The sequence below is a fragment of the Papaver somniferum genome, chromosome 3 (genome assembly GCF_003573695.1).
Source record: "Papaver somniferum cultivar HN1 chromosome 3, ASM357369v1, whole genome shotgun sequence".
NCBI classification, from domain to species: Eukaryota; Viridiplantae; Streptophyta; class Magnoliopsida; order Ranunculales; family Papaveraceae; genus Papaver; species Papaver somniferum.
In genome coordinates, this window is record NC_039360.1 from 52,547,141 (window position 1) to 52,619,229 (window position 72,089).

The following is a 72,089-nucleotide window of genomic DNA, read 5'->3' on the forward strand; positions in this document are numbered from 1 at the left end:
AAGAGGTTGTTGGCAAGCTTCCCACACCATAATATATCCTCAACACTTATCATTTAATACTTCTACGAAGGATTACTTCCAGAACAGAGGAATTTGATTGATGCGGCTGCCGGTGGTTCACTTACCGAGAAGACAATCTCGCATGCAACCAGTTTGATTGAGAGTATGGCTTCCAATTCTCAACAATTCTACATCAGAAACAAATCTAATGTCAGAAGAGTTAGCGAAACAGGAGAGTCTGCACAGTCAGAGCAACGGATGAACAGCATAGAGAAGGTAGTACAACGCATGGCAGCAGTGATTATTCCTTCTTATGAAGAAGAGTCTGAACAGGTGAATGTTGTGTTCCCTAATCAGAGGACAAGGTATGATCCCGACTCTAATACTTATAATCCAGGTTGGAAAGATCAACCAAATTTCAGTTATGCAAATCAGCAAGCTGCAGCTTCTAATCCTTATGGGCGACACAGTGGTTTTCAACAACCACAGTTCCAACCACAACCTCCACCTCAGCCTCAACAACAGAATCAAAATTCTAATTTAGAGGAGATGATGAAAATTATGATGCAAAATCAAGATTCCAATGCTCAGCGTCAAGATGCAATCCTGCAGAAACAAGATATAGCTATAAAGGACTTGCAACTTCAAATGGGGAAGTTGGCTACATATATGAATCAACTAAAAGCACAGACTTCGACAAAGTTTCCATCACAAACTTTTGTGAATCCAAGAGAGAATGTTAATGCGGTGCTTTTGGGGAGTGGTAAGCAAACAGAAGAGCCAAAACAACAATAAAAGGTTAGTCACGACTTGGAAGAGGAAGTAGAGGTGGAAACCATTCCAAAGGAAAAGCCAATTTCAACCAGCCAACCTAAGGACACGATTCCTACTTTTACCACACCACCTCCTTTTCCTAGTCGTTTTTCCAAGTCAAAGAAGCAAGCTCTAGACAAGGAGATTGTGGATATTTTCAGCAAGGTGCATGTCAACATTCCGTTTATTGAGGCCATCAAAACGGTACCCAGGTATGCCAAGGTTCTGAAGGATTTGTGCACAAGGAAGGAGAGGTTGATTGTTAATGAGATCACTCAGGTGGGAGAAAGTGCTTCAACTATGTTGCTAAGGAAGATGCCTGCAAAGTGTAAAGATCCTGATGGTTTTACAGTGCCAATTACTATTGGTGACAAACGGTTTGAGCGTGCTTTGCTTGATTCGGGAGGTTCCATAAGCGTGATGTCAACCAATGTTTAAGATTCTTTGAATCTGGGACCTTTAAAGGATACATGGATTATCATTCAATTAGCTAAGAATTCTAACATATATCCTAAGGGACTCGTGGAAGACGTGTTGGTGCAAGTGAATGAACTAGTCTTTCTGGTTGATTTCTTTGTTGTGGATATGCAGAATGGGGATAATTGTTCGTCTACTTCATTACTTCTTGGGAGACCATTTATGAAGACTGCTAAGATGAAGATTGATTGTGATACTGGGACACTCACTATGGAGTTTGACAAAGAGGTTATACGCTTCAATATTTTTGAAGCTATGCGTTATCCAAGTGATATCCATTCCACATTTTCTGTTGATGTTATTGGTTCGTTGGCACAACAGATGTTTGATTTGCACAAAGAAGATGAACTTGAATCTGTGCTACAAAATAGCATTGATTTGGATATACTTGGCATACCTCACTTGGACATTGATATTTCTAAGGAGTTTTTCGATACATGTGGTGCTTTAACGGCATCACAAGAAGTTAGAACAGGTAATATTTCATATATCTCTTTACCTGTAACTGATGAAGTTCCTTTACCTTCTGTTGTGCAGGCAGAGCTGAAACCTATACCTGATCACTTAAAGTATGCTTACTTGGGTGATGGACAAGATCTTCCAGTAATTATCGCAAAGAATCTCACAGCAATACAGGAAGCATTCCTCTTTAGGGTTCTGAAAGAGCACAAAACGGATATTGGTTGGACAATTGCTGACATCAAAGGAATTAGTCTAGCCATGTGCATGCATAGAATCCTAATGGAAGATGATGTTAAGCCAGTACGTGATGCTCAGCGTAGGCTTAATCCCCCAATGATGGAGGTCGTGAAGAAAGAGATCCTCAAATTACTAAGTGTGGGGGTGATTTACCCAATTTCTGACAGCAAATGGGTTAGTCCGGTGAAAGTGGTGCCTAATAAATCAGGTGTCCCTGTTGTTAGAAATCAAGATGATGAACTCGTTCCTACAAGAGTTCAAACAGGATGGCGAGTGTGAATAGACTACAGAAAGCTCAATTCGGCTACCCGCAAGGATCACTTTCCTTTTCCTTTCATTGATCAGATGTAAGAGAGGTTAGCGGGACATTCACATTATTGCTTTTTGGATGGTTATTCGGGATACAACCAAATTGTTATTGCACCGGAGGATCAAGAGAAGACCACCTTTACTTGTCTTTTCTGTACATTTGCATATAGAAGAATACCATTTGGTCTTTGCAATGCGCCTGCCACTTTTCAGAGATGTATGGTTAGTATATTTTCTGATTATGTGGAAAACATCATTGAGGTATTTATGGACGACTTTAGTGTTTATGGCGATTCATTTGATATTTGTTTAAATAATCTTGAACTTGTGCTTAAAAGATGCATAGACACTAATTTGGTTTTAAACTGGGAGAAATGCCACTTTATGGTAAACCATGGAATTGTACTTGGCCACATCGTGTCCTCTCAAGAGATCGAGGTAGACAACGCAAAGATAGACTTGATTAGGAACTTACAATACCCCACTTCGATGAGGGAAATTCGCTCGTTTCTTGGTCATGCAGGTTTTTATAGGAGGTTTATCAAAGATTTCTCCAAAATCTCAATGCCGATGTGCAAATTGTTGCAAAAAGAGGTCGCCTTTAACTTCGACCAGCAGTGCAAGGATGCCTTTAATAGATTGAAGAAATTGTTGACTACTGCACCAATTATTAAGTCACATGACTGGAGTTTGCCGTTCGAGTTAATGTGTGATGCAAGTGATTATGCAGTCGGAGTTGTTTTGGGTCAAAAAGTAGTCAAGAGGTCACATGTGATTTATTATGCATCAAGGACCCTAAATGATGCTCAAATCAATTATTCTACTAATGAGAAAGAGTTGTTGGCTATAGTATTTGCATTGGAAAAATTTAGAGCTTATTTGGTGGGTGCCAATGTGATTGTATATTCTGATATCATGCAGCACTGCGATACCTATTGAAAAAGAATGAGGCCAAGCCAAGACTCATACGTTGGATTATTTTGATACAAGAATTCAATATGGAAATCAGAGATAAGAAAGGTGTTGAGAATACAGTTGTTGATCATCTTAGTAGACTTGTTGTTTTTGAAGAAGAACTCCCATTACAGGATCGTTTTCCAAACGAAAAAATTTTCTCGATTGAAGAATCAACACCTTGGTATGCTGATATAGTGAACTATTTGGTTACATGGCAAGTACCTAGTACAATGTCTACTTTTCAAAAGCTAAAGCTTAAGAAGATAGCCAAGCAGTATGTGTGGGATGAGCCCTACTTGTGGAAATATGGTGCTGATCAAATTATCCGCAGGTGCGTACCAAACTCTGAATTTTAGTCAATTCTATCTTTTTGTCATTCTTATGCTTGTGGTGGTCACTTTGGTGCAAAACGTACCGCTCTCAAAGTCCTTGAGAGTGGATTTTATTGGCCTACCCTATTTGAGGATGCATATGATTTTTGCAAATCTTGTGATAGATGTCAACAAACGGGCAATCTAGGTGTTCGAAATCAAATGCCACTCAATCCTATTATCACTGTCGAGATTTTTGATATGTGGGGCATTGATTTTATGGGTCCTTTTGTTAATTCGAATGGGAAATTTTATATACTTCTTGTTGTGTATTATGTTTCTAAATGGGTGGAAGCTAAAACCACCCCTACTAATGATTCTCAAGTTGTTTGTGAGTTTGTGAAGGAATATATTTTCTCTAGACATGGTACACCAAGAGTGGTTATCAGTGATGGAGGCTCGCACTTCAATAAATCCTTCCATGCTCTCCTCAAGAATATAACATTACACACAAGATTGGTACGCCGTATCACCCAAAAACTAGTGGGCAAGATGAAATTTCAAATCGTGAGATTAAGTTCATCCTTGAGAAAACCGTTAATGTTACACGGAAGGATTGGATTTATAGACTCAATGATGCACTTTGGGCATATAGAACAACATATAAGACACTTATTGGTATGTCTCTATATCGGTTGGTTTATGGCAAAGCTTGTCATCTCCCAGTTGAACTTGAGCATAAGGCATTATGGGAGGTAAAGATGTGGAACATGGAGTATGACAAAACGGGGAAACAAAGGCAACTACGAATCAATGAGCTAGAGGAGATACGTAACGATGCTTACGAGAGTGCACGTATATACAAGGAAAATACTAAACTTTTCCATGACAAGATGATTTCTTGAAAGAGTTTTGTTGTGGGACAAAAAGTTATTTTATTTAATTTTCGTCTTCGTTTATTTCCTGGTAAGCTAAGGTCCCGATGGATTGGACCTTTTGTTGTTACTAATGTTTTTCCGCATGGTGCAGTTAAGATTACTAGTAGTAAAACCGGAATAACATCCAAGGTCAACGGCCATAGATTGAAGCCATATTACGAAAACTTATCTACTGAGAAGGTGGACGCAATTATACTTCAAGATTTACTCCCTCTGGAGGAGTAGTAAGGAGAATGTCAAGTCGGACTGACAACTTTAAACCAAGCGGTAAATGGGAGGCAACCCATAGGTTTTATATCTTAAATCCTTTTATTTTATGTTTTTCTTATTTTCATATCATATTTGCATCCCCATGTTTAATTTCATTGAATCCAGAATCTATTTTAGAAGAAATTATCGACGAATACCTTTTCATCATCAAAATTCAGACTGCGCGTAGTTCAGTCCAGAGACCATAACTGTCAGAACGTTTATCGAAACACTGTTCCCTTTTGATACTTTGTAGAAAACACTTAGATGAACAACTTTTGTAAAATGGAGGTTTTCCAAATTACTTACCAATTTGCACAGTTTTTGCGTTTTATCTGTTGTTACGTCAGAATTCAGAATTTTCGGTTTTACACATTGAGGACAATGTGAAGTTTAAGTGTGGGGGAGTATTTTGCATATAAATTTTTCAATTTTTTGTACTTATTTGCATGAAAAAACTCCAACTTGTAGTTAGTTTAGAGTCACATAGTATACATTTCGCTAAGATTACATCGAAATTCTCACAAGAGTGACTGAACTTAAAGATGGCAGAGAACTTGATCGGGTTTCTTGCTTGTTTGAGAACTAAAGTTGGATTTAACCATGCCAGTGGAAAATAAGGTGCAAAATGAATTCGGTAGTATAATTTTGATCCCCTATAATGGAGACTACCTATCGTTACATCATATGAGGCACCGACCTTCAATTCTTTGTACGTGTTTAAATATGTGCATTTAGAGTGTGTGTCTCCGTACGTTAATTCCGGGTAGAATGGTGAGCTACCCAAACTCCCACCAATAGAAGCACTACTTTGATCTCTTGAGTGCTATTTTATCAATCATGATGGTGACATCGAATTTCTAACTTACATACCACTTGTAATCTTGTTCGCAGTTAGCACCATCCACTTTATCTCTCTCTCTACACCAACAGGTCCATGGAAACACATCAGCATCAACTAGTGAAGCGACATCAAAATCTATAAGGAAAGTTGAAGACGTTTAAGGTTCACAGGAAACAGTACAGAAATGAGCAGATTTCATATTTAAGTAAAGCAACAAGACAAGGAGCAGAATTTCAACATGTTGAAGACTTATGTACAAGAGTGAGAATTATCAAGATGAGAGTTCAAGAAGTTTATGCTATCAAGACATACAAGTTGTGAAGAATCAAGCGGTAAAGTACTTACAGTGTGGCCTTTGTACTTGCAATTTTATTTTATCTTTATTTGTTTTATTTTCGCCTGTCTTCAAAAAAAAAATGACGAGAGAAAATTTTCTTTCGGTTCATTACTAGTTTTATTATTTTGTTTTGTTTTCATTTTGTATTTGATTTATTTTCTTGTCTCATATATATATAAAAAAAAAAGAGACAAGAAAAATTCGTTGTATCATATTGTGGTTTGTTTTTAGTTTTGTTCTTTCAATAAAGCCAATGGAAAGAAGGAATATTTATAATGAAGTTTCAAGCAACAAGGATTTGAAGAAAAAGAGTTACATTGTCAAGATTCTATGAAGTTCAAGAGTTATCATCAAGAGCTGAAGACCGAAGACAAAGATGAAGATAAGGATTAAAGACCGAAGATGTTTCTATGGATGCTGTGAGAGTGGTGCTAACTGCACGTCGAACGGATAACGAGGTAAGTAAGCATATTCCCACCTTCATTAAGTGGTTGATTTCCTTTCGTAGAGATCGTCAAAAAAATGGGTTTTCAAAATGATAAAAGATGTGGGTTTTTAAAACAATTCGGAGGGGTTTTCCTTCCTATTATTCAACGTGTCACAGGATTCTCCCTTCATTCCTACCTGGACACATGTGTGACCCATAAAAAAGCTATTTATTGTTGATAGCAACTTCATAAAACCCTTTTTGGTGAGGCAGAGTCGAGACTTTCGATTACTCTCGAACCCGGATTCTTTCGATAAGGGATGGTTATTTCTCTCTCAACTTTTAAGGATGAGATTGTGTTCATATATTTGTCTAGCTTCTTATGACTAGTGTGCAAAATATCTATGTCTTCTTAGCGCGTTGGATGTTATCATTTCGGGAGAACTAGTAAGTTGGAAAAGTAGGTTTTGTGGGTATACCTCTTGTAATCCCTCACGAGACTATAACTCGTCCACTAGGGAAACCTAGGGGTTTGAAGGCATGTTGCACATGCTAAGTGTAACCGTGACTTCGACGACAATGAGTTGTTGTATTTTAGATAGTTTGCTCGAGGACTAGCAAAAGCCAAGTGTGGGGGAATTTGTTAAGTGAATATTTTGCATATATTTAGTGTCGAATCCATGCTAATAATTGCTTAGTTTCTTGCAAATTATTGTATATTACGTTTGTTTTTTCTTATTTATGTTTTTCTAGGTGAATCATCCAAAAGAAGCAAATTGACACTTAATTGTGCAATAAAAGAAGTTAGCCGCAAGCGGAGAAGGGCCAAAAACCAAGTGGAACTCGTTCAAATCTAGGAGTGCTTGTTATCACCTTGAAGAGGACGGAAATACGAAGGCAACGACGAAAGAACGTAGTCATTCCGACATTGTATGAAGATTTTATGGGCATTTGAAGCAAGTCAAAGTGCGCGAAGTTGTCGCAGCACAGAATTTATAAAGGAACCCCTATTTATGTTAGGGGCTGCCACCTTCTTTACCAATCACCCAGTCACGTAAACAGCAGCAGAGAGTATTGGTTCTCAGCAATGTAGTCAATATCGGTCGTATCAGCCGATATATCGAGGATATTTCGGATATCGGCCTTGGAGCGCTAGGATAAGCATTGTATCGGCGATACGATATCTTGGCGATAATATCGTCCGATATCGGCCGTATATCGGGGATATTTCGTGATCCTATTTTTCTTGATGAGCATGATGAAAATGATGAATGGTTGGATCCACAGAACTTGGAATACTTGGCGGTAGAAGGTGATAATGTAACTTTGGATGATTTGCAAGATATTCTTGGTGAAGAAAGTCGGCCAGTTGGTAGTTGAGGTGCATGTAGCTCTCGAAGTAAGTCTACTTACCTAACCGACTCTGAGTATGATGGATATGATACTGATCAATTGATGCTAGATACAGATTATGGACTACTTGATGAAGCTAATGGAGTTACTGAAGATGATGATATCAATAGTGGCTCGTATGATTTTGAATAAGACTGTAATATCCTTGTTTAATTACCATTTTAGGTAGTAAACTTTAAAGTTGTTGAAGTTACTCACATGTTTTTGGTTTGAACTTTTAACTTGTTTAATTACCATTTCAGGCAGTAAAATATTAAGTTGTTGAAGTTACTCTCCTGTTTCTAGTTGGAACTTGTTTATTTATCATTTTAGGTAGTGAACTTTAAAGTTATTGAAGTTACTCTTGTGTTTTTTGATAAAATTGATGGTAAATATAAAATTATAGTCTCTAAATTTGGAACCGATATTATACCGATATTTGAACGATAATATCCCCGATATAAAGTCGTACCAGTGTATCGGTCCTGACCAAGATAAACCGATATCCGATATTAACTACATTGGTTCTCAGTTCAATGATGATAAGCCAAGGTAGGATGATCGTTGTGATTGACAGAGAATAACGATGGATTTTTCCATTGATGGCCATCGATAGCTGCAATCAGTGGAGTTGTTATGAACCTGTTACACAACAGGGGAAGTGATGACGAAGTTGGAGCTCGAGAGAAGACAATGATAACAGATGAGCCTGAAGAAATGACGGAGGTAGAGAAGAACGGTTGCTGCCATTACTGTTTAGGAAGATGGATTTGGACTCGAGTTTGGTGAATGAGTCTGTTTTCGTGGATGATTGTATCATTGTTCGAGTCTGTGGTAATGATCGAAACAAAGATGGAGAAGGAACAGAATGACGATGGCGATGTCGTGAGCTTGGCACTTATAATAATGGTGACAACTGCTCAAGTTTAGGAAGTCAGGGAAGGTACAGCTCGAGTTGGCAGTGATTGACGATGGAATAATGGAGATGGGTCATGCTGTGGTAATAGCTCGAGAAGAGCAGTTTCTGTTACACGGTAGTGAAGGTTGTGGAAAGAGTTGGGACTGATCTTGAGAAGAATAAGAGAAAGATGATGGAGCTAAACTGAAAGATGATGCTGATCACGATGATGGAGTTGGGGTCGAGTAGTTGCTGCTCGAGAAACCAGTGAACGATGCAATGATGGAGTTTGAGAAGGAAGTGTATCATGTGGAGGTTAATGATGACAAGCTGGTAATGGAAGGAGTTGAACAGAGAGATGTAATCTCTGTCATGGACCAATCGGAGTTGATGGAGCAGAAATGAGAAGCTCGGTTTAGAGAGGAATAGAAAGCAAATAACAGAAAAAGAAAGTTAAAACGAACACAAATAACAGAAAAACAAAGTGATTACCAAAAGAAAAGAAAGTAGGAATAGAAAGCAGTGAGTGGAAGAAAATTATTTACTTTAAACATGACGTAAATTATCTACAAATCACATGCAATTAGCTAAATACAACTAATATGTGGGTTAAATATAAAATTTAACTTAAGTTTCTACATAAAAATTTGTTTACCCTAAAATTAGGGACGGGCTATAGCCTCCTTTAGCCCCTTGCTAGGTCTGTCCCTGTTATAAACGATGGTAACTCAGGGCATCAGTGGGTGTTGACAGTGGTGATCATTATGGATGTAGATGGCTAGCTCGAGTTAGGAAAGGAGAGAGAGAGAAAGAGCTTAAGAAAAACTCTGAAGAAATAAATCTTAACGGATAGCCTGGCATACGCGGGAGTTATTGGCTTAAAACTCAGAAGATTATGAAACTCTCGATGACCAGAGTATCCGCGGATGGCTGGGGTCGAGTTTGAAAAGTCAGGGAGAAAGTAAATTCACGGAGGCGAGAGTTACCGTGAAAAGACGAAGGTAAAAGTGAAAGTTCAGGGAAATTTATTTCTCACGGAGGCATGAGTATCAGTGATTCTGACGGGCGAAAACTGAAAACTCAGGGAAATTATTTTCTCACGGTGGGGTGTCTGTCCGCGGAAATTGGAGTTGAAGATTACATTGTCAGTCTCAGGGAACTGACAGTTCAAGAAGATTATGTGGGAATTATACTTGTCAGTCCTATATACCTGACAGTTGAACAAGATCAGTTGGGTTGGGCCCCTCCCACCTACGCAAGCCCTTGAGACAATCTCAATACTCTATGCACGACCAAGACTTTGGGGCGTGGGTTATTTGGTGCGTTTTTGGCAAGTTGGCATATTATTTCGACCGGGATTTGAGCACGGGCGTGTCTACTATTTGGCCACCTATAAAAGAGAATTCTTATCACATATCTTATAAGCTATTATCAAGCCATTGGAGAGGAGAACTCAAGAGAAGAAAAGTTAGGGTTTTGGAGCGATTCATCACCGTAACTATTTCTTTTCTATTTTATCATATGAAACTCACGGGTTTTGTTAGTACCATGAGTTGCTAAACTTCTTAGTGATCGGGGATGAATTCTAGTTCTAATACATGATTCAATTTAGCATATAAATCTATTCAAAAATTATTCATATGATTATTGTTTGTTTTTACTTTAATAATTTTATGATAGATTGATAAATTGTTTAGGTGGCCAACTAAGTCAGTTTATTAGTGAATCTAATACTAATAACGAGTTAGGATATCCGTATTTGTTGAATAACTCTTTTACAAGTAGAAAATGCGAAACCTTGCAGAAGGATTCTGTGGAGCAATCGCAAGTAAAAACAACCCTAGTAAGTGGACCGAGCGTACTGAGTTTAGCTGCTAGGATCAAACCTAAGTTTACAAACCTAAAGGCATTCAAATGAATTACATCTTGTATAGTGTACCTCAAGGTGGTTCAGGCGGATAGAATTTGGAGACTAAGCGTATATGTTTTCGATTGATATAAGGAATTTTGGGGATAGCTAAGCGTACTTGCTTTCCTAGGGTTGGTAATAATCTGTGATTTACAAAGAATAGATGAATATGCTACTTTGATGACGGTTTAGTAACGAAGAAGGATTCTCTGATCATATTTCTCTCCATTACTTGCAAACTTAATTACTTTCATTGCTTTATTATTTATTTAGCTTTTAAAATCTAAAACAAAATCCCCCCATTATGACATTTTTGACAACTAAATCTCTCTGCTCTTCGTGGGAACGGACTTGACTTCCATTATATTATTTTTAATTGAGTGAAAATAAGATATTAATTAGATTGCACCTACGACACGCATCAATTCCTTCTTTTTTTTTTCTTTCCAAAGTTGGAGGCAACATAGATTTTTTTTTCCTTTATGATTGATGGCTTAACAATCATATTAACATCTTTTCCATCAGAACACATGATGCTTGGAGTCTCCATACGTGTATGGGTTTGTGGGAGGAAATCACAATTTAAATACAACAGGCAATCTTAAGATGAAAAGAGTTTCAGAGAAGGAAAAAGGAATGTAGGGTCACGAAACCTTAAACAGCACAGGTTCACGCACACAATTCACAACCCTGGAGAGAGTAGAATTGTCGAGAATAACCGTCTTTTATTGATAATACAGAGAAGTCCCTTCCAATATCAATTAGATATGAAAGAATTCCAAATTTGCAAACCAAAGCAAAAACTAAGATAAAAAAACAAAACTTTTCTTTTATTAAAGCCTGACGTGTGCACAATCTTGTCTCTTTTGATCAGGCACATGAGACAAGATGAACCAAAACAACACAATCAAGTTGTGCTGCGGTGAATAACAATTTGTCCACCATAACCTTTTTGAAAGGAATTCATAGACCCATGTCTATCAAATTGTTTAGACCATACTCTTTTCTCTAGTGGTATTGACCTATCTTTGGGAACCAACTTCTTTGAAGAGGATAAAATATTACATCCCTTAGCGGTTTTTTGAACAAGTTTGAGCTTTTCTCTTGGTTGAAGTCTCTTGACATGTCTCATCTTGTGTTTATACTTGAAACACTTTGAAAATCCATGACCCTTGATTGAACGATAACAACATGTCAAAGGATAAGGTTATTCAGGCGCTTGAGATGTGCAAGCTGCTAGGCACAGAGTGGAACCTGAAAAATCAGACAGAGAGTTTCCAACATAAAGGTTAATTTCTTCTTTCAGATTGGTTGAGTCTTCTTCTGGAAGAATATCAAGATTGATGTATGTATTGCTACAATTATCAAAGTCAATATCTTCACAAAGAACATTCGTTTTTTCGTCTTCATTGGAATCATAGTGATCAGACATTTCATCAAGAGTTGCAGCAATACCTTTGTTCCCAGTATATTTTCTACGGTTCGGACACTCATTTGCAAAATGACCAAAACCTTTACACTTAAAGCAATGTGGCATATCCTCGTCATCAGCCTCGTTAGCATCCCTGTTTTTAGGAGGAAAGCGGTTATGAGGTTTAACGGATGACCTAGGTTTGTCTCTGGAAAACCGTTTACTTCTCTTTAATAGAAGATCCCTAAACTGTCTTGTGATCAAAGAGACTGATTTGTCAAGATCTTCATCCGATAAATCAGCCTCAGAAAGATCATCCTCAGAGATATAAACACTTTTACTTTTGTCAAGTAATTTAGTGTTCTTTTGTGCTTTGAAGGCAACTTCCTTTCCGATTTTGGATGTATGCTCATGATCAAAGATCTTTAGCTTTCCAACCAACGTGTTTCTGTAAAGAGCATCAAGGTTATTTCCTTCAACAATGGCATGCTTCTAAGAATCATATCTAGATGGCAGCGATCTGAGAATTTTCATCACAATGTCCTTTTCAGGAATAGTCTTACCCAATGCAAAATACGCATTAACAATTTCAGACACTTTGTGATTAAACTCATCAAATGAATCTTCATCTGCCATACGAAGGTTTTCCCAATCGGAATTAAGGTTTTGAATCCTAGCTTCCTTTTCACTGGTATTTCCTTCGAATATGGTTTCTAAGATATCCCAAGCATCTTTAGACAGAGTGCACGTAGTCACATGGTGCTGAAGATCTGGGGTAATGGCATGTATGATGGCATTTAAACCGTCGGATTTTTGCTTTGCAGCAAGTATCTCGGCAGCATCGTATGCACCAATGTTCTTTGGAACGGTTGCATTACCTATTGCCACAACGGGAGAATCATAGCCATTAACTACATAAACCCATGATTGAAAATTACGCGCTTGAAGAAAGGCACGCATAGCAATTTTCCACCACAAGTAATTTGATCCATCGAAGACTGGTGGTACGTTTATAGAGATAACACCTCTGTCCATATCAGATCGCTACAAACATATACTTGTAAGGTCTTTAACGTGTTTGCCTGCTCTGATACCAATTGAAAATGCGGGGGTCTAACAACCACACCCAACAATTCGTTTGGAAATCTGAGAGGAATTACTCCAATACACTTTCCAGAGAATCAACTAGACAGTCATACTCAATCTAGAAAAAAGTATATCAAAGAGTATAAATATCTTTAACTCTTGTATCAATCCGCAATCAGCAAATAAAAATCTGCGAGCCCGGTTGAATATAAGAGGAGTAACTTGAACGGTACCAAAGACCAATGTTCAAGTGGCAATCAATGTAAATCAACAAACAAAGGTTGGATATTCTAATTGATTGATCTTAATGCACAACCTGTGATATTTCAATTATATAACAAATTATAATGCGGAAAATAAATAACACAGACATCAGCATTTTGTTAACGAGGAAACCGTAAATGCAGAAAAACCCCGGGACCTAGTCCAGTTTGAACACCACACTGTATTAAGCCGCTACAGACTCTAGCCTACTACTAATTAATTAACTTCGGACTGAAGTGTAGTTGAACCCTAATCAATCTCAAACTGATTCAAGGTACAATTGCGCTCCTTACGTCTCTGATCCCAACAGGATACTACACACTTGATTCCCTTAGTTAATCTCACCCACAACCAAGAGTTGGTATGACCCAAAGTCGAAGACTTGATAGACAAATCTGTCTCACATAGAAAAGTCTATAGGATTGAATAAATCTGTCTCCCTCAGAAATACCCAAGAGTTTTTGTTCCGTCTTTTGATAAATCAAGGTGAACAGGAACCAATTGATAAACCGGACTTATATTCCCGAAGAAAAGCCTCGTATTATCAATCACCTCACAATAATTTTAATCGACTAGCGAAACAAGCTATTATGGAATCACAAACGATGAGACGAAGGTGTTTGTGATTACTTTTCTATCTCTATCGGAGATATAAATCTCAAGCCAATCTTACGATTGCACTCAATCACGATAGAAACAGCAAGATCAGATCACACAACTACAAAGATAATAGTTAGGTCTGTCTTCACAATCCCAATGAAGTCTTCAAGTCGTTAACCTACAGGATCTCGAGAACAAACCTAAGGTTAAAGGAGAATCGACTCTAGTTATGCAACTAGTAACACACAAGAGGTGTGGGGATTAGGTTTCCCAGTTGCTAGAGTTCTCCTTTATATAGTTTTCAAATCAGGATTTGCAATCCAAGTTACCCTGGTAACAAAGCATTCAATATTCACCGTTAGATGAAAAAACCTGATTCAACCAAGCTAATATCTTTCAACCGTTAGATCGAACTTAGATTGTTACACACAAATGAAATGTACCCTCATTTAGGTTTATATAGCCGTACCTAAACGTGTACACAATGTTGGTTCACAAATAGTTAACCGAGGTTAGCCATATGATTACTCTCATATCAACCTTATTCATCTCAACCATAACTAGTTCAAATGACTCAAATGAAACTAGTTAAAGAGTTGTTCAATTGTTATATTCTCATAGAATTATATAAGAACACAATTGAAGCAAAATCGGTTTGATTCACTCGAATCAATACATGAACATTATAGCCACGGTTTGCAAAGATTGCATTCCTTATTGATAAATATTTAGGTTCATGTACACAACCGATTTTAGAAAGTAACCACTTAAGTATGCGTACGGGTATGCGTACTTAAGTAACTGGATGTGAGTTTGTTTTAGTTTTCAAACTCAGCAGAAATTCACGCTCGTGAACTTTCCGCCAGTATGTGTACGAGTACGCGTACTTTAGGTAACCGGATGAGTTTGATTTGGTTTTCAAACTCAGCAGAAATTCACGGATGTGAACTTCCGCCAGTATGCGTACGTGTACGCATACTTACCCAGTCTCCTACAACCATTTTGTATACACACAAGTATGCATACTTTAGGTTCCCGGTTTTGGACTTATACACTAATGTGCGAACACACTATGCTTATATCCAAAGATGGTTGCAAGATTCTAAACTCTTTATTTAAATCATTGAAACATTCTTATAGGATGACAATAGTCGTTTTCACACACTATCAGCATCAACGCAATTTTCAAGATATTGAAATAATCATTATCGAAACATTCCAAGCCTACATCAAATGATTGTATCACACAAACATTGTAAGATGTTACTCGGCGATTTTCTCATGATATAAGATGAACTTGGTCGAAGCGAAAGCTTACCAACACATATTTCGAGAAATATGTAAGCGATATATACTCAACTCGAAATCTCAAATGTGTATAGAGAAAACTATATCGTAACACGACTTATGTCTCAATATAAGAGATAGTAGAAATAGACTTTCCAAGTGATAGATGAGTTCAAGTATCCACATACCTTTTGTCGAAGAAGTTCTACAAGCTCCCCTTAGTAGTTCTTCGTCTTCAAATGATGAACGCCGTGAAAACTAAGCTCAACTACAAAATCTATGTCCTAGTCCGAGACATATATAAATAGGTTAGAAATCAAGACTTATAGTTTTGATCACTAACATTGACAAACATGCTTGAGATAGCAATGCATGCGAGTTCGACCGAGAAGTCTTTTACCTTCTTTCTATTCACTTAACTTTTCAAATGCATCCCATAATGCATTCAAACATTGCCATGCTTTGTCAACAACAATCAGCCAACCAAGAACACTTAAAATATGACACAGTCAACTTCTTTTATTGCATCAAAGGGAAGAAATACAAAACTTGCCCACTTAGGGACTTACACAGACTTGTTCACCTTGAACCAAGCCTTAGCTTCACAAAAACTCTCCTATTTTGAGTCTCACACTCTCCTATGTAAGCATGAAGAATTTTAAATGACTTAGGACTATTTATACAACATATTTACTTGGAAAAAACCGTGCACAACCGTTGCACACGCTGGGGGACAGCCATCTGTCCCATAGAGCAGTTCCATAACCGCCACTAACTGTGCTCACTTGCCAGTTTCTCTTTAAATTGGCGCCATCGTCCAACACCTGTTCCAATGCAGTTAGAAATATTCTCCCACGCTTATAAACTCCCTTTATAACCGTTCTACTTCATCACGCGTCATTGGCATGCTTGTGAAGCTCGTAACCAACTTGTAACCGTCACTTGAGCCGTATTGCACAACTGTTGTGCTTTACCGAATTCTGCCTTGATCCAGTGTTCAGCTCTCTTGGCCCTGCATGCTTATCACTCTAAGCTAATGCACAGACAATATTTGTGCTTCAATTATCAAGGCCAACTCTTAAGCTCATTCTGGTTTCTCATGCGTCATATGCTTCACTTAACCAATTTGCTTGACAATAGTAATGCCACCCTTACATTACTAGATTGTTTGCAGTGTCCAAGCTTTGACCAGCCTTGAACTAATGTCATAGACCAACTCTTGGCCTATTCTACCTTCTTTCATCATCCTTGAGTTTGGGCCAACTCAATTCCACGGATATGCCTCAATGTCAACATCGCATGGTGCATTTATAACTTTTGCCTTGTCTTGCCTTTCCCTCAATGAAGCCTCATTGTGTTGGACAATAAGCTTCATCTAGCCAAATGTCTTTATAGTGTAGCGCTACCTTTGCGCTTCACTGTCCCTGCAGGGTGCCACTATCTTAGTGCTTAACGGTCTATACAATATACCCGTTATTATAGCTTGCATTGTGCTATTATGGCTTTGCGGTGCGCCATTACGACGGATCACTGACTTGGCCTTCAACACCGTAACGCGCAATCATTGTGCGATACTTGCCAGACCGGTCATACTAGGGTAGATTGTTTAAGCAGTGCTTGGTTATTAGCTCCTCCGAATAATATTCTTGATCAATTACAGTAGGATGCTCATCATGTAAACACCTCAAGCTAAACAATTCAATCTTTCAGTTTCAAAAAAAAAATGCTAGTAGTGGTCTAGGAAGTTTAATTTTTCATTGATTGGGTATTGCTATTCAAAAAGGTGTTGGGACCCAGCTTGTTGCTAGGTTACCAACCAAAGCTCTGTACGAATCCCTGTGATTCATAATATGTTTTTTAATATTAAGAAAATAAAAAACAAGCACCATGGTATATAAAATAATATGATCGAAAAAATACGACATCAACTAGGAAAATTGGATCAATGGAAAATAACTCACACATTCAGAGAAGCAAACCAGGCTGCAAACAAAGTAGCAAAATTCGCGGTCTTAAAAAATCACAACTAGGAGTAACAACTTCCACTTATGTATGGGACAACACCTGTCCTTCCTTTTTAACTGATATTGTAACACAAGACTACTTGGGTAGTTCTTACCCAACAATGTTTGGTTAAAAAACCTTCCATTTTTAGGGGCGACCCTAAAAGAATTAGGGGCGACTTTTTTATTCCCATCCTACGGGTGTGATTATGGGATGTCCCAAAGGTTAGTAGACTACTTTAATGCCCTTTAATAATCGGAAGTTAAATAATTATTTTTAGAAACCGATTCTTGGTAATATAATCGGTAGATAAAAAACGCACGGAGACTACCGATTAATATGAATTTGTGCTAAATGCGTATTTAGAGTCACCATCATAATCGGCAGCAAAATGAACATCACGAAACTACCGATTGTTAAAGTCGAGAAATTCGAAATTTTAAGAATTTTGCTAAATTGAAATTTGGGGCTACTGTAAAAATCGGAGGAAAAAGAACATGACGAAACTACCGATTGAGAAAGTCGAGAAATTCAAAATTTTAAGAATTTTCCTAAATTGAAATTTGGGGTTACTGTAAAAATCGGTAGATAATAGAGAACCTACCCATTATACCCTTTGACTGATAAAACCAATGAAAACCTAATTTCATTTCATTTCATTTCATTTCATTTCATTTCTTTTCAACTTCTTCTCCTCTTCTCCTCCGATTGCATAGAGGGAAATTTTTTCCCTCGTTCAACTCTACTTCAATACGTTGTTATCGTTAAATTGTTGAATCAAATCATCGTCGATTATTCTCTATAAAGATGAAAACTAAGGAACCCACAAGATCTCGAGTGAAAAACGTATACCATGGTGACGATCCAAAAATTGGACAGCATAAAGAGATTGTAACTGAAAATGACGGAGAACACAAATAACACAAAGAAGATGAAGTCCCCGATGTAGGTTATTATGATAGTCAAACTCTCAATCAACTTAAAATGGCCCCGATTAGGTAAGATTATACCTTTTTTTTTGGTTTCTATTGCTTCAATTCGACAAATTCATGATTTTTTGTTTAGGGTTTTCGGTTATTACCCAGAATCGGTAGTTTAGTCTTTTTTTTTTATCTCCCAAATATGGTCGTGTTCTTCTTTCCTCAAGAATATTGGCCATATTTTTTGGTGCAAAATTTAAACGTTTTCTACCGATTAAAGAACCTTGTTTCTCACTGAACCTTAATTTGGCTATAATAGGAAGTTTATAGTTTTTTTGACTTCCGAATATACTAGAGGATTAGAAGGTGTGGAGACTCAGTATTCGGTAGATATTGTGCAAATTATTTTCTTTCGGTTGTATAGAGCCAGTATTCGGTAGATATGTTTGATTATTTTCTTCCGATTAGTTACAACTTACGAAATTTTTGAACTCAAAATGATGCATATATATATTCGGTAGAAAACACTTTTGTTCGGAATGTGATGTTTTCGGTAGAATTTTTTTTCCTTTGGTTTCCGATTATCTATATTCGGGCGCTAATGTTGAACTCAAACTTCCGATTATGTATAATAGGAAAAAAAATTTGGATTAACTTCCAATTGTATATACTGTATAGTTTGTTAACATATTCTTACAAACCTATTGTCCTTTATTTTTTGTTTTGAGATAGGTGAGGTAAGAAAGCCCAAGATACAATTGTCTCAGCTACTGCAAGGAGATAAGGGTGTAAGAAAGTCTGCAAGGAAAGAAAAGAGTGCTAAAGAAAATTCAAGTGCTCAAGATGGATCTCAACAAGGCACTCAAGAAGGTGTAGAACCAAGTGCTCCACAAGTTCAATAAGGTGTAGAACCAAGTGCTTCACAAGTACAAAATGAAATTTAACCAATTGTTCAACCAGAAGGTAGAGTACAAGAAGAAGGACAATCTAGCGGTACGCAAGGAAAATGAGAAGCTGGAAAGAAGATAATCTCTAAGAAAGAAAAACACCTTGTCCCATAACATTTGAAGGTGATAAATATTCCACAAGGTGAAATCCTGGGGCTACTGCTGGATGGAGGAGCATTGTTATTTGGATACAAAGATTCATGGGCCAAACAAATCTGTGAAATCGAGGTAATAATCGTATCCCTTTTATTAACGTATTGTATTTTTCTTCGTAATAGTATTAAGGGTTATAGGTTTAGGTTATTCTAAATATTTTTTAATTTGTCGTGTGCTTAATAGTATCATTCTGATGCGGATCGTCTACTTAAACCCACCGCTGCACCAACAAAAATATTGGATTGGCCTTTAAACAGTGAATGTGAAAGGTTCATGGAAATTATATCCAACTCGAGGTTAGCCACTGTTGCCGAGAATTCAATGTTGGAACATGATCGGGTGGCTATATCGACATTTATGGAGAGATTGTATCCTGAGACCGACACCTTCCATATGACGTTTGGAGAGATGACGATTACCCCAAATGATGTTGTGCAGATTCTTTGACTCGTTGTCATGGCACAACTGTTAAGTATGAGTACACAAACCAGTTAAGTTGGGAAAAACTTTATGATCTAACTAATAAGTGTTTTGGTTGGGAGTTGTTCCAAATACTGAGTGGAGAGAGTTGTTCTAAATACTCTTCGTATATTGTATATGTGCATCGATTTGGTCTTCTATGAAGATCCCTAGGACAACTAAGGGTACCATACTTCTCCTTTATAGTCACCATTTTCATTGATTGGGTTTGTTGCGAGGCACTCATTTTCTCAACAACTCCTGAGCTAGTTTGGGACTCCACCGAAACAACTTCTTCCACCGTCTCGGCTTGACTTACTTGAGAAGACTCCGTAGAGACTGTCATGTACCTTACTACATAGGGGGTGCCCTTATTCTGCTAGTCACCTGGTGGCCCTGATCAATAAGTCTATGGTAGTTAGTATTTTCCTTTGGATCACTAGGATGTTCACATGTGTCGCCTAGAGATTGATCCTTATCTTGATAGGGTATTTGTTGGTCTTTATTATGTAAGAACCAGTGAGGGAGGCGGCAATATTTTAAGGAAATAATATCTGATTTCTGTTGTTCTTCAGCTCTGTCTAGTTTTCATTACCCATTTGATGATTAATTGTAGTAAGGTCATAACAATTGGTATCTAGAGTCGTTTCTTTCCTGATTCACCATGGGAGGAAGTGGAAATCCAACCTGCAAGGAATTACAAGATAAATATGAAGCACAACAACAACAGATCGTAGAAATTCAAGTTGATGTACGTTCAATCAAAGAAACCATGATAACTAAAGAAGATTTGAAAGCTCAGATGAAGTCAATTGTAGATTTTTTTTTTAAACACCAGCAAGATGAAACAAATAGAACAAAATCTTCTCATCGCAGATTTCAACATGAAGATGATAGATCTATTTTTGGAGCTCATTCTGGACATCGAGATGTTCAATCCCCTCTTCGTATGCCTAAGATTAATTTTCCACGCTTTGATGGTGAAAACCCAAGGGGGTGGATACAGAAGTGCAATCATTACTTTCAGCTTCATGACATCATAGATGAGACACAGAAAATCAAGATGGCGTCTATGCATCTCGAGGGTAAGGCTGAAAAATGGCTCTACAACCTTCAATCTTGTCGTACTATTATTACTTGGTTTGAGCTCACTGAGCAGGCTTGCATAAGATTTGAAAATCCTGCTAATGAAAATATAGTTGGTAATTTTAATAAACTGCTTCATAAAACAACCGTTGATGAATTTTTTGAGGAATTTGAATCTTCCAAGGCTTTATTGTTGAGTATTTAACCTGATTTACCTGAGAGTTACTTTGTCAAAAGTTTTATTGGTGCTCTTAAGGAGGATATTCAACACTCAGTACTGATGTTTCACCCAACCACACTGATGATAGCTTTCTCCTTAGCCAAAATGCAAGAACAAACAGTGTTGGCTCAACAAAAACTTTATAAACCACCATCAAAACCTTATACCAACACTTATTCCTCTTCTAAGTTTTCAAGTCCTGCATCACCTCAAAAGACAACCCCCACTACACTATCTACTTTTAAACCATCTACATCCCCCCACCACCTAAACCAACTCTTTCCTCCCTCCCTCCAATTACTAGACTTACTCCTGATCAGGTCAGAAAGAGAAGAGAACATGGTCTTTGTTATAACTGTGATGCGGTCTATACGCCAGGACACATTTGTGCTAAACAACAAATATTTATGGTAGATACTGAGCCACAACCTGACCATGAGGATATTCTTGAAGACCATCCTTCTGAAGATATAACATCTCCAGTGGAGTCTGATATGGAGATTAGTCTACATGCTCTCATTTGCCAAGTGAATGGGGAAACTATCAGAATACCAGGACTTCTACACAAGCAACACATCTCAGTTCTCATTGATACTGGCAACACTCACAGTTTTCTTGATAGAGACTTGGCCAAGAAATTGCAATGTAAGGTTAAACCAACAGCTCATATGTTAGTGACTGTGGCCAATGGTGACAGGACTATTAGTTCTGGTGTTTGTTCCAACTTGAACTGGTCTGTGCAGGGATACAAATTTGGTGCTTCACTGAGACTTTTACCACTAGTTGGTGTGACATGGTGCTTGGGGCAGACTGGCTAAAACAACTAGGTGATGTGGTATTCAACTTTTCTAAACTTACAATCTCTTTTAAGCATAATGGGAAGAAAATTACACTCACTGGCTCTCAAAGTAAATCTTCTTTATCTATGATGAGTAGTAAGGCCCTAAAATCTTTTTTTCTGAAAACATTCTTATGGCCTTTTTGGTCAATTATGTTCTATTTCAACCTCCTTGTCACCAACACCTTTACCACCCCCAATATCCTCACTTTTGGACCAATTTCAAGATGTCTTCTCAGAACGCTCTAACCTCCCACCCCAGAGGAGTTTGGATCATACCATTCCTCTTAAACCAAATTCTGAGCCACCAAACCTCATACCCTATAAATGTCCATATGTTCAGAAAACTGTGGTGGAGAATTTGATTAAGGAGATGTTGCAAGCTGACATTATACAACATAGCCATAGTCCTTTTGCTGCTTCTATTCTCCTTGTTAAAAAAAAAAAAGACAATTCTTGGAGATTTTGTGTGGATTATAGAAGACTCAATAGCATCACCATTAAAGACAAATTTCCTATCCATGTTATAGATGAACTCCTGGATGAACTCAAGGGTGTTGTCTGGTTTACAAAAATTGATTTAAGATCTGGATATCATCATATAAGAGTCTCCTTTGAAGACATTTACAAGACAGCCTTCAGAACACAAGAGGGACATTATGAATTCAAAGTGATGCCTTTTGGACTCACCAATGCACCAGCCACTTTCCAGGCTCTCATGAATGATATCTTTAAAGATCACTTGAGACATTTCATACTTGTGTTCTTTGATGATATCCGGGTATTCAGTCCTACCTTGGAGGCTCATGTTCAACATTTGGAGATCACATTGAACATTCTCAAACAACATCAGTTATTTGCTAACTTCTCCAAATGCTGCTTTTCCCAAAGAGAGCTGGAGTATCTTGGTCATATCATCTCTGCTGAGGGAGTAAAGGCTGACCCTGCCAAAGTTTCAGCAATGACTACATGGCCTACACCTTCAAATATCAAGGAGCTCAGAGGCTTCCTTGGATTGACTGGCTATTACAGGAAATTTGTCCCAAACTATGGGATTCTTAGTAGGCCATTGACTGACTTTCTCAAGAAAAATGCATTTCAGTGGACTCCAGCTGCTACTCTTGCTTTTCAACATCTCAAATCAACAATGTCTACTACCCCAGTCCTAGCCCTCCCTAATTTCACCAAAGAGTTTATTCTTGAAGCTGATGCTTGTGATAATGGTATTGGTGTTGTGTTGCTGCAAGAAGGCAGACCAATAGCTTTTTTCAGCCAACCTTTAGGCCCCAAGGCTAGTGCTCTATCCACATATGAGAAGGAGATGATTTACATTGCTCAAGTTGTAACTAAATGGAGACACTACAATACCATCACTTTATCATCTCTACTGATCATCAAAGTATCAAGTACATCCTTGAACAGAAAATCACTACAGTGCTTCAACAAAAATGGGTAATTAAATTACTTGGGTTTGATTAAGAAGTCAGGTACAAAAAGGGTGCTGAGAACAAGGTTGTTGATGCCTTGTCCAGAAGACCATATTCGCAAGGTGAGTGTAAATTATTAGCCACCTCCACACCACTTTGGGCTTTGGACATTATCTCCAGCTATTTAGATGATTCCAAGGTTCAATCACTCATCACTCAGCTTTTAGTGAACCCTTCTGCAATTCCAAATTTTACTTATACTGATGGTATCTTAAGATACGAGACAAGATTGTACATTGGCAGTGGAGCAGCTACTAGATCATCCATTTTATCTTCTGTGCATTCATCTTCAGTGGGAGGCCATTCTGGCATACAAGGTACATATGTGAGAGCTAAAACCTATTTTTACTGGCCAAACATGAAAAAATATATTCTACTTTTTGTTTCTTCCTGTGATATCTGCCAAAGAAACATAGGAGAGTATACACATCCTGCTGGCCTGCTACAACCTCTCCCAATCCCTGCATCAGCCTGGCAACACATCTCAATGTACTTCATTGAGGGCTTACCTGCAAGTGAGAGGAGGATTGTGATTCTGGTGGTTGTGGACAGACTCACCAAATATGCCCACTTCATTGCCCTCATTCATCCATACACTGCCATCACAGTAGCAAAGGAATTCATCAACAACATTTTCAAACTGCATGGTCTTCCTGAATCCATTGTTTCTGATAGAGATAAGCTTTTCACAAGCTTGTTTTGGAAGGACCTTTTTAGGGCTCTCAGCACCAACCTAAACCTGAGCACATCCTATCACCCTCAATCTGATGGCCAAACAGAAAGAGTCAATGCTTGCTTGGAGAATTACTTAAGATGTATGACTGGCCACATTCCTAAATATTGGTTCAGATGGCTTTTACTTGCAGAATGGTGGTACAACACCAACATCCATACCAGCATCAGGATGAGCCCATTCAAAGCCTTGTATGGATATGAACCACCTCATATTGCTTTCCCCTCCACAGTCACCACTTCTGTCCAAGCAGTTGAGGATTACTTGAAGCAGAGAGATGCCACCTTAGACATTCTCAAAGAGTCACTACACAAGGCACACGAAAGGATGGTGCACTATGCTAATGATAAAAGAGTTGACAGGTCCTTCCAGGTAGGTGATGCAGTTTACCTGAAACTTCAACCATATAGACAGTCCTCTATAGCACTTAGACAAAATTTGAAACTTTCTGCCAAATACTATGGTCCATTTCAAGTCCTCCGGAAGATTGGATCCGTAGCATACAAACTACATCTCCCTATTAGATCTAGGATACACCCTGTCTTTCATGTTTCGCAGCTGAAGAAGTGCATTGGCAGAGCACACACTCCCTCTACTCAGTTACCAGTGGTGGATGATGCTGGTCAGAATGTCCTTCATCCAGCTGCTATACTTGCTACTAGGAGCATTACCAGACATGGAAGAAATGTGGACCAACTCCTCATTCAATAGACCAACTCAACAGCTGAGGATGCAACCTGGGAAGATACTACAAATGTTGCAGCTCACTTCCCAAATTTCAATCCTTGAAGACAAGGATTTGGTAGAGGGGATGGTACTGTCATGTACCTTACTACAGAGGGGTGCCCTTAGTCTGCTAGTCACCTAGTGGCCCTGATCAATAAGTCTATGGTAGTTAGTATTTTCCTTTGGATCACTAGGATGTTCACATGTGTCGCCTAGAGATTGATCCTTATCTTGATAGAGTATTTGTTGGTCTTTATTATGTAAGAACCAATGAGGGAGGCGACAAGCTTTTAAGGAAATAATATCTGATTTATGTTGTTCTTCAGCTCTGGCTAGTTTTCATTACCTATTTGATGATTAATTGTAGTAAGGTCATAACAGATACCTTTGGTTTCACTTGTCGTGCGGTTGGTCCACCTTGATACTTTCTTGGACGACCTCTTTTCTTAGGTTCCATCTGACCTTCAACTTCATCTTGCACATGCTCGTGCCTAGACCAATCTCTTTTTTTAGACAAATGTTCCTTCAACTCTTTTCTTTGGATGGTCCTCGACACTTCGGTGCTCGTCCTACCAATCCCATTTTGCTTAATAGGTTCATCAACCGCCCTTAAACAAGGGTGAAGGGGTTCTTCCAAATGGTGCATCCATATTTGTTGTTTGGCGCCATCCGCTACAAAGTAACGCTCGATGATTTTTGCACACAATTCGGTGTCCAAGAACGACAGACCATTAACTACCAGGGTGCTTGGATCAAAAGTTAATTGCATCCAAAATGGATGAATATCATTGATATCAATCATTTTAAAATACCTACCCAACTTATGACTACACCGGAGTCCAATACCTATCATATCCTTGCAAACACAAACCGTACTCTCGTCATCGTAAGCTCTATAAAGCTTCAATTGTTTCATCATGTGATCTATTGCCCATTTTGAAACTTTGTGAACAACGCATTTTAGACACTGCAAAGATTGCATTCCTTAATTTATAAATGTATTTTTTCATGAGTATGAAAACATACTTATACGATTTTAGAACTTAACATCATAAGTTTGCAAACGGGTACGCAAACTTAAGTTTCGACTTGATCCTTTCCGACAGTTCTCAAATGGGTATGCATACTATTGTACCGGACCGAACTCAGGTGAATAAATTTGCAAACGGGTACGCAAACTTAGTTCCCGGACTTTGATAGTTAAAACCGTTCGCATTCGGGTACGCATACTTGGTTCCCGGACCTGAATCATTCTTACAACAGTTTGCATACGGGTATGCATACTGCGCTATATCCAGACAATGATTAATTGTTTTAAACTCTCATTTCAATCATTGAAACATTCTTAGAAGACGACAATAGCTGTCTCACACAAACTATTAGCTTATAAGAAATTTTCAAGTGATCGAATGATCAATACGAAATATTCCGAGTCTACATCAAATGGCCGTCTCACACAAATCATGTAAGATGTTACCAAGTGATTTTCACATGATCATATTTTGACTTTCGTCAAGAATAATGATGAACGTAGTTAAAGCAAAAAGCTTTGCAACACATATTTCGAGAAAGATATAAGCGAGTTAAACTCAGCTCGAAATACAAATGTGTATAATGTAAAGTCTATATAGCTATACGACTTTGTCTCAATAGGAGATAGAATAGAATAAACTTCTGAGTGATAGATGAGTTCAAGTCTCCACATACCTTTTGTTGATGAAGTTCCACAAGCTCCCCTTAGTAGTTCTTCGTCTTAAATCGATGAACACCGTGAAGTCTAAAGCTCAACTACACATTCTATCATAATCCGAGACATAGCTATAAGTAGAATAGAAATCAAGACTTATAGTTTTGACAACTAAACTTGACACACAATCTTGAGATAAAAACGCTTGCGAGTTCGACCGAGCAATGCTCTAAAAAGGTCAACACATCAACTTTTCGAAATCCGTATTAATCCATCATCCAAAGCTTAAGTAGCAACAACTAGATGATCTAAAACAAGCCTTCAACATGCAAACAACATCAAATCCCCCTACCTATTTAGGAGTACAATTTAAACAAGGAAGATCATCACACCATATTTTTCCCCATTACTTCAAAGGCTAGCGCGCAAAGCGAAAGGATGGATGACTAAATGCCTCAACCAATCAGGAAGATTCGAACTCATAAAATCATCCCTAACCCCTACTCACAACCATCTCATGCAAACCCAAATTCTTCCTACTCATATCCACCAAAAAATGGATCGTACCACGACAAACTTCTTTTGGGGTCATGATTCTTCCATCAAAAAGCTCCACCTACTAGGAACGATAAGCCCCACAAACCTAAATCCCAAGGTGGGCTCGGCATCCGAAGTATCAAGGAACACAAAAAAACACTACTCATGAAACAAATTTGGAACATCCACGGAAAACCTAACTCTGTATTAGCCCATTTTCGGAAACATCACACCTCTTCTGTCATCTCCTATCCCGCAATAGAGACAACTAGCCTCTCTCATACCAACTTTCAAACAACATCTCTTCCACCAAATTGGAGACGAATTGAACACCCAGATACAAGAAAACTGGATCCTACAATTCAACAACATCATTAACCCAGCATCTTGCCATCTAATACAATTGGTTGCCGACATTATCAACCCGTCTAACAAAAATTGGGATCATGAAAATTTGAACCTATTACCCCAACCCATAATTCAGCGATTCGTTAACATCCACATCCCACAGAACAACCAACCATATAGGATCAGATGACCTTTCACCAAAAGCGGAAAATTCACTACTGCTTCAGGATACAACTGCCTCATCAGCGCTTCTGCGCAAACCCAACAAAACCCTCTTCCCCTATCCAAATTTCTTTGGACACTTCCATGTCCCCCAAAAATACAACTTTTCTTGTGGAAAACAATCAATGAGGGAATGCCAACCCTCAACATTCTTAACCGCATCCTACTCACCAACTCCAACAGATGCCTTAATGCAGTTCAAATCCTGAAATATCCACTCACATTCTGCTTCAATGTCAAACAACTATAGATTCTTGGAACCTCTTGCTAACCCACCTCACAAACCACCAAAACATTAATCATGGTATACCCACTTCATTACCCCATCAAACGACTATATCCCAACTCCTTATAACAAAAGTGTTTGCACCGATCACCATAACCATCTGCTTCCTATTTTGGTCTTTTTGGATAACCAGGAACAACGTGTTGTATCGTCAACAATAACCAAATCCGACAAGTGTAATGCAAATGGCCATCAAACTCCAGCAGAAATATTCATGGGCCCAGAGGCACCTCCCATCGGTGCTCCCTGGGATGCAACCATATTCAAACCCTGTACAAAGAACAATCACAATTTCAACCATCTTTGTAGGATGGCTCAAGCCCCACTTAGATTGGATCAAAATCAACATAGACGGGGCAACAAGGGGTCACCCCGGGATATCAGGAGCAGGTATTATACGTCGCAACGGGGAAAGCAGCACAATCCTGGCAATAACACAACCTCTAGGCATCACCACAACACTTGCAGAGGAAACTTGGGCCATGCACATCGCTTCTAAAACGACGACGGAACGAGGATAGCCAAAGGTTCAATTTGAAACAGATTCAGAAAGTTTAATGAGATTTTTAACCTAGGACACCGACATCCCATGGTATATATCTAATCTGGTTGCAGAGATCAAACAAAGGTCACCCCAATCCAGTGATACACCATTAGATATGTCTACAGAGAAGGAAATCAAGCGGTAGACGGTTTAGCAAATCGAGCAGCGGATGACTGCTCCATAGGGAGGCTCACAACCACAGTATGAGAACATGTAATTCCGCAGTCTATAAATTCTATTGTAATAGCAGACTCTATGAATATTACGTACCCTGTGTAATTTTAGTCCAAAAAAAATAAAATAAAATAAAATTAGTGTTCTTTTGTTAACGTGTGGTTGGATGTATGTGCATCTCATCGTAGGGAGTTTAACATGAATATATGTCACGTGACATATTTTTTATGATTGCGATTGTTCTTAAAAACTTCGCAGTCATAAGAAATGGCCGTTTTTATTCTTCGTTCTTCTCTTTCTGAAACTCCGTTTCTCAGGTCTCTCCAACTCTAAGAAGATACAGTGTTGGATCACAACCAATGAGTTTGAGCTTAAAAGGGCTAATAACTCTAAGAAGATACAGTGTCAAGGTACATCTCTCTCTTTCTCTCGCAGAATCATTAGTTTGTTTTTTCAAAGACGGAGCTTTTTTGGGTAGAGGATTTTTTAAAATTAAAATCCAGTATTATCTTTTAGATACGAATAAAATTTGTTTTGTAACCCATTGTTTAGATTAAGATTTAGTATTCTTCTCATTAAAATCTAACGTATCAGAAGCTTAAAAAACAAAATTGAATTGATAGTAAATGTATAGAACAGATAAAGGCATCACCTTTACACTGAAAATTGCCTATTTACTCTCTCTGGAATAATAAATAAGATAGATGCTGTCTACGTCTGTGTCTATGAGTTCTACTATTGGCTATGCTGCTCTTGTTAGAGGTAATTAGGGTTTACATTTTCTTAATTTTGAATTTGGGTTTTGTTTGATTTTAGAGTAGTACAAGTTTGAACTTTACTTGTCGAACAATTGCATCAGTGGGTACAATTAGATTACTAAGTTAAATTTTTTATCATTTTCTACTGTTTGGTTCATGAGAATTATTCAGTTACCTTGTAATTTAATAATACAATTACCTGACTCAAACCTGACATGCCACAATCTCAGTTGCTATGATATTCCAAAATATTACCACAAAACAAGCTTTGTGTTTAGCTGTTTATATGCAATTCTTACTTATTCTTCTTTTTTCTACTTTCTCGACAGGTTGAAAACTATTATAGACTAGAAAGTTGTAATCTTTTTTATTTTTGTTTTACTGATCGGAATTTTCACTTGAGTTGGAGTAGCCTAGTAGGATTATATATTTTAAGTATGAAAGGGCAGTAGAATTGCACTATTCATCTCTGGCAATATTTAAGCAGTCATTCATCAATAAGTAAAAATATGAGATTGACATCTATCTAACAGACTTAGAGGGCCTTGTATGAATAAATCCCTTTTCGTTTAGCTAACTTGCATTTTCATTTATCTATCAACTACAGAAATCCCAGACTTTGAAGGAAAATAACTCATAGGCTCAACAGTAGAAGCTGCAGAACATGCGTAGCGGCTTACTTCAAAGTTTGGCAAATCATTAACCTTTAGCTAAGTGTCTGCACGCTTCATACTGTCTACCAGAAGGAAGGAGGTCTATATTACTCCACGAAATTGTATCCTCGGTAAATAACTTACCTCCTTGGTTTCAGGCATAGCCACTAGGTATTTGCTTCCCAACATCTTTGCGCATTTCAGTACCGCAAGGATGTCTCTTAAGCTATGTTATGGTTTAGCAAGCATCACTGGCTAAGATTAGATTACATTAAGCTGGATGACATTCCAGTTTTGGATGCGCTTAAGGTTCTTTATCATGTGCCTGTGATTAAATCTAACTAATATAGAGAGCATGAATCCATCTCTTCAACAAGAGTATCGAGAGTCTGTTATTGTTATCACAGAAGACTTTCAACGTATTATTGGCTCAAAATTTTGTTATGCAGGCTTGGATTTTTTTTTTTATCCCGAGCACTTGTTAATAGTAAATTCTGTAGTTACACCCTCTAGAATCTTAGTAAGTTGCTTTCCCTTTTTCAGTCTGTGCGTGCAGCTTAAAGTGTAGTTATTATTATGTTTAAGATTTTGTTGTGATGGTGCTTATAGTTAGAATTTCTCTTACTCTAGAAGTTTCTTTGACATATGTTTAAGAATTTTTCCTCTTTTTGTTTTAGGATTATATCTTCCAGTTTATATGGGAATTTGTTTGAGTTTTATAATCTTGATAAATGTCGGCCAAGTCCTAGGAGGGTGATGTGGCTATATAAAGATATACAACTTACACCATAAATCAGACCTTTTATAATTATACTATTATTGTGTTTTCTGAAATTATCTTTGTATTTTGAGTTTAGTCTCTGTTCCAAACTAGTTTATGTTCTTAGCCATTAAAGGTGATAAATTATCTTTGTGTCCTTAGCTTTTGAGTTTTGACGGCTTTTGCTTTTTATAGTCTTCATGCATATATTTTCTTTTTTAATATTGCTCTTTTTTAAGATCCTTTTACACCCTTCTAGCTTGTGATAATTTATGCTAAATCTTTATAAATTCTTTGCTGCCGCAGTAACGATTTATTTGACTTCAATTACTTATCTTACTAGCATCATAGAAAGAAGAGAGGGATTTTCGACTGACCAAAAATTGTGGTGTACGATTGAAATGACGATAATTACCTTAAACATATCTGAGTCAGTCTCTAATTTTGGAATCTATTCCTAAAGGAAAAACTAGAGTCGGTTTATGATTCCACTCCTAGCGGGAAAACTAGTGTCCTGCTTTGCTTTGGATTAGCCAATACAGAATGTTCTAACATTGCTCCAAGTCAGTCTCAGATTACTCTCTCAGTCAGTCTCAGATTTCAGAATCTATTCCTAAAGGAAAAACTAAGGTCGGTTGACGATTCCATTCCTAGTGGGAAACTAGTGTCTTGCTTTGCTTTGGATTAGCCAATGTAGAAAGTTTCAACTTAGCTACTTTTCCCTAGAATTTCCTAAAAAGGAAAAATATTCTTGTCTGCAAGGGTGTGCTAGTTGGTACATATTGAGGAAGAGAGATTTGTATTATCAGAAGAACCCAGAGACAGATTAAGAAAGAGGAGGTGCAACACCTAGGATGTAGTAACTTTAAAAGGGTAAGGTGTAAACGTCAGTTGATGAAATATCCAGCAGCTAGGGTAAAGTAACCTTGAAGGTAAAGTTGTAAACATCTTCTCTTTGGAGAAATAGAGAGATACAACAGCTAGGGTACAGTAACCTTGAAGGTAAACTTGTAGAAGTCTTTCTCTAATCAAAGATCATTGAGCAATCTCTACTTCTGTTTCTACTTATTATGTTTGTTCTCTTATTGGGTCGAGGTTGATCATCAAACCACTTTAAGAGAGACTGCAGGTCCTTTTTGTATTTTCCCAGACGGGATTCGTGTTACTTTCCTCTCGACATCTAATCTTCTTCACTCTGTGTACAGGATATATGTGCCACCCAGAACTTCAAAAGCAGGATCAGGGATCACTACAAGTCCAACATCAGTGCATATGTCTCTTGATCTACTCAGATGATCAAGGAATCAGGGTTTGAATTATCTGATTTGACTATCGAAAATGTGTGTGATCCAGTTCATATCTCTGTTTGTCATCCCTCTGAAAATTGCATGAATTGATGATTTCTGATCTGATATCGAGGTAAATTTTGATTCTGATTTTGCTTATAAATTGAATTTAGGTCTAAAATTATGATATTAGGATATCATAAACTTTGACCCTCTGCTTCTCTGTCTCTACAAATTGGTTTTTGAATTCATGATTATTGATTAGATTTTAACTTAAAAATTGCACATGTTCTACGTTTTACTCATTTAATAACAATTGGTAGAGTAGTTGAGAAGTGTCAGAGAGTTTGATTGGTTGAAGTAGGATCTCAGGACATGGGTGCGACGTGCGAAACATCAATTGACTAGATAAATTTTATTGAAGGCTTAGCTTTTGAGAATATGTTTTTAGCTTTGCTTGCTTTTGTTCTGTATAACACTAGCAAATTTAAGTGTGAGCAAGGGTCTGAAAATACTGTGGTTAGCTTGGCTTTGCTTGGTTATGTTCTGTTTAACCCTTAGCAAACTCGAGTATTAGGATATTTAGCTTGGCTTCGTAATGCTTTTATGGATGGATGAGAACGTAGTATACCACTGAAATATTTGGTAATGGTATGAAAAAATGCATTATAGTTAATGTAAGTTTTATACCTCTGATATATTTGGCATGAAATAATATATTAATTGATGTAAGTTTTGTTAGATTAGGGTAATCACATGGTCAAGTATTTATTTTGTTGATCATCCATCTCTTACTTGAACATTACGATCCTGACATTGTAATAGTATATATGCAATAATATACCCCAAAGCTATCTTTGTAGAAATTGTTTAGTTTGAGCTGGGGTTTGTTTTTTGTTGCATGTTTGCCATTTGATTCTGGCCTTTTTAGATGTGTTTGGTTGCGTCCAATCTTCTAGTGAGATGAGGGAACGAGATGGGTATTTGTATGAAAAATTCCACTTGAATGTCGCGGAAAATAGGAGGAGATAGTGAAACAAGTAGTGGCATTTATGTACAGTCTACTGAGGGGTATAGATGGTCAACACAAGCAACACATCTTGATCTGCTAAATGAGTCCCAGATGTGCCTTATGAGTTAAAAACATGATGATCAGGGTGTTAGTCCTCAAGGGAGTTGGGGGAGTTGGGTGTAGTTGTGTTTTTTCCCGTTAGTCGTGAGGGAGTTCGAGGGAGTCTCTTAAAATCCCCGTTAGTCGTGGGAGAGTTTAGAAGACTCTTCCCAACTCCCTAGAAAACCCCGTTAGTCGTGGGGGAGTTTGAAAGAAACTCTTAAACTCCCTGTTAGTGGTAAAAATTAGAATGATAGGGAGTTTGTTTTTTTTGGGGAGTTCTAGGGAGTTTATAGTGTATTTTTGCCTCACTCCAAATCTCTCAAAAAAGTAGAGATTTTGGGAGAGTCTCTCAAACTCCCTACACTCAACACACCAGACTCTCTCAAACTCTCAATACTTTCTTACACTCCCTCAAAATCCCCAAGATTCAAAATACATTAAACTCCCTCCAACTCACTCGTGGACTAACCCCCTGGATGATAAGTATCAACTATCGTCAATCATTTTCAACACATCTTTTGTTTTTTACTGTTAAAATTTAAACGATATTCCAAACGTGCTATTAACGGTGCTATTTACCTTAAACCTGTTTTCACTGCTTTGGCGTTTGGTGCGGCCTTTTCATATTGGTTGAGGGTATTTATTTTTCTTTTTATTTTTGTTTTCTCTCGTTGAGGGTTGATTACAATGGGGAAGCTAAGAAACCACTCTAATTTGATGGTTACTGCAGTGAAGATCCCAAACTTCTATTGAAGCACTATATTATTAGGGCAAGCTCGACTCGATCAACTGACGGATATGGAAATGAGGCCTTAAATTATAGGATGTGTTGTGCCTGCAGGCTGTGGATAGTTTTCGTGTGTACAAGGTAAAGAGAATGTATTCATGGTTTTCAGATTCGTCACAGCAAGTTTTTCTTTTTTTTTTTGGTGTCAGTACGTGTCAGGGGTAGGCATATTAATGCTGCAGATACGGCTCTAGACTCAGTAGCTTAATTTTAGGAACAAAATATTATTGGATTACTGGGTTTTATTAGGTTATTATTGTTATAACAGCTGTCAATATAAATCTATACCTAACTTAGGTAGCTTAATTTTAGGAACAAAATATTAGTTTTCAATGTTAGGAAACTAGCTTAATTTTAGGAACGAAATATTAGTTCCAAATCTTTCTACCGATCTTCCTCAAGGCCATCCACTTTTTCTCTTTATATAGTATATATGCATTTATTTTGTTAAGTTTGCTACCTTATATTATTTATGGTAAACTACTTATCAGTTATCAGAATTGTGTATACTGTGGCCCCCTTATTCTAATTTCTGAAGTTGACGTACACTGGGGTTCAGTTCCAACAGTAGACGAACAAAAGCTCATCTGTTTCAGCTTCATAAGACATTGGACTGAATACTTCTGGGACTAGTAAGCTTTTGACACTCAAATGGCGACTCAGAAGAGTTTTGAAGAAGAACATGGTGAACTCATGGTAACAACTTGCTCGTTATTTCGGTTTTATAAGAAGTTAGGAATTTCGTTACCCAAAACTATTGATATTACTTCTGGTACAAGTTCTGAACATCAAATGGGGGTAAAGAAGAGTTTTGCAGAGGAACTTGTTCAATGCCTAGTAACAGCTTGCCTATCTTCTTTTATTCGTTACCAATTGGGAGTTTTCTGGACCAAAACTAATCTCTGTTGCACGAGTTTTGAAGCTAATTTATTGTCGAGTTTTGAAGCTAAGTTATTGTTGAACAAGAGTTTCGAAGAACACAAAGATTATTGTAGGGTCCTGTTATCCAAAGCTACTGCTTTTCCAGGGCATAAAGATCGAATGGGGTTGAAGAATTTTCTCAATGATGGGCATGAAGAGCACATAGTAAAAGCTTGCTCATTGTTTCCGATTGACAGGGATTTTGCGAGTTTGTTACCCGGGACTACTGTAGCTTACAGATTCAAGGATCAAGTAAGATTGAAGAAAAGTTTTGGAGAATTTGAAGAACGCGTTGTGCAACTGACACAAAGCTTGCCATACGAAATTCTGGTATCTGAGATTTTAACAAGAGTGTCCATTGGTACTCTTCTACGTCAATGTCAATGGGTCTGCAGAGATTGGCATAAGCTCATTCATGAAAGCAACTTCCAGCTCATCCACTCTCAAAGGACAAGAATTGAATCAGGTTGCTTCGTTTTCATTCAACATAAAAGTCGGAGCATAGCTGATTCCGTTGTATTCGTCCCATTGAACCATGATCTTTCTAGTCCCTCACTGATTCCATCTCCTATCAGATTTCTGCCATCACACGTTAAGATTTTAGGTTCCTCTCCGTGTGGTTCCCTGCTTTGTTTTGTTACTGTCGACAAATTACATACAAGTCAGAGTATTCCTATTTTCTACATATGTAAACCAGCAACTCGTGAATGGAGAAAGATACCAAACCCTAGAACCAGATTTGGAACTTTGGGAATGAGAATAGTAGTGACACAAACTTACCCTAAGTTGCAATACAAGATAGTTCGTTTGTCAAAACCGAGAGGTGAATTGGGTTACCATTGCGAGATATTTGATTCGAACACTTGGGTTTGGAAGAGATTGGCGGATGTGGATCCTCTTTGTGGTTTTGGTGATGTATTTGGTGGTGTTTATATGAATGAGTGTTTACATTGGATCAGTAATAAGCTTCAAATCCATGTTTTATCCATAGAACATGAGACATGGGCTACAACTATCCAACTTCCTCCTGATATCATTGAAAGCGAATTATATATTGGGTATTTGTTAGTTTTAATCGACGGAAAGATGGGAGTAATGATCAGTAACATGGAGTATATGGAACTATGGGTGTTGCGAAATTACTTCAGTCCTACTCTTAATAATTGGAAGAGGGAGTACCGCAGGGACTTGAGACCACTCCATCGCGAAGTTGGGCCATGTGATCCAAGTGCTGTGTTGCCGAATGGCATCATAATACTGATTAAAGGGAGGCCGAACTGCTGTGGTATATCGTACAACACCAAGGATGATACTTACACCATTTTACACTTTCCAGAATCGGCGTCAGGGGCTGAAGTTTTTCCATTCGAATCAAGATTTTGTTACATATAGTTTCAGCTCATGTGGTCGTTGATGATTATTTATATTTTCATTATTCTCCTCATATGTTTTCAGGTTTTTGGATTAGTTATTAGAGGATTATTTGTTTTTATTTTCATCATAATTATTGGGTAAAGAGTATTATTATAAGAAACTAGTTGGAAGCCTAACAAGCCAAGTTCCAACATCGAACTACACTTCTCTTTTTTTTTTCCAACATCGAACTACATTAATTGAACATGTTGTCATGCTAGTTCTCATACCGTAGTGCACCTGACACTTCTCTGGCACGAGCGTAACAAAGAGGTTCAGCAACTTCACCCTCAAATGCAAACAGCCACGACACAGTTCTTCAACGGAAGTCCCAACCTTTCTCTTTTCTTTGTCTCAAATGTTTATGACAAAGCATTCAAACATGACCAATAACAATTAGCCAACTGATAGATTTAATGAACAGAAAGTTATTGATAAGTTGTTGTCATAACATACCATACAAGCAAGTACTCCTTTATATAGAGGAGTTTGTTTGAAGAGCAAGAAAAGTAAAGACAACCTTATCACAAAGACACAAAGGATAAGACAATGACTCAACACAGTGAAATCACACAAAGCAGTAAAACACACATTTACTCTAACACTCCCCCTCAAACCTAAACAGTGGGAAAAAAATGCATCAGGGTTGTCTTTAAAAGATAGAAGCGAGTGAAAGTGAGTCTTGTAGTGAGAATGTTAGCAAGCTGAGCATCAGTTGGAATGAACAACACAAATGTCACATGCTGCAAGAAGTTCACGAACTGAGTGATAATCAACTTCAATGTGTTTGGTTCGTGCATGAAAAATAGGGTTGCTGACAAGGTATCTGGCACCAAGATTGTCACAGTAGAGGTAAAATAGATTTGTAGGAGCAATTCCCAGTTCATTAAGCAGTTGAGATATCCACATCACTTCACTCGGCAGTAGACTAACAACTTTGTAAACTGCTTCAGTGGAGGATTTGGCAACAATGGGTTGCTTTTTGGAGGACCAGCTGATAAGTGAGGAGCCTAAGAAGATACAATATCCTAATGTTGATCTACGTGTATCAGGACAACCCGCCCAATCTGAGTTTGAATATCCACTGATAGAAGAGATATCACCAGCAAACATAATAATGCCTTCTTCAATTGTGCCCTTGAGATAACGTAAGATGCGTTTAACAAGAAGCATATGAGAATCACGAGGGGATTGCATGAACTGTGAGACATAATGGACAGCAAAGGTGATGTCAGGTCTGGTTAGAGTAAGGTATTGAAGAGCACCAACTAAGTTGCGATATTGCAGAGGATCTGAGAGCAAGACACCATCAAGAGAGCTGAAATTCTTTTGTCTGTAGTGACTGGTGTGTTGCAAGGCTTACTGTCAAACATATCAGCTTTAGTAAGGAGATCCAAACTGTACCTTGTCTGAGTCAAAACCGCTGAATCAGGTTAAGCAGTCAAATCATCTTCAATAGAATCAATACCAAGAAAATAATGAAGTGTACCCAAATCCTTCATTGCAAAAGTTGCACTGAGCTTGGAAATTAAAGAAGCAATGAAAGGAGCATCACTGCATGTAGAAATTATATCATCAACATAAAGCAGGAGCACCACCATAGCTGTAGGAGAGTTAAATATAAACATGGATTGATCTGTTTCAGCTCTAACAAAACCTTGTTGTGTAAGAAAGACACTGAATTTTTCATGCCAAGCACGGCAGCTTGCTTAAGCGCATATAATGATTTCTTGAGTAAACAGACATGGTTTGGTTTAGCTGAGTCAACAAACCCTTGAGGTTGGTTCATGTAAACTTTCTCAGAAAGATTTTCATGAAGGAAGGCATTGGAGACATCTAATTGCTTGATGATTCATCCTTTAGATAAGACCACGGTGAGAACAACTCTTATGGTGGTGAACTTGACAACAAGACTAGAGGTTTCATTGTAGACAATTCCATCTTGTTGAAGAAATCCTTGTGCTACAAGAAGAGCTTTGGACCTGTCAACACTTCCATCGGGCTTTAACTTAATTTTGTAGACCCATTTAGAGCTTAAAACATTCATACCAAGTTTAAGTTCAACAAGAGTCTATGTATCATTTGCTTGCAGTGCTTCAAACTCAAGTTGCATAGTTGCACTCCATCTTTCATCTTTAATGGCTGACCTGTAACTCTTTGGTTCAGTTGGAATTGAGTTGGTAAGTAGCACAGAAAGCATGAGGAATGGTAAAGTCAGTAATAAAATCTGGGAGATATTTTGGTTTAGTGATACCATCTTTTGCTCTTGTAAGCATTGGATGAGTAACATGTACCGCAAGATGGGAAATGAGCTCTTCTTAATTGTATGTGTATACAACAGGTAAATCTGAAGTTGAAGATGTAGCAGGTGATTCTGAAGTAGGTGTTGGAGAAGTTATTTGAGGAATGGGAACAATAATTGTAGTGGGTGAAGTACGTGTAGATATACAAGTACAAAAAGGAAAAAAGTTTCATCACCAAGAAGGTATATCTTGAAGATTTAGGACTGAACTTGTCCTAAATCTTCAAGAAGGTATATCTTGAAGATATATCTTGAAGGTATATCTAGAAGGTATATCTTGAAGATTTAGGACTGAACTTGTCCTTTCTGTAATCACCAAGAAAGGGATAAAAAGTGCAACCAACTACTCCAAGTAAAGAATAATTTGGATATTTCAAGAAGAGAATGGTGTATTACTATAACAAATTAACAAACAGAAATGGAAATGAATGGTGTAAACACCTCCTAAATCGATGATCCAGGCCAATATCTGGCTTTAAGAAGCGCAGCCAACAAAATCTACTTCATTAAAATCATAATGAATGAGATAACCCTTCTCTTACAGCTTATAACAACCAATGATTAACCCTAAGGTTTACTCAATGGATAGCTGACAATAACAAAGTACTAAAGCACTCTACTCTTAGCTTGAGGAAGCCAACGTATCTCTCATAAGTGGATTAAGGAGTGTGATGTTGCGCAACAGAATGCAATATTGCCTTCCCCTGAAGAGAATCCTTGTCCTCAAGGATAAATCTAGGGTAATGAGCTTTGATGTTGGATATTTCTTCCCAAGTAGCCTCCTCCGGTGAATAATTTGTCCATTGAATTAAAACCTGTTGCACCAGCTGTTTCCCGATGATGATAGTTCTTGTCTGCAGCACTTTCTCAGGCAACATAATGACAGTTCCAGTTGGATCGACAACTGGTAATATAGAAGAAGGATTATGTTGGAGACCAATATGTTTTTCAACTGCGAGACATTGAAAACAGGGTGGATACGAGAACTAGATGAAAATTCCAATTTGTAAGCTACATTGCCAATCTTCTGCAGTACCTTGAAAGGGCCATAAAACTTTTCTTAAAGTTTAAAGTTTTTCCTCAAGGATACAGAGGCCTGTCTGTATGGTTGAAGCTTCAAATAGACAAGATCTCCTACCACAAATGATCTTTCAACCCTGGAAATGTTAGCATAGAGTTTCATACGTTCTTGAGCCTTACTCAGTGATTCTTTAAGTAAGTTTAGCATATTATCTCTGTCCTCTAAGTATGATTCCACTGCAGCTACAGATGTGGTTGCAGTAGTTGGAAAAGTCATGTGAGGAGGTACGTACCCATATAATGCTTGAAATGGTGACATTTTCAGGCCTCTATGGTAGTTGGTGTTGTACCACCATTATGCCAGAGCTAGCCATTGACTCCAGCTACTTGGTTTGTGGCCACAGATACACCTTAAATAATTCTCCAGGAAGGTATTAACTCTTTCAGTTTGCCCATCAGTTTGAGGGTGATAAGCAGTGCTCAAGCTCAGTTCAGTTCCCAAGGCTTTGAACAAATCTTGCCAAAAATTGATGGTGAACACCTTGTCTCTGCCTGATACAATGGAGGAGGGTAAACCATGTAATTTGAACACATTAGTGAGAAATGCTGGTGCCACAGAAGCAGCAGTGTATGGATGCCGCAGAGCAATTAAATGAGCATACTTTGTGAGCCTATCAACAATGACTAAAATGACAGATTTTATGTTGCTGATAGGGAGGCCATCAATGAAGTCCATGGTGATGTGTTTCCATGCTTTATCTGGAATAGGGAGAGGTTGGGGTAAACCAGCAGTAGTTGTTTTGTCACTCTTATTCCTTTGGCAAATGTCACAATGGGACACCAACTGTAAAATATCCTTAAGCATTCCTTGCCAATAAAAATGGCTCTTAGCTCTAATATATGTGACTTGTATACCAGAATGGCCACCCACAACAGAAGCATGCAAAGAATCTAAGAGTTTATGTCTGACCTGACACCAGTGCCAATGTAGAGCCTGTTCTTGTATCTTAAGATGCCTTCCTTGTAGGTGAAGTGAGGAACACTATCAGCTTGGAGAAGTAGCTGTGAAATAAGTTGTGCTGCTTTGTTATCTTGTTCATAGCTATGGATGACATCTTGTACCCATGATGGTGTAGAAAGAGATATTGGATTGCAAGCAGCTTCAGGCATTGGTCTTCTAGATAGAGCATCAGCAACAATATTTGCAGTACCCTTCTTATATTGTATTTCATAATCAAATCCCAAAAGTTTAATGAGATTTTTTTGTTGTAGAGAAGTAGTAATTTTTTGGTTAAGAAAATACTGAATACTTTGATGATCTGTTCTGATGATAAACTTGTGGCCTTATAAATATTGCCTCCACTTTTGCACAGCCAGGACAATGGCTAGGAATTCCTTCTCATAAGTGGAAAGTGCTCTAGCTTTAGGTCCTAATGGCTTGCTGAAGTAAGTTATAGGTTTACCTTCCTGAAGTAGTACAACTCCAATGCACAGGTCACTAGCATCACTTTCAACCACAAATGGCTTGGTAAAGTCTGGTAAGGCCAAGACAGGTGTAGTGCTCATGGCTAATTTAAGTGCCTCAAACGTAGTTGTATCAGCTGAGCTCCATAGGAATGAATTCTTCTTGAGAAGGTTGGTGAGTGGCTTGCTGATAACTCCATAGTGCTGCAAAAACTTCCTATAATATCCAGTGAGGCCAAGGAAACCCCTCAGTTCCTTAAGATTTTTAGGTACTGGCCAAGACTGCATACAAGCAATTTTTGTTGGATCTGCATAAACCCCTTCAGCTGTAAATATATGGCCCAAATATTCCAATGGAGGTTGCCCAAAATAGCATTTAGACATCTTAGCAAATAGATGATGTTGTCTGAGTAAAGAAAAACTAGCCTTAGATGACCTAGATGTTCACTCATGCTGTGACTGTAGATGAGAATATCATCAAAGAACACCAATACAAATTTTCTCAAATATGGCTGAAAGATTTCATTCATCAGTGCTTGGAATGTAGCAGGAGCATTGGTGAGGTCAAATGGCATGACTTTAAACTCATAATGTCCTTGATGAGTTCTGAATGCTGTTTTGTGGATGTCTTGATCATGCACTCTTATTTGATGATAGCCAACTCTAAGATCAATTTTAGAAAAAATGACAGACCCTTGTAGTTCATCTAGGAGCTCATCTACAATGGGTATATGAAACTTATGTTTGATAGTAATGTTGTTGAGTTTCCTATAATCAACACAAAAGCTCCATGTGAAGTCCTTTTTCTTGACCAAAAGTATGGGAGAAGAAAATGGACTGTGGCTTGGATGGATGATTCCAGTATGGAGCATTTATTTAATGAGTTGTTCAACTACTCCCTTCTGGACATATGGGCACTTATAGGCTCTTTGGTTTACATGTGATGAAAGTGGCTGTAAGGGAATTGAATGATCAAGACTTCTTTTAGGTGGGAGTGTAGAGGGTTCCTGAAAAATATCAGTGTATTCTTGTAAGAGTGGAAGTATAATTTTTGGAGTTTTAGGAGTTGTGGAGGTGGAGGATATGGAGAATAATTGAGCCACTAAGCCATGGGAATTGTTGTAGAAGTACTTTTTCACTGCTTCACCACTCATCATCAAGAATGAGTGTTTAGGAGTTGTGCCCTGTAAAGTGATCTTCTTATTTTTGTAGTGAAAAGAAATACTGAGTTTTGCAAAATTGAAAAGCACATCACCTAATTGTTTTAACCAATCTGCTCCAAGCACTATGTCACAACCCCCTAGTGGCAAGACTCTTAAATCTTCTAAAATTTTGTGTCCTTGCATGCTCCATTGTAGCTTAGAACAAATACCTGAGCTGATTGTCTGTTCTCCATTAGCAACAGTGACCCTCATAGGTGGAGTTGGTGTGACGGCACATTGAATTGAATAAACCTATTTATTATCAATGAAGCTTGTGGTGCTACCTGTGTCAATAAGGACAAAAACAGTCTTCTTGTTGATGAGACCTGGTATTCTTATTGTCTCACCAGTGGCAGAGCCAGTTAGAGTATGGAGAGATATTTCAACATCAGATTATAGGGGAGATTCAGGTGCTTCCTCAAAAATTTCTTCTTCTTCCTCAGTATTCTGTGACTCAGGAGAATCCATGTGAAGCATATAGATCTTTTGTTTCCCTGTACAAAAATGGCCTGGTTTATATACTACATCACAATTGTAACACAACCCTTGTGCTCTCCTTTTGTCCATTTCCTCCTGAGTAAGCCTTTTAATGATAGGAGGTGTTGGTGTAGACCTTTGTGGAGGTGTGAAAAAATATTTTGGTGTTGTAGGGTTGGATTTAGGTGAAGTGATAATTGGTTTAGGTGGTAAAGGGCCAGGAGGTATGTTCTATTGGAATTTTAAGGGGTATTTAAGGATTTTGTAAGGGCTATTGTAAGGGGTATTGGAATTGGTTTAGGTGGTAAAGGGCCAGAGGTATGGCTTGGGTGATGGGGTCACTAATTGAAGCTTTTGTTTTTATAGTCTAGCTAATGAAAAAGCATCAGCCAAGGTTTGTGGGTGAAACATAGACACAGATTTGCCAATGTCATCCTTCAATCCACTTAGAAAGCTCATAACAAAGTAGGATTCACTCAAAGATGGGTTCATTCTTAACATTAAAGCCTTTAGTGATTCAAATTCTTCATAGTACTCATCTACAGAATTAGTTTGCACTAATTTATTGAAACTGCCAACAAAATTCTCCTCCACAGGGTTTTCAAATCGAGAACAAAGATGAGTAGATAAATCCTGCCATGTAATTCTATTTCTATTAACTTGAAAATTTAGAAACCATTTCTCGGACTTACCTTCAAGGTAGATAGCAGCTATGTCAACCTTCATGTGTTCCTCAATGTCGTTGAGTTGAAAATAGCGTTCACTCTTTTGGATCCACCCTCTAGGATTTTCTCCATCAAATCTTGGAAAATCGAGCTTTGGAATGCGATGGTGGTGATTGACAAAGTTAGAATGATGTTGATGGAAGTAATTGGAGTTGTCATCCTCATGGTTCCGTGAACCACTTGCATCATCAGGTCGATTAGGAATGTTGGACTTACTGAGTAATTGAATGAGATTTCGATTATTCTCTTGTAAATGTTCCTTGAAACTAGTCTTCACTGTGTCGATCTGAAGAGTAAGATCTGTGGAAGGTGATTTAAGTTCAGATTTAAGTTGAACGATAGCAGCTTCATTTGCATCGGCTTTATCAGTAATATCTTTGATCGTCATTGGAAAAAACAATTGGTGGATAAAACGACTCTGATGCCAATTTTTGTATTACTACAACAAATTAACAAACATAAATGGAAATCAATGGTGTAAACACCTCCTGAATCGATGATCCAGGACAATATTTAAGAAGTGCAGCCAACAAACTCTATTTCATTAAAATCATAATGAAGGAGATAACCCTTCTCTTACAGCTTATAACAACCAATGATTAACCCTAAGGTTTACTCAATGAATGGATGACAATAATAAAGTACTAAAGGCACTATACTCTTAGCTTGAGGCAGCCAACGTATCTCTCATAAGTGGATTAAGGAGTGTGATGTTGCGCAACAGAATGCAACAGAGAACTTCATAAGGAGTAAGAAAGTCAAGCAACTTAGCTGGTGTCATGTTGACTAAATAGGTGGCAGGGATGAATGAATCAAACCAGAAAGATTTTGGCAGGCAAGCTTGCATGGAGAGGGTGTTTCCCATTTCAGTAATATGCTTGTGCTTTCTATCAACCAAGCCATTTTACTGAGGTGTGTTGAGACATGAGATAGTCACAGTAATACCACATTCATCAAGATAATCTCTTAACTTCCCTTTGACAAGCTCAAAATCTCCATCTGTTTGAAAAACCTTAATTTTTGAAGAAAGAAGATTCTCATTCATAGTCTTGAAATGTTTGAAGCAACCTACACTTTCAATTTTTCTTTTCATAGGATAAATCCAATGGAAACGACTGAAATCATCAATAAAAAGGATGTAATACCTATAACCCAATGTTGATAATTCTGATGCAGGCCCCCACACATCATAGTGAATCAAAGTAAGTGGATAATCAACACTTTTATCTGATGCTTTGAATGGTAAGCGCTTAGTCTTTCCCAACTGATAGGGATGACAAATGGAGTCAAAATCTGATTGCAACAGTTCAATTTGATATGTGTCACTAAGTTTATGGACTATCTTATGAGCAGGATGACCCAAACGCTTGTGCCAAATTGGTGAAGTAGCAGTAACTGAGATAAGAGTTGTGGATGAGTGTGGTGCTGAGCTAGTGATTGGATAAAGGTTGTTAGTTTTAAGTCCTTCAGCTATCACTTGTACTGTGGAAAGATCCTAAATCTCATAGCCCCATGGTGAAAATGAAATAATAAAATGATCTTCATTAGTGTATTTCCTTACAAAGATAAGGTTTCTTTATACACAACACACATTAGACTGGGGAAAGGATACAGTAGAAGTATGAAGAACCGAATCACCAATTAGAGTAATAGGTAGAGCGTTTCCATTACCAACCATCACCTGAGCTGATCCATTGTAAGTTGAGGTGTTAGTGAGAAGAGTAGAGTCATTTGTAATGTGATGAGAAGCCCCAGAATCAGGTAGCCAATCAGTAACAGCTGGATAAACAAACATCTCATAGAAAGATGAACTTGAATGCAAGTATTATCTTGAGGTTTAAAAGTTTTAGATGGGGGTTGGGGGGTGTTTGGGGGGGGGGGGGGGTTGTATTTTCAATATCGAGATGAAGTGTATCTGTATTTACAGACACTACCAGAATGCCCAATTTGTTCACATATTTTACACTCCATAGAGTCATAATCAACATATGAATATGAGGGTTTATCTGATCTAGAAGAGGTATCACCAGAACTAGAACCAAAAGTCTTTTTGATAAAGGACGCAGATGAAGCAAGATCTAAAGCTGTTGTTGAAAAAGAGAGGGCCTAACAACCACACCCAATATTTTGTTCGGCAATCTGAGATGACTTACTCCAATATACTTTCAAGATAATAAACTAGACAGTCAGACTCAATCTTTAGAAAAGTATATCAAAGAGCGATATCTCTGTTTGACAATGTAATCATCAAATCAAACAGATAGAATCTGTGAGCCTGATTATTATGTGAAACAACTTGAACGATACCAAAGACCAATGTTCAAGTGTCAATCAATTTATATCAACAACCGAAGGTTGGATTATCTAATTGATTGAACAACGCACAACCTATGATATTTCTATTATATAACAAAATATAATGCGGAAAAGAAATAACACATACACCAGAATTTTGTTAACGAGGAAACCGCAAAAGCAGAAAAACCCCGGGACCTAGTCCATCTTTGAACACCACACTGTATTAAGCCGCTACAGACACTAGCATACTACCAATGAACTTCAAAATGGACTGTAGTTGAACCCTAATCAATCTCACACTGATTCAAGGTACAGTTGCGCTCCTTACGTATCTGATCCAATCAAGATAATACGCACTTGATTCCCTTAGCTGATCTCACCCAGAACTTAGAGGTGCTACGACCCAAAGTCGAAGACTTAATAAACAAATCTTTCTCACGCAAAAAAGTCTATTGGAATAGATAAATTTGTCTCCCACAGAAATACCTATGAGTTTTGTTCCGTCTTTTGATAAATCAAGGTGAACATGAACCAACTGATAAACCAGTCTTATATCCCCAAGAACACCCAAGTATTATCAATCACCTCACAACAATCATAATCGTATGGTAGTGAAACAAGATATTGTGGAATCACAAACGATGAGACGAAGGTGTTTGTGATTACTTTTTTTATCTTGCCTATCGGAGATCACTCTCGAGAAAATCTTAGAGAAGATAGTACTCAATCACGATAGAACAAGGCAAGATCAAAACACCCAACTACATAGAAAATAGTTGGGTCTGGCTTCACAATCCCAATGAAGTCTTTAAATCTTTAACCTACAGGGTTTTGTGAAAAACATAAGGTTAAAGAAGAATCCACTCTATCTATGAAACTAGTATCACTTAGGAGTGCGGAGATTAGGTTTTCCAGTTGCTAGAGTTCTCCTTTATATAGTTTTCAAATCAGGGTTTGCAATCTAAGTTACCTTGGTAACAACGCATTCAATATTCACCGTTAGATGAAATACTGATTAAACCCAAGCTAATATCTTTAAACCGTTAGATTGAACTTAGCTTGTTACAAACAAATGAAATGTACCATCATTTAGGTTTAAGTAACCGTACCTAAACGTGTACACCATGTTGGATCAACAATAGTTAACCGAGTTAGCCATATGAACACTCTCATATCAACCATATTCATCTTAAACATAACTAGTTCAAATGACTCAAATGAAACTGGTTAAAGAGTTGTTCAATTGATATATTCTCATAGAAGTATACAAGAACACAATTGGAGCAAAATCGGTTTGATTCACTCGAATCAATTCATGAACATTATAGCCACGGTTTGCAAAGATTGAAATACTTGGACCAAGATTGGGTTTCTCTAGTACGCAAACGGGTACGCTTACTTCCAATCCCATCAAAAAATTCGGACATGAACCTTACGCCAGTATGCATACGGGTACGCATACTGAGGTTCCCAGATTTCTCAAACCAACAGGTATGCATACTATGGTTCCCGGACATGGAATACATATGTGCAAGAGTACACAACATGTCACAATCCAGTAATGGTTAAGTGTTCTAAACTCTTATTTCAATCATTCAAACTTCCTTAGAGGATGACTATAGCCGTTTTCACACACTATTAGCATCAAAGCAATTTTCAAGTTATTGAAATAATCATAACGAAACATTCCAAGCCTACACCAAATGATTGTATCACACAAACCATGTAAGATCTTACTCGGAAATTTTCACATGATCATCTTTTGACTTTAGTCGAGAATATAAGATGAACTTGGTCGAAGCGAAAGCTTACCAACACATATTTCGAGAAATATGTAAGCGAGTTAAACTCAGCTCGAAATATCAAATGTGCATAATAGAAAACTATATAGCACTACGACTTATGTCTCAGTATAGGAGATAGAGTAGAAATAGACTTTCCAAGTGATAGATGACTTTCAGTCTCCACATACCTTTTGTTGATGAAGTTCCACAAGCTCTCCTTAATAGTTCTTCGTCTTGAAATGACGAACGTCGTGAAGTCTAATGCTCAACTACACAATCTATATCCTAGTCCGAGACATCTATAAGTAGACTAGAAATCAAGACTTATAGTTTTGATCACTAACATTGACAAACATGCTTGAGATAGAAACACATGCAAGTTTGACCAAGCAGTGCTCTAACAGCTGTAAATTCAAGATATTTACTCACTCTTCAACCATTACTCATGGTTGATGAGTCTAGATGTAAGAGCAACAAAATAAAGCTCAATATCACGATTTTGAATGGCCAAAATAAAATCATTATAATCTTTATCCAGACCTTTTAGGACGTGTATTATTATCACTTTCATAAACAGTTTCATTGATGGCAGCCAATGAGTCTGTAATAGTTTTAATCTCCTGAAGATAATCACTAATATATTTAAACCCTCTGCGCATATTATACAGCTAAATTCTAAACAAAGATTTACGAGCAGAGAGCTGATTTTGAAATTTAGCGACAAGATAAGACCAAACCTCAGCAGTTGTGTTACAGCCAACAACTGGTATTGTAATAGATGGAGAAAAGGTTGCATTCAAGATACTAGTGACAAATTGATCCCATTTAAGCCACTTTAGATATGAAGGGTTTGGAGCAGCTTCATCTCCAACATCAGTTGTTTCTGCAGGAGCAGGTAAAGAGCCATTTAGATAACCAAACAGATATTTACTGATCAAGAATGAAGACATCTATGATTTCCATACCAAGAAATAATTAATATCATCAAGTTTAAGTGAGATAAAATTGAGAGTTTTTGTGAAGGGTAAGGTACTTCATAGTGAAAAGGTTTAAGTGGCGGCGACATTGAAGTTGAGAAGTTATGTAAAAGTTTGAGTAAAGTTTAATAAAGTATAGATGAGATATATAGGGTAGCGGCGGAAGCAAATTTCAGGAGAAAGGAGAACCCTTAGATTTGAGAAACCCTAACAGATCGCATCCCTAGAAAATTTGATACCATGACAGATTTAATGAACTGAAATTTATTGATAAGTTGTTGTCATAACAAACCATATAAGAAAGTATTCCTTCATATATAGGAGTTTGTTTGAAAAGTGATAAGCACGTAAGTGCGACACATTTTTATCCATAACTACATTAACTAGGACTTATTTTTCGGTAATAAACTTGTTTTAAGTCTTTTGAAGAAAATAAGTTCTTGTGGAAAAAGTTGCTCAAAAAGTGGTATTTGGACCTCAAAAAAGTACTAAATGCACCCCAACTTTGGATAAGGGCACCTCCAGAAAACTTGTTAAAAACACCCAAGGAATATGCTAAAGACACCAAGAAATTACTAAGGGGCATCTCAATTACTATCGCCACCCCCAGCAGTAGGTTAAGGGGTAACATTCTTCGACCTTTTGAAAATCAAAATTCGGCGGGAAAATGGGCTATGAAGAAATAGATTTAGGGTTCGATTTTTGAGGGTGTTTCACGGAGATTAAATCGCTGGAATTCATGGGGAAGGATTGATTCGTCAAAATTAGTTAACTTCGGCTGGATAATCGGGAACAAATTATTGCAGTCACCGGGAAAATTAGGATTTAATTTTTGGAGTTGTTAGAAGGAGACTCCATCGCTCAAATTAATTGGGCTTGTTCTTAATGGCTATACAGGGATGTTAATGGCCTCAGATTCGTTTAGAATGGGTTGGATAATCACCAATTGAACAAGTATCAGTCTCGGGTTTACTCTGCTCCGGAAAAGTTCTGTATGGATTCTGGGAAAGATTTGATGCGACTTAATCACTGGAATTGATTGGTTTGATCCTGCTTGACTAAAACATGACTGGTATATGAGTTGGAATCGGGAAAATAGAGAGTTGACGTGGTTGTGTTAAAACAGAGCAAGTAAATATTCTCGAGATATTTGCAGCTATTTTTGGGGAAATTTCATGTGTAGAACTACTTCCGAGATGAGGGTGGAACATGTGGGAGTGTGCTACTGCAAGAAGACGTATGGAAATCAACCGCAGACGCATGATTCAGAAATAGCAGGAAATTATTTCCCGTGTTCTCTGATAAAAGAAAATAAGATTTTATGCATTTATTACAGAAATTCAAAGGACATGTCGAGTATATAAAGGTTGTTGGTGAAGGATATAGGGATACAAAGACTTTGGGATATAATAGAGAACTAGAATCGAAGAAATTGAGTGGTTTAGATAGGTTACCTGCTGCTAAGCCAAGAGTACGAAGAAAAATAGCCTGTCAAAGACAGACGCAGAAGCCGTCGTTCCATAACCACAGAAGTGCTGTATCGTTTACTTTGTAGTTGCAATAGGTATTTTGCAACTACGTGGTGGCTGAACATTTTTAGCGACTAAAAATCATTGTAAGTTGTTTTAATTATTTTTGAATACAATGAATGATACATATTTCTCCAACTTCTGATTCACGAGTAGCTAAATTAATTTCTAGGGTTAGAGGAGGAAATTATTTTTTGATGTGTAATCTTTTGTACTTAGTTTTCTTTAATTATTATTCTCTAATTAAGTTTTAAGATCTTAGAATTTTTCTTTTTTATTTTATACGTTTCCGAATAATTGTTTTGGGTAGTTTTTAAGCTACCGATATTTTATAAGCGAGGGAAAAATAGGCTTTATATTAACAACGAAAGTCATAAAAAAGAAGAAGAAATTCAACGATTTATCCTCTGAGGCATGAGATTGGGTTCGAAATTGCCTTGAGTAGTTTTGAGAGTAAACTAGAGAAATTAATTATTGAATTTACAAACATCAAAAGTAGTGGAATCCGAAACCCTAGTTCTCCCTCTCTTTGGCCAATACAATTTCTTTAGCATTTTTCTTAATTAATCTTAAACCAAATCTTTAAATTCCGAGAACCGAATCCACTCTTACCACTTGTAAAAACTAAATCAGTTTTTGGCGCCGCCGATGGGGACTTGCCCTTAGATTAGGTTTTAGATTTTTTATTTTATTTCATCTTAGTTTATTTTCTTTTTAGTTTAGTTTAGTTTAATTAAATCTTATTTTATTTTCTTTGATTTTACTTAGGTATTTTTCTTGTTTTTGTTGTGCAGGTAATATTCTACATTTATTGTGGAATTGCCTTCCAAAAGAGGTAAATAATAAAACCCAAATTTTATTTATTCTTTTTGATTTTAATTCCTTTTGTATATAGTTTTTCTTTTATATTCTTTTATTTATTAAAAAAAAGAACACGTTGCACACACCAATTGCATCATCATAATTACTGAATTTAGGAAACCCGTGGAAAAGTACGTTGAATCCGTATCTTGGGCCTTATGGGAGTTACCAGCCTAAATTCCACAAGCCTTAGCCTCGTACCTTTAGGTATATTTTGCTGAGGTAGCCCAAACTTACCTAATTTAGTAACCCTGTATTTGCATGTGCACGATTTTCTTGCTGAACATTAGTATTCTTGCATGTGTATGCGTCGTTTGAAACATATAGGAGATAGACTTGAAGAAAACGACCTATTTGATTTAAGTATGACCCATTATACGGATCTAGGTGGTATTTCTGTCTTTTTCGACATGGTTAATGATGATGAGGTCCCGAAAAAAACCCTTAGAGATAGGATGAACCCCTCTAAAGTGGTACGTGACACATGGGTAGTTTTACCATCCATTATTGTCAAATTTGACATTAAATCTGGGACAATTGGCATGCTTCGTAAATTTACAGGGATAGAAAATGAAAACCTATCTACCCTTAGGACTTCAAAATGATTTGTGACACAATGAGTTATCCGAACGTCTCAAAAGATGTGCTTAGGTTGCGTTTGTTTCCTTTTTTCCTTGAAGAGAGAGCCAATGAGTAGTATCATTTAATCCCTTCTAAAAAAATCACCACCTGGGATGGCTTTGTAGAAGTTTTTGTTAAAAAGTTGTACCCACAACATAAAACTACTACTATTATTAGGCAGTCTATACAATTCTTTAAGCAGCAAATAAGTCAAAACTTCATGATTACATTGAAAGGTTTAATGAACTGTTACACGAATGCCCATATTTTGAAAAATCCCACACGGCCCAAACTCTGTATAAAGGCCTAGATAGTGAAAGCGGAATAAATATGAGGGGGCCTTCTTTTTTTCAAAGTCACCGCACGAAATATATTTCCGTTTTTTTGGGTCCGAATCACGAACAACCACTTTTTTTTTGTATTTATTTTTTGATGTAGAAGAACGGTTGGATTAATGTGAAGAATAATCAACTACATTGTTATTATCCCTCAGTACTTCGTTAGCAATGAAATTAAGACGAGACCCAAATTTTTGAAACTTTAACACACCTAGCATACCTTGCTAATTTGATAGCGGGCTTATCACAATTTTTTTTATAATAATCTTGCCATTCCATCATGATATTTCTGGTAATAAGTGTGCTTAGTATTAAGTAAGTTTCATTGCTTTACAGGGATGTATTGGATTACGATTTTTATGGGTAAATACATATACTAGTTTAACTGAATCTAGTGGATTTATAATATTTCTTAAATGAATTTTATAGATTCTTATAGATATATACTTTTGTATTATAATAGATTAAATTTGGATTAGTTTAGATATATATTAAATTGTATCATGTTTCCTTTTAGAAAGAAAAAAAAACTCATCCATAAGTTGAGGTGGTGGGTGATGATGCGTGAAGGTGGCAATGATGGTGGTTGGTGGTGATTGTGCTGGTTGTTTTTGGTGGTGGTGGTTGGTGGTCGATGGTGGTGGTTAGTGGTGGTTGTTATTGGTGGTGGTCAGTGGTAGTTGTTATTGGTGGTGAGTGGTAGCGGTCATTGTTGTTGGTGGTGGTTGGCGGTGGCTGTGGAAAATATAGCATGAGGTGATAACAAATTAAAAAATTGTCTATAAAAATCTATAAAACTCTTGTGGTGTGGGTTGAGATTGATATGAGATAATAATATCCATAAAAATCCATATATATCTGGCCACTAACTATCCCAAAAAATCTTAAATGAATTGAATACTTAAAATATTTGTGGAATCTAAAACTATCCAAATTGAATACCATGGATATTTAATGATTCATTATAAATCATAATTGAATACCTAGGAATTTTTTGGATGATTAAATATCCATTTAAATTCTAATCTAATACACCCCGTTAATATCTAATATAGTAGACAGATTCTCCCAAGCTGTTGTTTGATAGTCACCAACAACGGTATTCCACAATGTTAAGGGACCAGGGAAACAACCTATAAAGCCCGTGCCATTTAGGGCAAAGGTCCATAGATTGACACAAACCATGAGGCTGGGAAAAGATGAAAACAATAACATCGATTGCATAAACAATGGGATCCATGTGAACCCTTGAGAAGTTGAACTAGGTGATCCGTAAAAACCAACTTTCACTTTCGGAAAAGATATAAGATAGGTTTCTCTTGGAGTAATAGATGTCATGTATACAATGCAACCGAGTTATCTACGGTCTGCTGGATAAAGACGGAAGTTAACCCAATGGAGTGACTGCAGAGTCTTCACAAGTGGTTATTAACTTCCTATCCCTTTGAACAGAATCCATATTTCTAAGCTAATACTAACAATAGGATATTTTAAAGCATAAGCAAGTCAGCTGAACTATTACAGCTTCTATTTATGTAATTATTAACTGGGAGAATTTCAAACTGGTCCATAAAGGCTACTGGACAATAAGTGGGAAGAAAAACATCAATTTCTGTTGTCAGTGAGGATGACTAGCTTCCATCTAGCTGCAGCTCTGGTAGTTCGGCATTCTTCTGGACTACTGCATCTACCATGTCCTCCTACAAATTCAGCAATATCACCATTATTAGTACAAATGATATAAACCATAAGCAAGGGTATTAGATTTCTTAGATAAAGCAGCATCTATGTAAATGTACACCACATCTCTTTTGTAGTTACGTAATTCCATTTCAGCAAGATGGATAAGGATCTCGAAAGTAACGTCTTAATTCTAGGCAAAACATTTAGGTCCCAGATACCTACCCATTCTACTTTGTTATTTCTTATGTTTCTATCACAAAGAAAATTGTAAACAGATTTTACTAAAGCATTGCCATCTCTTGTGCCGATCCATCTAATCTTGTCACAGTTGTGAATTGTGGTCTCTCTTATGCTGGGTTCAGCGGGAAGATTAATGAAATCCCATTGATCTAATCTAATACTATTATCCACAGCTGCATAACATATAAAGGATATAAAGCAACATATATATCCTTCATCAATTTTAAAATGAAATATACTATTTTGAAAATTAACTAACTTGGCAGAAATCTCATTTGCCCAATCATATAGCAAAACCACCAGCCTATCCAACTGAGGGCATCATGAACCAGTCTTTAACATTGAACATTTTTAACAGGCATTCCATGAAATTAAAATTAAGTTTTGATTTCAAACAAGAAGGCAATGTCAGTTTTTTGTTGTTCACTAACATGTAGAAGCTGAATTTGCTCAAGTGTAGACCTAGCACCTTGGAGATTCCAAGATAAGACTCTAATTTCAGATTATGGCATACAAGACTCTAAATTATTCATGATATCACTAATAATAACTACGAAAAGGAAAAAGAAAGATAAGAAGAGTTTAAACAGAAGTTACCCAATCGCTCTCCTTGCTATTTCCAAAAACGGCTTCTCAATGTTTACTTTGTGCCTTGCCGAAATGTAAAAGCATGGAATCTTAACCCCAACAGTGATCTTTGGTCGCCGGTTGATACTCTTTTTCTCGTGTACTTCTGATTTATTGCACGCAATAACGATGATTCTTGAGGTGTTGGATCCAAGATGGCTAAAGACTTCATTATACATTTGTCGCGCGAGATTAATTGTTGAAGCATTCGATGCATCAACAAGTAAAACAGCACCATCATAATTACCTCTGCACAAAAAGAATGTAATAATGTTGGGCCTCATAATTGATAATTAAACTTCGGATTGACAAACCTAGCAACTATGCAATGACTTTGTCTGCCGTAGCTTGCCTATGCTTTATAGTTGTAGTCTATGGCACTTGGTGTCGTGGTGTACAAGTAAAATGGATTACAAGCAAAAAACAGCTAATGTAAACAGATATCATCAATTGGGAGTTCAGACTGCTCTGCGATGCCATAGACCAAGGTGCAAATAGTATTGTCATATGTGACAGAAATATGGTGACAGATTGTGTCGCGCAAAAGAGGCAGCTGTTGGGTGCTTATGTTATTATCTAAGTGAACTAATTCATAGGTTCTAATGTCTATTATTAGTAATTACACATTCTATAAAGAATTATATTTGTGCTACACAACACATTGGATTAACTTATTTTTTGTAAGTTTGCAAGAACAATAGAGTCTCATATCCCAATACCTTGTTCTCAATTTTACTCATATTCAGAATTCAAAACGATTCCTAATTGTTACAAGTTCAAACAGTTTGGGGATCATCTCATATTCAGAAGTAATCAAACAATGACATGTAAAGAACCAAATAACTAGAGAAAAAGAGTTATCCAAAGTACCTCTCTGACAGGCGGTGATAAATGTTTAGGTCTTTTCTTTGAATCTCCTCGCACACAAATCGAATTAATCCATTGTCAACTTGGAAATCAATCGTCCATGTATTTCCCTCTCTCGCTGTTCCAAAAACATCAATCAAAATCAAAAACACAAACCCTAAAAGGCTGAAAATAAATAAATAAATAAATAAGGGATGCCTATTACCATGGGGAAAACAATTCAGAAACGTTGATTTCCCAGTTAATCGACCTCCAATCACAATGATACGAAGCTGATGCAAAACAGGAAGAGGATTGATCTGATGGACTGGTACTTGCTCAACAACCTCGTCAGCAGGAGGTGGTTGCTCAGCAGCAGCAACTGGTAGATCTTGCTCATTAGCAGCAGCTGGTGGTTGATGAATCCAGCGAAATTCGAACCAAAATTTTCTATCAATATTGGAGGGCTGTGTAGGAGAGGAAATTCGTAGTGGGAAGAGTGGAGAAACAGCAAACAGATAAGCGATCATCAACGATCTTGGTCGTATTATAGATGATGATGAAAAGTAGAGTTGAGAATTGAAATTTATCAAGTTATTTGTTGGTGTGGTGGTGGTGGTGGTGGTTTTCATGGTGGAGTTGAAGGGAATTCGTTGTGGAAATAGTGTAGACGCAGCAAAAGGGAAATAGATCCTCACCGATCTAGGGGATGGTGTGACTGATGATCTAAAATAGAGATTGTTAATAGGGTCAGTGGTGGTGTTGATGGTGGTGGTGGTGGTGTTAATGGCGGTGGCATTTTCATAACTTCCCTCCATTTCTGTACTGTATCTCTCTCTCTCTAAATTTTCAATTTCAAAATTCAAAATGTTTCTAATTTTGCTGACTCAGGATCAGGATATAAAGAGGTCGGATCCAAGGAAAAGAATACTCCAGAAGGGAGTGTTTCAAATGTTAACAGCACCCATCAAAAGAGGTGCGCAAATAATACCCAAGTCGAGAACCCAGGCCTGAATAGTAAAGAGAAGAATACAAACCCAACAGCCCACGACATCCATTTAGAGAAAAAAAGATAAGGAATGAGAAATATTACTGATTAAATTGTTTTGGTTACTTAGAATCAAAGTTTTGATCCAAGTAGGCTACACTCTACTCTGTCTATTGAGTGCTTTCAAATTTTCCTAAAGAATTCGCAATGCCATTTGCATCTTTCTGGACATGAGTACATGTCCAAGAATCAAAATAGAAAAGAATAGTAAAGACATCATTGATGAATTTACTAGTAGTCCATTTCACAGGTGTTGAATGACCTTGGACAGTTTTCACCACATTTATGCCGTCCTTTTCCATGTCAACTTTCCTTAAACTTGTGTCCCTTGCTTCAATCTGTTGCGGGTCTATTACACTGTTGAGATGTATCGCTTTCCATTACATTCACCCGCATAGTTTCTAGAATTATTTCAATCCCGAATATAGTTTTATTAATATAAGCAGCATAAAATTTAATTTTTTCCACATGTTATGTTGGATCCTAAGTGTGACTTTCTTGAGTAACAACTGTTATGATTCCGAGTTTATAACAATGGCAGATCCCACTCCTCTATATCTCCCCCTTTTAACAACAACAACAAAAACTGAAAACATTTCCGTATTTCCAATCACCAACCAATTTTGCACTATTAACCGTCAGATGAACTGACTTTGAAACAAAGTCGTTAGATCTCTGACTAAATTTGGTGTTTGCACGTCAATTACAGCCGTTAGATGAACTGACTTTCAAAATCAGCCGTTGGATCTCTAAAATCCGCTGACTAAATTTGGTGTCTGCACAGGGGGTTTATGTAAATAAATGCAACTTAAAGGGCTCAAATTTACTAGTAGTCCATTTCACAGGTGTTGAATGACCTCGGATAGCTTTCACCACGTCTATGCAGTCCTCCTCCATATCAACTTTCTTTTAACTTATGTCCCTTGCACATATGATCCTCCAGAGTTCCTAATGCTTCGGTCTGTTCCGGGTCTATTGCACTGTTGAAATGTGTTGCTCTCCATTGTTTTTACCTGCATAGTTTCTAGAATTATTTCAATTCCAAACATAGTTTTATCAATATAAAGAAGCATAAAATTTAATTTTTTTCCACATGCATAGGATCCTGTTGGAAATAATAATTGATATGAAAGTACTTCATTAAAGATTTCTGATAACTTGTTCTTACAAGAGTCACATGAGGGACTTAAATAGATAAGCTAGAGCGAAAGACAAGTTACAGTAACTGGAAAGATAAGTTACACAGTAACTGTAAAAGTAAAGACAGTAAAACAGTAAAATAGAGTAACAACAAAAGGGTAAAATAAAGTTATTTCTAACACCCCCCTCAAACTTGAGCAGGGTACTGCATGAGTTTGAACCTCAAATCATGAAAATGCTCAGCAGACATCCTTTTGTTAGAATATCAGCAAGTTGCTCAGATGAAGGCACAAAGTGAACAACAACATCTTCAGAATCAATGAGCTCTCTGACAGTGTGATAGTTTATCTCAATATGATTTGTCCTTGCATGAAAGATGAGTTAGAAACTAGATATGTTGCTCCAGGGTTGTCACAGTAGAGATTGAAAGGTCTTGTAAGAGAGATGCCAAGGTATTCAAGGAGTTGAGAGAGCCACATAACATTAGTAGACAATAAGTTGACTGCTTTATACTTAGCCTCAATAGAGGACTTAGAGACTGTGGGTTGCTTCTTAGAGCACCAACATATCAAAGAAGTACCCAAGAAAACACAGAACGCAGAAGTAGAACGCCTAGTATCAGGACATCCAGCCTAATCAAAGTCTGAATAGCCACTGATAGAGGTAATATCTCCATAAGATAATATAATACTTGCATCTATAGTACCTTTTAAGTACCTTAGTATGCGCTTAACCAGAAGAAGATGAAGTTTTGTTGGTGCATGCAGAAACTGACACACATAGTTCACTGCAAAGTTGATGTCAGGCCTTGTTAAAGTAAGGTATTGTAATGCTCCAACAAGACTTCTATATTGCAGAGGATCTGCAAGTAGAGTTCCATCAAGAATAGATAGTCTTTTATCAGTGGTAACTGGAGTGTTGCAGGGCTTGCAATCTAACATTTTAAACCTTGTAACAAGATCCAATGTATACTTCTATTGAGTAAGAAGAATAGAAGTAGGATACTTTGTCATATCACCTGTAGCCTTTGTGGTTGGTATTGTACCCAATAAAGGTGCATTTAGAATATTTTGCACTTAGTTTATCTTGCCTATAAGCTCCAAGATAAGGGTAACAGGTGCATCCAAACACTTTAAGGAGAGAGTAATCAGGTGGATAAGAAAACAATACCTCAAACGGAGTTACATACTGAAGCAGCTTGGAAGGACTTCTGTTAATGAGATATGTTGATGTGATGAATGAATCAAACCAGAACTGCTTTGGTAGGCAAGCTTGAATAGCAATTGTATTTCCAACTTCTGTGATGTGTTTGATTTTTCTCTCTGCCATACCATTTTGCTGTAGTGTGTGAGGACAAGAGGATGTCACTGTGATACCAACTTCATTTAAGTAGCATTTGAATTGACCCTTAACTAATTCAAAGGCACCATCACACTGAAAGTTTGAATTTTTTGCAGATAACAGATTCTCATTTAAAGTATTGAAATGCTTGAAGCAAGTAAGACTCTCAGATCTTTCTTTCATTGGATAAATCCAGTGAAAACGGCTATAATCATCAAGAAATAAAATAAAGTATTTGTAACCAAGTGTAGAGAGATGAGGTGAAGGACCCCATATGTCACAATATATCAAAGATAAGGGTAACAATGTTGTTCTGGTTGAGTTTTGAAATGGTAATTTCTTACTTTTCCCAAGTTGACATGAATGGCAAATGGGTTCAAGGGTAGAAGGGTGCATAGTAATGTGGTGATTTGAATGAAGTTTATGAAGAATATTTGGACCAGGATGACCCTTTCTTTTATGCCAAACATTTGAGTCAGCTGCAAGTGAAACAAGAGTTGTAGGTGTGATTGAAGTTTGAGATGTAATAGGATATAAATTATTTATCTTCACACCTTCTGCTAAAATTTGATTTGTTGTAGCATCTTTAATTTCATATCCATAAGGTGAAAATGAGAAAGTACATTTGTGCTCTTCAGTGAACTGACCAATGGAAATCAAATTCTTCTGAATACTTGGAACATAACAAACATTTAATAAAGAGAATGAAGCAGTTGAGGTGTGTAAAACTGAGTCACCAATTTGAGTAATAGGGAGAAATTGACCATTGCCAACCATGACCTGAGATGACCCTGTATAGGTAGATGTGTTAGTAAGAAGATTAAGGTAATTGGTGATGTAATGTGAGGCTGCTAAATCAGGGAGCCAATAAGTAGCAGCTGGGAAGGATGACATCTCAGAGAAAGATGCAGCATTCACTTGGATGCAAGCATTAGCTTGTGGGTTTTGAAAATCAGAAGTGGTAGGTTTATTTTGAGAGGTTTGAAAACAAGCATGAGCTTGATGAGGTGGTTTTGGGTTTGATCTTGCAGAATTACTAGCTGCGGTACTGCCATATCTTGAAGAAATATACATGTATTTGTATTTACTAGCTGAGTGACTAATTTGTTTACAGATTTGGCATTCCATAGATTCAAAATCAATGTAAGATGGATATTGTTGTTGTCTAGAAGTATTTGAAGATGTTCCAGCATTGAAATTATTAGATCCAACACTAAAACCACTAGATAAAGCACTAGAGTTATTTGATTTACCACCATAACCATACCCACTTGTCTGATTTTGAGATCCAGCACCATAACCACTTGATTTATTACTAGAACTATTAGATCCAGCATTTGAACCACCAGATCCAAAATTTCTCTTTGTGAAGAAGGCAAATGAAGTGACTTGATCTAAAGCAGCAGCTGTTTCAAGAGACTGACTGTTTAACCATTGTTCATGGTTAATAAGACGAGATTTTAAGGCAACAAAAGAGAGATTTGTATCTCGATTTTGAACAACTACAATAAAGTCATTATACTCACGTCCCAAACCATTAAGAACGTACATAACAAGATCAGCATCCGAAACAGACTCATTGATAGCAGCTAAGGAATCAATAATAATTTTAAACTCATGAAGATAAGCTGAAATAGAGAGACTGCCACGACGAATATTATGTAGTTGATTTCTTAGCATAGATCTACGCGCAGAAAATTGATTATTGAAAGTAGTGGCTAGATAAGACCATACCTCAGCTGTTGTACCGCAACCATAAACATCAGTAGAGGTAGATGGATAGAAGGTTGCATTGAGACAGCTGTTAACAAATATGTCCCGTTTGAGCCACTTTAGATAAGAAGGATTTGGTTCAACCACATCTCCAACTTTAACAGTCTGTGGTGGTGCAGGAAGAGAGCCATCAAGATAACCAAAAAGACTGGCACTGATAAGGATAGATGATAGTTGAGATTTCCAAACTAAATAATTAGAATCATCAAGTTTCATAGAGATAAAGTGAGCTATATTTGTGAAAGGTAGTTATGTTGTGACCTCATAACGGAGCTGAGAAGAGGAGGACATGATGTTGAAGTGTGAGAAGAAATATCCAGTGGTTGCTTTGAAGAACCAGAGGATAAAACACATATGTAGATGAAGTATGATAAAGTTTGGTTAAGTTTATTGAAGTTTCATGAAGTTTGATAAAGTATGTAGGCGGCGGAAGCAAAGAAGGATAACCCTGTGAGAGGGAAACCCTAAAGGAATCTAAAAACCAAGACGAATGATACCATGTTGGAAATAATAATTGATATGAAAGTACTTCATTAAAGATTTCTGATAACTTGTTCTTACAAGAGTCACATGATGGACTTAAATAGATAAGCTAGAGTGAAAGACAAGTTACAGTAATTGGAAAGACAAGTTACACAGTAACTGTAAAAGTAAAGACAGTAAAACAGTAAACTAGAGTAACAACAAAAGGGTAAAATAAAGTTACTTCTAACAGATCCTAAGTGTGACTTTCTTGAGTAACAAATTTGTTATGATTCTGAGTTTATAACAATGACAGATTCCATCCTCTGTATGCTTGATAATGTTTTAAGAAATTTCTCTTTCATCTACCTCCATATCGTCAAAGTTTTTTTGAACATCTTACTTTCCACACATACAAAGCAAGGAAACTAATACTTTCAATTATTTTTTGATCCACGTGTGTACATGTGATATTAGTATTAAAAACGGAACAAAGCAATCGACGAAAATCAGAGTTTGGAATAATCTGATACGAATGTTGATTCACAGTAATCCATATTCTTTTGGTAACTGCACATTCATTAAACAAATGGTGAATAGCTCCATTTTCATGATTACACTGAGGACAAATTAAGTTATTATGATTAGTAAATCTAGTTATTTTATCCTTAGCAGGACGACGAGAATGCGTGCAATTCCACATGAAGTGTTGTGCCTTAGGGGGAAGTTTCATCTTCCATAAAGACTTCAAAGCAATAGAGAGATTTGTGATCATTCATACAGTTACGATCCAAATAAAACTTACTCTCAATCCTTAATTTTGTACCAGGCAATCCCAAATTGAAGATGTCGATTATGAGAGTGAAGGAATCTTGCTAATTATATAAAAAAAAAAGAATACACCACAGAAGAAGCAAGGGTGCTGGAAGAGAGAAATAAAAAAAGGCATAGATGAGTCAAACCAAAGACAAATAAATGGAAAGGATCATTAAGGAAAAAATGTCTAGCTTCTCAGAAGCATCGACTCTTTGGATATTAATGTTAAATCTGGATTGTCTATTAAAATTTCTTATGCTAAGGGTGTAGCTGCCTAAAATCATCCACAAACCTAATGTTAATATACTCTTGGAGTAGTCGAGGGTTGAGTTGATCATATAGACTTCCACAATGAATTTCAAAAAACTTGGGATGAGGCAACACGCAACACTTTCGGTAAAATTAAAGAAATTTTGTGTAAGCTTGCTAATGAGGAGAAGAAAACCTTTAGGCACGTAAATAAAGATGTTGATTAATCTAAAGATGATCTCCTTGACTTGCAAAACCATGCTCATATAAAAGACATAAGGAAGGATAAAGTTGTTCTCATTAGAAATATTGAAGACCTTATGGAAACTAAAAGAAAATTTTGGCAACAAAGAAATAAAATCCAGTAGATCCCCGAAGTAGATAGGAAAATTAAAGTCTTCCATATAGTAGTCAAACAGAGAAGGAGAAAAATCACGGGATCTAGTCCAGTTTTGAATACTTCCGGTCGGTATACAATAGTCAGAGATAAGTTGAGTATAAAGGATCTTCTATTTATCAGACATAAACTATTCCTTTGGTAAAAGATCAATAATAAGACAAAGATTATAAAAATAAGCTATCTCAATCAGCAAGCTCTAGTCACGTAATTCTAAGAGGAAAACCAACTAACCAATTTGTCTGATATTTCTATAAATTTGTTGTTTATCGAAATAAACTGCTTGTTAGATCCCAGATAATTTAGTGTGCAAGAAGTATCACAAAGATCATAATACCAAAAATAAAAAGTCTTCTAGTCTTCGATCTTCAAAGTATCACCTACACAAACTAATTGATTCCTACTAATGATCGGTCATACATTTAACAGAGTCTGTTAACGTTGGATGATAACTAGTTCTATCAAAAATAAAAAGTCGTTCTCTAAAAACCTAGGTTTCCTCTGATGGAACTGTATTAGGTTAAGAATTTGAAAGATTTCACTAAGGGATTTGTGAAGGACGGTCAGACTATGTTTTATCTGATAGTTCTTATTGTTCCGATCTTGTTCTTATTGAACTTCTATGTTTTCGAAATTTTATATGAGGAACTTAAATAATAGAAATCACAAAGTACTCTTCGTCTAAGACTTTTCGATTACACGATATAGATATCTAAATCACTTCGGGTTTGATTTGTTTGGATTGTTCTTGTGAGGTAGAATTGATTAGGAACCTCTATAACGTTTGAAGAGAATTAAATAAACTGAATCTTGAGTTTGCTTGATAGTTTCTGAAAACAAATGGGTACTAAGTACACCACCAAATTTTTTGTCGCAACATGTATGGAAAAAACTTCATACAAATGCAGACCAACTGAGTGATCCTTCACAATATGTATATCGAGTTTATATCTCTAACCTCTTCACAATTAGTATGTATATAAACAAAAAGTCTATGAACCTGATTGTTGAGAAGAGTACTTTGGAAATCTCAAAAATAAATGTCCAAGATCAATCTAGTCGTACCCAATAATCCAATCGGAATTCTACTAAGTAATTAAACTTGTTATTTATCTTTCAAGATACAAATTCTTTAAAAAACGAGTCTCGTAATCGATCACAATTATATGGACTTATCTACTAAAATTGAATATGTACAACTCGCGTAAATCCAATTATAAAGATAAAAAATATAATACGGAAAAGGAAAACACACAATACACCAGAAGTTTTGTTAATGAGGAAACTGCAATAGCAGGAAAAACCCCGGGCCTCATCCAGATTTGAACACCAAACTGTATTAAGCCGCTACAGACACTACTGCCAGACTCTGGAAAAGAATGTAGTTGAGACCGCATCCACCCTCCAAGCCATTTAGTTACAGTTGCGCTCCTTACGTCTCTTGAACCTCATAAGGCTTTACACAATTGGTTCCCTTAGTTGACGTCCTTTACAACCTAAGAGTTGCTTCAGCCGAAATGAAGACTTTTAATACCAATCTTCCTCTATTAGATAAGTCTATTTGATTTTCGTTTGGATCAAAGATGAAGGTGAAGAAATCTGTTTGCAATAGACAAAGCCAACAAACCTCACAAATATGGAACTAACGATTCCAGAAGAGCAGCCTAGATTCTTAACCACCTCTCAAGAACAATGTTCAAAATATCTGTTAAGATCAGTTCCAGATATCTATCTTTCAGAATCACAAAGTCTGAGATGAAAATAAATTGTGATTACTATTTATCTTGCCCGAAAGAGATTAAAAAAACCTAGACAACAGAAAAGCAAGATCAGGATTCACGAACTATCAAGGTAAAGATAGTCAAACCTGTCTTGGCGAATCCCAAAAGAGAATTACTTTAGTCGTAGACCTAATTATGTTTCTCAGATGAAACCTAAGTCTATAGAGGACAACTCTAGAATCAACTAGGACACAAAGTGTCAGAGATTGAATTTCCCAATTGAAATAACATCTCTATTTATAGTTTTTAAAGACCAGGGGTTGCTTAGAATTCAAGCTAAGATAACTTGAGAATCAAGCAAACACTTTTAGGTCTTGAAAATACAATAGAAAAATATGCACTAGGAACCGGTTATGGAACCGTGTATAATGATTGTTCGGATTGGCAAGTATGCCAAAGAACTAAAGAAATTTAGTGTTCATTTAAACACCTAATAATTTAATCATAATACACACACATAAGTGTTCGAGTGATCAATGAAGTCTTAGAAGTGTTTGAGAGAGTTCTAGCACTTCTAAAAATATTTAAAAAATAAACCTTTTGAGCATCTGTTAAAATCTTAAACTGGAACAGTTTGTACAATGGTTCGTGAACCGTTAGGATTTTCACGAGTTAGGATGCAATGATTAAAGTCATGAATCTTAACCAGGTTCACCAACCCTGCAAGACTTCCGAACTCAGTTGACCACGGTTCATGAACCGGGTTCTTCAACTGCTAGTCTATAATACCAACTTTAATAAATCAGTTCACAGCGGTTCCTGAACCGGGTTCAAAAAAAAATTGTTCCCAAATGAACTCATTGTTTGCGAACTGGTTAGCCAACCCTCCGGTATTTCTGAACTCAGATATATATGGTTTGCGAACTGGTTCACCAACCTACCTTCAGAAGAAAAATCTGATAGTTCAATATTTCTCTCTTATGATGGTTGAAACATTCTTACGTGATAAAATTATTTGCATGGGCAATTTTTCAAGTGATTCACAAATTAATTCACACAATAAATTATTTATAACTAATATTGTTAATGATCATTAAACATCTTTGGAAGAATCATATTTCGAGATTTTTAACAAGACAAGCTTCACTAGAAATTTCTTCTTTTGTAAATCTACTAGAAATTCATACGACATCGTCTCAAAAATATAGAATAGTAAGATAGTGAGTAAAATAGAATGGTTCTGTCTTCACATACCTGGTACATAATTTCTCCAAGTGTCTTCGTCGATCCTTAGGCTTCGAGAGTGATGTCTAATACTCAACTAACCAATTCTAACCTAATCCGAGACTTGACTTAATAGGATAGAAATCAATTTTTATCATTTAACTTTGACAACAAGCTTGAGATAACAAAACTTGTGGGTTTCAACCGAGCATTTCTCTGACAATCTCCCTGATAGATACATTTATATGTCTGATTTATCTCAATTCTATATATTGATAGTGCTCCTTTTTACTTATTATGGTGTTTTATATGTTTATAGGTGTTTTTGGAGAAATAAACTCTTGTGGAAAAATTTGCTCCAAAAGTGGTATTTGACCTCCAGAGAAAATTACTAAAGGCACCCAGAAGATGTACTAAAGGCACTCTGAAAGTATGATGGAGACACCCCGGAAAAGTGTTATTTGCACCCCCAGAAAACTTACTAAAGGAACCCAAAATTGGATTTGGGCACCCCATGGCACGTGCTAAAGAGACCCCATTTCCGCTAAAGGGCATTCATCTTCTTCCCAACTTCAAATTCAGATTTGGCAGGAAAATTGGCAGTGAAGAAGCGGAATTAGAGTTCGAAATTTGGAAGGGATTTAATGAGCTCAATTGCTAGATTTGGTTGGACTGGACTTAATTAAGTTAAACAAGCCTGGTACGGTGTTTTGATTCGACTGATTTGGGTTGGATAATCGGGAAACAGTTGTAGCGAATGTTAAAAATTAAGGTTCAAGTTTTGGGTGATTCTTAAAGAGATTCAATCACAAAAACTTGTTGGGATGGACTCATTAAGGGTAAAAGATTGATATGTCTCTCAGATTCGAAAGAAATTGGCTGGATCAATGGATTTGGATGAAACAGAGAAGAGGAGGTAAACTCGGGTGATAATTTGATTTTCATGGGATTTATTGTGTAGGTTGGAAGATGGCGTGTGGATAGTCCGAGTCTTACTTTAAATAAATGTGAACCCATCGTGTTGGAGTATTTAAACAATTACTAGACGCATGAAAATAAGAAACATGGAAATAATTCCCATAAATTGGAATAAAATAAAATAAAAAATATTGCAAGAATATCTTGGAGATTTGATGTCGTTGTTAAGTATGAAAGAGGTGTTGGGGAGTCATAGAAGGATTATCAGGAGGTTTGGGAGCTAACAGAGAGCTGCAGAGAAGAATGGGAGGAGTTGCAGGCGAATTTCTCTCATGCTGCACATCAACAACACTAAGAACAATTCCTGCCGAGAACCGTCTTTATTCAACAGTGTTAACGAAAAAAAATATTATAACGACTTTATTCAAAATTGCAACGCTTATCTTCGGTTTGCAACGCTTCTATAGGTTTTCTTTGTAATAACGTATTTGTAACACCTACAATGCCTTGCAAATATCTGTTTTATTAGCAATTAATTCATATTTTGAGCGTGCTTCCAACATGATGAGTTAAACCCAATCTCTGGGGCGACGGAGGAAGCTATTTTTCTAATAATTATGTGGTATTATCTGTTTAATTAATTTCTGTAATTATTTTTATGATTATTTACATTTAGTCTGAAGGCAAGGCTAGAGGGTTGCATCTTAACATCAGCAAGACAAAACTGTTTTTTCCTACATCGGACCTTAGAAGTCTGGCAGATGGTGTTTTCCCGGTTAATATTAGTAGACCGTCTGACGGTGTCAAACTTTTGGGTGGCCTAGTAGGTCTGGATATTCAATTATGCAACAACTTAGTCATGAGAAGGGTAAACAAATCTGTCGGTTTAATGGAGTCTGCCATAAAGCTACACGATCCTCAAGCTGAATTATTGCTTTTACGTAGCTGCATCGTAGTTTCAAGGCTATACTTTACCATGAGAACTACTAACCCATCAGTTCTTCAACATGCACAATCTCACTTCGATCAACACCTCATGTAGTACTTGAGATACATTATAGTTGGGGATGATGCAGGGTTTGGGTTGCTGCAATAGCATATAGGCTCTCTTATTATTAGAGATGGAGGTCTTGGCATATACACTATGGAAAATACCATTAACTACTACTTTCTCGCTTCATATTTTCAAATTCAGTATCTGCAAAATATCATCATGAGTCATTCTACAGTGCCAATCTCAAGTAAGGTTTTTCAGATTGATTTACAATGACATGAATGTTTGTGGTCTATCATCCTCTAACTTCAGCATTGAAAAAGTTGCCCCTACCCTATACGTTCACTGGCAGTACATTACTTAAAAGATGTAGTTAGGGAGATACCCAACAAATTCACGTTCTCAACTAGAGACTCAGCTCTTTAGCAGTGTAATAGGGAGAAAAATGCACATGATTATTTGCTCTATATACCTATCCAGAGGCTCAATCAAGTTGTTGCGCCAAGACAATAACGATACTTTCTATGTTATCGATTGGGTATTACCCTTTTTCAGTGAGGATAGTTCATGTCCCAGCTGCAGCCGACCAATTGACGTTTTGGTGACCATGCATTACATTTCCCCAAGGATGTGGGTTTGAAATTTAGGCATGACTTAGTTCGAAATTTGATTGTCGATATGTTCTACAAAGCATGTGTAGCGACAAGGAAGGAGGCTCAACTTGGTTTTTTATCCGTCGCGCAAAATGACTTGAGGTCAGCTAATATATTGGTTTACAATTTGGAAAATGGTCGTGATGTTTGTTTTGACGTCACTGGGGTTTCTTCTTTCACCAACAACATGTATCACAATTTTACACCCCAAATTTCCATCTCAGAAGCTACTAAGCGTAAACATAATAAATATTTAAGTAAGTGCTCCGAACATGGTTATGGTTTTGGTGTTCTCGCCTTTAATACTTTTGGAGATCTAGGTGATGACACTGTGGCCCTTGTGAAAAGGTTGAAGAATTGTATGGCTAGTCATGATGCAAATTTCAAAATAGGAGGTTCTCTTTTTCATAGACTAGGAATCGCTATTCAGAAAGGTTTATGAGTTCAGCTTGTTGCTCGAGTCCATATCACCTTTTTGTAGTACAAAACATTGTGATAAAAAATTGAAATAATGATTTTTATTAACTAGTTGTGTTTTCACTTGGTGGTGCATGCTTAGGTTAGGGATCTTGATGTTCCACGCTTGAGATTAACAACTAATATTTTGAAAATCTACTACTGGAAATAATTTAAAATCAATTGAATTTATGAATTGCATGATATTTATTAATATTGAATCACATAAAAATTGGTAAGTAGTGGAATCTTTGCGTCAGTGTTCTCAATAATCTTGATATAAACTTTTAATTAAATTTGCTACTTTTAGTCTTAGAATTTAAATCTAGAATCGATTCTTTACAAGTCTGAGAATCACAATCTTTTTACCACTTTCTACAACACATCAATTTTTGGCACCGCCATCGACACGGACTTGTATTTAGTTTTAGGTTTTAAATTTATTTTATTTATATTTTAGGTTTTTTTTTTAGTAGTATTTTCTATGTATTTATTTTTTTATATTTTTTGTTCTATTTTACGTCTTTGATGTATTTTTTTTATGTTGTGCATGATTAACTCGAAGCTAAAGGTGGAAAGTTGAACTTGCATTCCAAGGAGAAAACTGAAGATTTTTATGGACTTTTATTTTATTTTTATTAGTTTATTTATTCCTTTGTAATTTATTTGTTTGTTTATTTTTAATATTTTATTTATTGTAAAAAAAAACACATACTTGCACACACCAGTTGCATTTTTGTCTGGTACCGATTTTAGGAAAACACGTGGTTTAGTACGGCAAACCCTATGGGCGTTATCATCCGAAACACCACAAACCTCAGCCTTGTACCTATGACCAGTCTTTAACTGTAGGTATATTTTGTTGTAGGTAACCCAAGCTTATCTAATTAGATTTTTGTTGAATCTTATATACGTAAAAGAGACAAACTAGGTCATTTTATTAGTGAGAAACTTAATAGTTCTATTTTAGGAAACAAGGATCTCGAATACCTTAATCTGGAGAACCCTATTTTGGGGAAATTCAATTTTGAATGCTCATCTCTTAGTGAGGGAATTACCTCTATTACTACAATAGTTCCAGCAATGACGACTTTGAGAGATTACATGTACCCAACTAGGTCCAACCGGCCGTCTGTATAAGGTCACCTGCCACTTCGGATAATTGTGAGTTGAAAACCTAGTATTATTCAGATGATTCATGAATTTCTTAGGGATACACGATGAGAACCCATACTTTCATGTAAGGGACTTTGATGAAATTTTCGGAACAGTTAGGATTAATGATCTTAGTCATGAAATTTTAAAACTTAGATTGTTCCATTTTTCTTTGAGAAATAAAGCTACATCATGGATCATAATTTAGCATTAGAGTCCATAACAACATGGGATGAACTTATTGATGCTTTCTTCCAGAAGTTTTACACAAAACATAAAACCGCGTCTATTAGGCAGAAAATTAGTGCCAGTATGCAACAAGATGGAGAGTCTCTTTATAAGTTTTTAGAAAGATTCAAAGATCTCTTGCCGCAGTATCCCCATCATGGGATTGACAAAATGATACTAGTGCATATTCTTTGTGATGAGTTAGACTATTCGATCACAGCCATGGTTGAGTTATTATGTGTTGGTGGGTTCTTGAACAAAACTGCTGATCAAACACATACCTTTTAAGAAGAAGTAGCCGAAAAATCCCGACAACGGGAATCATGTGTAGAACCCCCCAAAAGACTTTTGGTAGATAGATTTAGCACCAATATGGTAGACTCAAACTTTAAGTCAGATGTTAAGTTTGCCCCTTATCTAGACGGTTAAAAGCTTTAATATTGAGTCAGTCTAAACATAAGTCTGTTGTTGAAACTGATGACATGCTTAGAACCTCCCAACAATCTAGTTGTGGAATATGACCTAATAACTCATTTTGAAAAGGACATATTAGTGAAGAGCAAGACCATGTTGTTAATCATAACTCTATATTTGATAACCGTCAGAAGTTTGATCCATAGTCAAAGACCTATAATACCGATTGACGTTTATCATGGTCCCATGGTCAAGTTTATCATGGTCACATGGTCAAAATCAAGGTCATACTAGTAATCCCCAAGATCCACCAAGGTTTGGTTATTCCAAGAACCCATTAGAACCAACTTATTTTCAAAACCCTTCTGAGGGTAGAATGACTAGATGAGAGGAATCTCTTAGTATGTTAACAAAAAGCTAGGATATGTTAGCAAATACCCAGGAAATGTTATCAAAATCCATGTTAGTTTTCAAAAAGAAACCGAGCAGAATTTTCAAACTAATGCCAAGATTCTTCCGAAATTAGAACTTCAAGAAGGTCAAATAGCTGAGATTCTTAGTTAGAGAGAGAATGAAAGGTTCCCCAGTCAAACCAATCCTAACCCCAAGGGAAATAAACCGTTCAATTAAGTGAATGCGATTAGAACCCTTAAGAGTGGTAGAATGGTAGACAATAAGGTAACCATGCCCGATAGTGAACATACTGTAGTTCACCCATCAGGACCACAAGTAGATGAGGAGACTGATAAATTCTCCGATGATTCCAATTCGGTTCCGGAGAAGCCCGACTTTGTGCCTAGAGCCACATTCCCACAACTACTAGTACTAACGAATAACGAGTCCAACTTTAATGACATATTGGATTTTTTTAAAGAAAGTTAAACATAAACCTTCCTTTATTAGATGAAATTTGGCAGCTTCTGGCTTATGCCAATTTCCTTAAGGATATGCGCACGTGAAAGCGAATGCATAGTGTCCCTAAGAATGCCTTTTTAGGTAATCATGTAAGTTCAATTATCCAGAACACCACAACTCTTAAGTATAAACACCCACTTGTGTTAGAGCACTGCTCGGTCGAACTCGCATGCGTTGCTATCTCAAGCATGTTTGTCAATGTTAGTGATCAAAATTATAAGTCTTGGTTTCTAGCCTATCTATAGACATCTCGGACTAGGACATAGATTATGTAGTTGAGCTTAGACTTCACGGCGTTCATCATTTGAAGAAGAAGAACTACTAAGGAAATCTTGTGGAACTTCATCGAAAAAAGGTATGTGGAGACTGAAACTCATCTATCACTTGGAAAGTATATTTCTACTCTAACTCCTATATTGAGACATAAGTAGTATTACGATATAGTTTTCTATATAGACATTTGAGATTTCGAGCTGAGTTTATCTCGCTTACATATTTCTCGAAACATGTGTTGGCAAGCTTTCGCTTCGACCAAGTTCATCTTATATCATGTGAAAATTGCCGAGTAACATCTTATATGGTTGTGTGATACAATCATTTGGTGTAGTCTTGGAATGTTTCGTTATGATTATTTCAATATCTTGAAAATTGCTTTGATGCTAATAGTGTGTGAAAACGGTTATTGTCGTCCTCTAAAAAGTTTCAATGATTGAAATAAAGAGTTTAGAATCATGTAACCATGTTGCATATAAACAAAGTGTGTTATCACATTTGTGTATAAGTCCAAAACCGGGAACCTGAAGTATGCGTACTGGCGGTTGTTGGATGTCTGGGCAAGTACGCATACCCGTACGCATACTGGAGGAAGTCTCACGTCCGTGAATTTCTGCTGGAGTTTGGAAGTGTGAATTGGTATG

At 36.9% G+C, this 72,089-nt stretch overlaps 2 protein-coding genes across 5 annotated transcripts; one reads left to right on the forward strand and one right to left on the reverse strand.

The window, feature by feature from the left end:
- The first annotated feature begins 28,850 nt into the window (after nucleotides 1–28,850).
- On the forward strand, nucleotides 28,851–36,315 carry LOC113356154. Of its 4 annotated transcripts, none has more exons than XM_026599185.1 (5): nucleotides 28,851–28,992; nucleotides 29,948–30,124; nucleotides 31,959–32,172; nucleotides 33,884–34,021; nucleotides 34,432–36,315. In XM_026599185.1, the coding sequence occupies exon 5, from the start codon at nucleotides 34,592–34,594 to the stop codon at nucleotides 36,251–36,253; it is 1,662 nt and encodes a 553-aa protein (XP_026454970.1). In that variant the 5' UTR covers nucleotides 28,851–28,992; nucleotides 29,948–30,124; nucleotides 31,959–32,172; nucleotides 33,884–34,021; nucleotides 34,432–34,591; the 3' UTR covers nucleotides 36,254–36,315. The 4 variants fall into 4 exon arrangements, with proteins under 4 accessions (XP_026454970.1, XP_026454973.1, XP_026454972.1 ...); XM_026599188.1 differs by having other exon boundaries at nucleotides 34,479–36,315; XM_026599187.1 differs by having other exon boundaries at nucleotides 34,500–36,315.
- A 17,017-nt stretch (nucleotides 36,316–53,332) lies between these two features.
- Nucleotides 53,333–56,121, reverse strand: LOC113361249. Its single transcript, XM_026604554.1, has 4 exons — nucleotides 55,495–56,121; nucleotides 55,293–55,407; nucleotides 54,393–54,671; nucleotides 53,333–53,572 (listed from the first exon to the last, which is right to left on the reverse strand). Exons 1-4 carry the CDS (start codon nucleotides 56,084–56,086, stop codon nucleotides 53,560–53,562), a joined length of 999 nt encoding a protein of 332 aa, XP_026460339.1. The 5' UTR covers nucleotides 56,087–56,121; the 3' UTR covers nucleotides 53,333–53,559.
- Nucleotides 56,122–72,089: the final 15,968 nt, after the last annotated feature.

Coding starts and splice junctions, on each gene's coding strand:
- LOC113361249 (XM_026604554.1), bottom strand. CDS start 56,086: ATGGAGGGAAGTTATGAAAATGCCACCGCCATTAACACCACCACCACC. Junction 55,408..55,494: donor TCTGAATTGTTTTCCCCATG/GTAATAGGCATC, acceptor TTTTTGGAACAG/CGAGAGAGGGAAATACATGG. Junction 54,672..55,292: donor TATCACCGCCTGTCAGAGAG/GTACTTTGGATA, acceptor CTTTTTGTGCAG/AGGTAATTATGATGGTGCTG.
- LOC113356154 (XM_026599185.1), top strand. CDS start 34,592: ATGGCGACTCAGAAGAGTTTTGAAGAAGAACATGGTGAACTCATGGTA.